Raw genomic sequence first — 70136 nt, 5'->3', positions numbered from 1 at the left:
TTACACCTTGACAAAAATTGAAATAATTTTTAACTGTGCATAGGATGTGTTATTTTCCATCCAACAATGTATTTACTATGTAGCAAAACAATTGTCCTCATTTCTGCACCATCGATTAGCTATTGCCTAGCTGGGTAGAAAACACGATACTTAAGAAATGAGTGTGTCCTGATTAGGGATGCTCCTTTTGACCGTTTAACCGTTAACCAAAATAATTAATTTTGACTGAATATTACTATCAGTTAAACGGTTTAAAATGTTTTTATATATATTTTAATTATTAGTAGTAGTATGAAGTTTTGTGGCATCTCAGCTGAAGATCGCTTTTCACGTTCTAAATACACTGGGTTTGAATCGGCGACTGTGATTACAGGCACACAGGCTTAGCCCACTGAGCCATGAACACAGGTACGAGCTTTGCTGCTGAAAATGGAAACATTGGCGCAAAGCTTCAGCGGCAGAGACGTATCCGTGTGCTATATTGTAGCCGATCGGCGTAAACACTACCCAGACATGTGCTCTTGTTTTATTTCGGTTACAATGGGCGTATTCACATATTTCTTTATCCAATACTAACTGTCGGATTATCATGTTGTTATCATGCGAATAGCGCAATTTGCAAGTGGGAAGGCGATCAGAGCTGCTTCGAGACGCAGACGCTTAAGTCAGTCACTCTTGTTCTTTCTATTCGTATCACGAAGCTATAAAAATATATTTAGTTTCTACCTATATATATATATATATATATATATATATATATATATATATATATATATATATATATATATATATATATATATATATATATATATATATATATATATATATATATATATATTTGAAAAGTAGACCGTCCAAGGTTTCTGAGGGTGTTTTTTAAATGTGTATATGATAAAACCTCGCAGAGTTATTTAAATGGTTTGGCGAAATTTCTGTCAGATCCCGCCGGCGGGACCGCCGACCCCAGAGGAATTTAATATTCTAATCTAATCAGTTAACGGTTAATGTTCGGTTAACGAACGGCGGTTGTCGGTTGGGAAAATTAATCGAAATGAGCATCCCTAGTCCTGATCTAACCTGGCTGTGTGTACAGGAAGTCTCCAGGTGACGACTGAGATCAGCTCCCATCTTTAAGTCAAATTTGTAGATAAGTCTGAATAATAATAATAATAATAATAATAATAAGTGTTGATCAAAATTAATAATAAAACTACACACAGTACTGTACCACGAGTTGACACACTGCTGAACCAAGCAATGTTTTCACGAGCAGTGCATGTATTCATTATGAGTGATTGTGTTTAATTTTTGTAAATATAATGGGTTTTTTGGCAGCCCATTCGCAAGTATGAGTTGTCCGTATGTCAGAGGTTCTTAACCCAGGGACTGCCTGCACTCAAAGCACCAGAAGCCCTATGTTATACACGGGCTATTTTAAAAGCTGCCATGCGTCACGTTTTTATACAGCAACATACACTTGAAAAGCAATCTGCAGCACGTCTGCTATTTAAGTTCTTCTTCCTAAAAAAAATCCCACTTGCCCCTGTCATGGTACGTCAAGCATGGTTGACCGTTGGGTCTTTTGGATCAAAGAATCCCTCAGCCCCACCCTGCCAAAGTGAAATGTGTGTTTAAAAGAAGTTACCAAAATGTATAACACAAATTAAGATTAACAAACATAAAATGCCCTCTACTGTGGGCCACAGAACTCCACTGGCATCTCCCCTCCTGTTTATATAGGCACTTTGCCACCACTGGAACCTTTTTGAGGAACCAAAAACATTTAAGAACCAGGAACTTCTGTCACGTTCCCACCACAGGAACCTGTTGTAGTTGCTCTGAGGTAGTTCTTAAAGCTATTTTTAGTCCTTACTCTGGAGTAGGCACTTTTTGCTTGACCAAGAACTACTGGGTGGGGCTGACTGGTTGACCACAAATGCCGGCGCTAACTTGGAAGTTATGTGGAAGTGCGGAGAGAAAGATGGAAGCAGTGGCGCAAAAAAATTAGCATAAGGAATTATTCTTCTCTCACAGTTTCATTAAATGCATTATCTTTTTTGCATTCATCTCCATATTTCTACCTAAACTCTACTAAAATCACTAGTACGGGCAGTGAAACTTGTCAGACCTTATTAGCAGAAAAATTATTTTTATTAAGATTATAAATTATAAATATGTTGTGGGCCGTATAAATAAAATATAAATAAAATGCAATTTCTCCTGAACTTTCAGACCAAATCCGTGTGATTTTTCAACTTATGAGCTTTTTGAGTCTCCCATGCTTATTTAGCATAAAGGTCACAGTTCCTGTTGTGCAGTGGGAAAGCGACACGTAAAAGTGGCCAGGAACTACAAAAGGACCCACTTGAGATGGCCCAGCAACCAGGTTCCTGAACTTGGAAAAGTGCCAAATGACTTAAATGGACACTGGGGTGAAAACCTTAACCAAAGCGGCCCAGTATGAGCTACCCTATAGACCTCCATAGCTCGATAACTGCATGTGAATTTACAGCAAACCACACACTCAGAGTGCACCCGGAAATGCACCACCGGAAATCACACTAGCACAAAACGACACCTACCGAAACGCCAGTAACCCAGTCACGGGTGAAGAGAAACCTTCACTCCCCATGTTTCAGATGATACGACAGTTAGATTAGCTGGGCCCCATCTGCATTTTTTATAAACTGACTTCTGAGACTGTGTGGAAGTCACTGGCAAAACGGTGAGGCCGGGCAGAGACATGGAGAGCAGAATGATGAGGCAGACGGACCAGACAGGAAGCAAGACACAAGCTCGTGACAAGAAGGTACTCATCAACACACTGCCTCATTACTTTGCGGGCTCCTTCATGAGGAAACAGGGAAGAAAAAAAGTACTAAGCCCTGTCAGAATCCACAAGATGAAACATGTTCACTGCCTGTTTAGACTAAAAGACAAGAAAATCAAAGAAACTCCTCGAATAAGCCAAGTTAACTGTATTACCTGTGCATGACTTAGAAAATGAGCACCAGAGTACCAAAAACCAAACCAGAGCAAACTATGCCATGAATATACCTTGAATTAGTCTTAAAAGCACTAAATGACTATGCTCAGGGGTTGTTTGCAAATGAGAAAAACAGTTAAGACGTTTAGAAAATTCCACAGGAAACCATGTGGACACAACGTTTCTGACTGTGTGCTGGGAGAAGTTTTTAATTGCATCATCATGTCATTCCCTCCATCTTACTCTTACCTTCAATGCTCAACTCAAAACAAATGTGGCAGAAGGACAGTGTCCCTGTGTCCGTCTCCAGCTTGCAGACGCTGCAGATAAGGTCATCGTTCAGGTCAATGTTCACAAACTGCTCCCCTTCATTCATGGTGTATGTCTGGAAACTGAGAAAAACAAGTTGAAGAATATTAATGCGTGAAGAAACAGATTACACAGTAAGGATAACCTGCACCAAATTTAAGTTGCCCAGTCTCTGGTTCATATAAATACACCAAAAAAATAAATGAAATATACCAGTAGCAAATTGTCCCATGAACAGCCCTCATGGGTAAATCATAATCAATATGTGGTTTCTTAAAAATAATGTCATTATTTAGCTGTACATCAGATATGGTAAATACCAAACAGAATACAATATAGGGCACATAATTCACTATATTTGTAGTTCATTGCGTTCACCTTGAATTGTGTAAATCACAAGGTCAAAAACCAATCCTTTACTACAGTAGTTTGACAATGAAAGACTGAATTACTAAGCCTGTATAAGACCACAAAAATTGTACATTACTCCTGCAGACAGTTATGAAATTCATGTGCTTATACAGCAGATATTGGAAAGAATAACACCAGTCAGGAAGGAAAATCCTTTGCCACTAGTAAATCTCTTAAATGCAGAGGGGAGACACCACAACTACTATAAAAGATTTTTACTGTGGATTATGGTAGACAAGTGACATCTCTTTAAAAGAAAAACAAAATCACTGTAACCCCCCCCCAAACAAAAAAAAAAAAAACCTCTTCCATCAATGTACATTTTCATTTATGTTGGCTGAGACACAAATAAGCACTGCTTCATACTGATATTCGGTGTGATATGTTTTTGGTTTTACTCATTTGTACTGTTGTACAGTTAGACATTTTACTGGCACAATTCAGGCTATGCACTTTGTCTACCTGATATATAGTCAAGCAACCAGATGCAGCAAACGATTAGTCTGTATGTGGAGGGGAACCCTTAATTCATAGGTTTTAGTTAAGCATCCTACAATCCCACATGCTCTAATACCATCATGTCCTCCTTTGTGTGTGTATAGCCTCCACAAAACGGACCTGCTGAAGCTCAACTCTCAAATGGGGCCGGCTTAATAAACAATAACCAGACCATATTATCCCAGCGATGACTACTGCTGACTACTCGTACCCCAGTAAATTAAAGTATGCCTGCCAAACATCACTGCTATTTTCTCACGTTTTACAACAAAGCGTAATCGGATATTCTGATACCTTTACACCGCCGAGGTCGGACATAAAAAGCAGTGGTGAAGGTGCTCCCAAACGTCTCGTAAAAATGAACACCACCAAGACCAAGAACAGCAAAGGAGACTATTCCTGCAGTACATCTGCATTTCTAATTTTATCTTAAGTTACTCATCCGGGAAACAACGTACTTCGCTGGTTTTCCAACTTCTTCCATCTGTGGATGTTTCTCAGTAGCTGTTAATAACGAGAAGCCAATACTAATCTTAATAAACAATTAACCCAATAAAATTAGCTACACATTGCTACAATATTTGTAAAAGATAATCAGCTTACCGAACATACAACAGTAAATTCCCCAAATAGTTCGTCTCAACAGCATCACCGAGTCAAACGAACCAGTTAGCTCGCAGGACACAACACGAAGTTTTTCATCACAAATAATCCAGCGCATATGTTTTAACTTTGCTTTTTTTGGTTCTTTTTCAGTCAAGATAGCTGCGACCCAAATTCGGAATACATATTTGCTATCCGGCTGACAGGATTTGTTATAAGAGTTATTAAATGACTTCTCAAAATAGCTTTACCTGGACCGAGTGGCCGAACCGCAGCGAGTCAGGCAGGAAGCCCCAATATGTGGTTATAAAACGGACAAAAAATGTAAAATAACTAATTTACCTTCTATAAGGCGAGGGCAACCTAATTTAGCGACCACAGAGCTTGAAGTCTGCCGTTATGGGTAGTCCCAGCTCGCGAGCTTTAGCCGCGAGCAGAAGGACCGTCGTTGCTGAGCTAAGCTAACGCAACGCGCCAACTACTGTTTACAGGAGGGGGTGGGCCGAACCAAAAAGACGCCGTCGAGTAGGGGGCGAAGGAAATTAACTTCTGTGAATTGTTTTGAACGGCTTGATCCCCTTACGCACGTTTCCCTCCCTGACAACAAAGAAAAACAGTGCTGTAAAATACACGACATGTAATGTTTACTTATCACTCCTAAAAGTACTGATAAGTGCGGGTTTCACGTGTAACGGGACCACACAACGGAAGTTATGGGAGTACAGAACAGCTATATTTTTTATAAAGTAGGTAAAAGCTATTCTGTAATATCTATAGGTTAATTAGTAAATATAAGATGTTCGCATACATTTTATTCATACGCTATATTTTAAGTGAACGCTGTAGCATGGTTCATACTCTAAAAGCTTACGAGTAATTTAGGAAAACTTCGTTATTCGTTTAATTGCTGACCAACCGTGTATAGTGTAAATATGAAATAAGAATCGCTGGATTTAATTGATAGCCATTATATGAAAACGAGATCATCCGGGAAACAAAAGCTTTAAAATAATTTTCATTTACAGTCGTATACGGGAGTTTCCTTGATGATGCAGTCGCCGCATCACGTGGGGATTTCCAATCAGCAGCTGTTTTGTTTTTGAAAAGAGGGAATTCTCAAACAATTGAGATTAATAATTTACGGATTGAACTCTTACAAATGACTCCTGCTAATGGTTCCTTAAATTAGAGGCAGACTGTTTCAGTTCCATTCTTTCTTTTTTCTCATTGTCGTTGTCCTTCCATGACTAATGTATACATATGTATTACAAAAATAATTCCATGAACTCATTCATTGTGACTAGTATTTGGTATTTTGGTGGATTCGCTTAATATACAAGCATTGGTTAGCTTCAGAATATAGGCCAAAAAGTACAAGGAATATGTCTTGGTGCAAGTGGTAACACGAAGTGTACAATTAAGCATACGATTATGCATAAACTCAAGACAGATGTTCAAAAAAAAAAAAAACAACGAATAGAATAAAAGTAAAATATGAAGAAAGCAATATGGTCTTTAAGGTAGACTACCCAGGTCTGTTCGGTGTGCAAACTGATTCCACCATCTTAGTGCTCTTGCTGTTTGTGTAGATTAGAAAGCTGTTTATTTCTTAGGTGGCAGGCTCTCGGTTGGCCCCTTTCTTCCAGTGGGAGCAGGTTTCTCTTCAGGGAACCACAGTCAGAAAAAAAACAGATTAGCTCCTTGTAGCTTGGTTCAGCTTGGCTCATACGCATATTTTATAGCACTCTGATGTAACCTGGACCTGTACTCCTATATATAGCTGGTATAAAAGAATGGAATTTCATTTTGCATTCATTTCATTGCATCAGATAACATATTTAATCTTTCTTCTGCATTTTATTTTGAATTTCTTAAAATAATTAGAAATAACAATCATTTTACAATGGTGGACTATATTTGTTTATTGCAGTATTACTTTTAAATTACTGCAATAAATATAAACATAAAGCAATCTTAATAAAGAAGTTCTAAGTAATTTTACTGTTTCAGCATGTCAAGATTACATGTACATTGTTATAGGAAAAAGATTCAGATTTTTATTTTACCCTCATTCAGGCCTGGTTCTATCTTTTCAGGGGCTCTGAAAAGATAGAACTTTGGTCCCCCACTGCATAGAAACTAGATGATCATTTCATTTCCTTCACAACGCAGGTAATTCAGGGCCCTAGGTAACTGTGTATTCTGCCTATAGCTAGACCTAGCCATGTTTCTGTCTACACATAAACATTTAAATTCCAAGTATGTAGTTTTATTTATATATATATATATATATATATATATATATATATATATATATATATATAATTGCCCACCACCCCATTTAAGCAATTTAAATTTATAATCTTGTGTAATTGAGCTGCCTAGTTTGCCTATGCATGGATCTGGCCCTACTCTACTTGGTCATTAAGGCGGACATAGATGTGCTGACTATTAATGATTATAATCCACCCATGTTTCCACAACTTAACCTGGAGAGGGTGGCAAGGGGAGTATGGCACAGAGCACAAGGTGGGTACACTCTGAATGGAATGTCTGCATCACAGAGCTAATGAATGTGATATGTTAGGGAAATGAGGAGAACCTTCACAAAAAGAGCTTAATTTTCATTAACTGCTAATAATTAAAAACGTCAATCAGAGTAACGTAAGTTAAATTCTTTATAACTTGATCACATGCACAATTTTCAACGTGTTACTTTAACCTTGGATCTGAGCGGATATTCATCATGACGAAGCTTTGTAATGCCATCTAGCGCCAGGACAGTGAAATATGCTACAAGGGGGGAGGGGTATTATTTCCCTTATTTTCTCTGCGCTGACGTCGTTAATTGTAAAAGGTTGTTAAATTTGTATACACAGTGGCAATATCACAGCACAAACACTGCTAATTAATGATATTCCTTCTCTTGTGGCTTGTGATGAAGGCAGGAATGAAAGCCACCATTTTCTTGGTCCATAGAATGTAATGGCTTCAAAGTTCCAGCAGATGGCGTAAAACACATAGCGAATTTTATAACTAAATGTGAGGGGGGGCGGTCATGTGAAAAAAAGCTGCTTGAAAACTTGAACTTCATATAACAAGTTCCTGCAAAAGGAAACATGTCTTTTCTTGAATGGTTCTGAAATACAATTACTTGTTTTGGGTCAGAGGTGATAGTGTATGACTCTCAATTGTGTCTAGAGTGGGGTGGTCTGTAGCTCGTGGTTAGGACCCTATGCCATTGAGTGGAAAACCTCTGGTTTAAATCCCAGGGTCAGCTGAGTGATGTCACCACTGGGCCTTTGAGCAAGGCCCTTAACCCCCCGTCGTTCCAGGGACTGGCTGACCCTGCTTTCTCAATTGCACATCACTTCAGAGAAAAGCATCTGTTAACTAAGTAAATGTATACAATGTATGGTGATACATATTGAAAAAGATACTGATCCATCTTCTGGCCACTCACCCTGGACTTGGTTGTAGGAACAGGGTACATGTGCTTTCTTTCAGTTCCTTTGAGGACATGTGATCTGTTATTCTGTTAGACACCTGATAATATAAATAAATTATAGTACATTTCAGAAATACCTTTTAAAGCTCTTTCCTATGCACTGCTGTTTTGTGATATTTGATTCCATTATATGATATACTTATAACAGTACAACAATTTGAGGTAATCCCACTTCTCTATGACAGACAAAGCCACCCCCCCCCCCACATGGAGTGGTATGTTGCACAAACAGACTACAGAAGTTATCGCATTAAAAAAGGGCTGCTCTATATACTTTCTGTTTGTAGACTCTGTTAACCAGTAACCTTCCATGAGGCCAGCATTAGACTTTTTTTTATTTATATACAAAGTCATAAATCCGGAAAGTCAGAGCAGCACCAACGCTTCAACTCAGTGACTGCAGGGCGATCTCTGCAGGTAACGGCATGTCGAGATCTTCACAAACAGTCTCCCATCTGACCCAACTGGTTCTTCAAGGCTTGAAAAGGTTCTTCCATGGCCGAGTGGGATTTAAACCGCACTGCAGATTGCCTGGAAACAGATTTTACTGGAGAACACATTTTAGCAATATGGACAAAGGTGGATTAAAATCGATTACATTTAGTGATTTTTTTTGTCATCTTTTTTGTCATTTTTTTGCCCGAATATATTTAATTGCTTTGGAATGCTGATCAAACATGTTTTTTTATATCCCAGTATATTTCCTCAGAATATTATGAGTAAAATAACAAAGTATAATGTTTTTTGCATGAAAAATAATCGTAAACAAATATGGATAATGATAACATATTATTAATTCCCAGTACCTGCACCCTTAAAACATTGTTCATTCTTTTTATATGATATATATAATTCCCTTATTTGTGCAGAGAATTAAGTAATTAAAATAGTAAAATAGTAATTAAAATTAATGGCACTAAGTCCTTCCAAAAGTGACTCAGATTGAATACTTATTGTCTTATTAATGGAAGAATAGATCTTTAGATAGTCATAACATACCCATTGCATTACTGTGAGGAGTAGTGATTGTGAAGAGTAGTGATTGTGATCTAACAGACATTATGGAGACTGATGCAGAGATAGTCTGAAACAGGTACCATTGAACAAGAGTCCCCTTAAAGGTTGAGGATCTGTGATCTTCTGGAGCCAGTTTTCTTCTGGAAATGAGTCACAAAACAAATTAGAGTGACCTGGGCTCTTTCTGGGGCTCTTTCTGGTCAGTGTCATTTATCTTAACTTCAGCAGCATTTTCTGATGTTAACTTGTTACACAAAGTCCAATTTCCTCTGTGTGGGATATGACTGGACCTAAATTTACATAGTTCTAATATGACATTTTTGACGTTGGTAATTGCTGGGTTGACACCACTTGTGGCAAGTTAGCTAGGCGTGCTGCATTGAAGCGTCTTCTAGGGGTTTGGCGTGCCCCGCTGCCGGCTTGTTTATTGGGTGAGTTTGCTGCTCCGTCGCGTGCATGGAGTCATATCAATGGGTGGCGTGTCACTGGGTAATGTGCGTCTGTGATGAAACACTGCCATTAATGATCCTGCCGAGGTGAGTCATTTGCATCACATGTTGGAACAAAGCGTGAGCTCCGAGGAAGCTGGCGGATGGCTGCTGTCACACAATGATGGGCTGGCAGGGTGGGAGCAAGTTAAGCAATTTAACAGGCAGGATCCAAGAGATGCTAGATGCTGCTGTACGATGACTTCACCTCATTCTACCCCTCTTTAAAAATGATCAGATGTACAAAGCTTAGCTGCTGAATTTTGCCTTTTCCGTTCAGTTCTAACCACTTATCCTGGTCGGGGTTACAGGGGGACCTAGAGCCTAGACCAGGCAGCCCAGGACAGCAGGCTGGGGCACACATACAAACATCATGAAATCTCATTTAGTAAAATTGTATTTCTTTGGACTGTATGAATAAACTGGAGTACTTGGAGGAAACCTGCATGCAAAATCCACAGCGGTGAGATTTGGACACATAACCCTGGAAGTTTGAGGTCACATTCATCATTAAAGCCTTCCTATCTTCTCAACTATATCCTCCTGAGACCCCACCCATTCATTTATGTCCATTGTAGTGGACATTTTGTTTTTGCATTTATTTTTTCACTGATGTAAGGAAACATATTTATTCCTGTTGTACACTAAAGAGGACATGCTGTCAAATTAAAAATAAAAATAAATTAGAAAAAAATCTAAATTGCAAGATGTGTTATTTCCTCCAAAGACAAATATCCTAAAATTGAAGGACACTTTTTTCCTTGGGTCTCAGGAGGATATCAGCATCTGACATTTTACTAAATGGAGGCTTGAACTCCTAATTTTAAATCCTTGTTTGAGTATATAATTCATCAATAATCAAACATTAATGTTAGGGTTAGAGTTTCTTGCTGTATACAAAAATGCACAAATATTTTAAAAATGAATTCTGAATAAAATATGTTATGTGGAACATTAAAGCCTTCCTATCTTCTCAACTATATCCTCCTGAGACCCCACCCATTCATTTATGTCCATTGTAGTGGACATTTTGTTTTTGCATTTATTTTTTCACTGATGTAAGGAAACATATTTATTCCTGTTGTACACTAAAGAGGACATGCTGTCAAATTAAAAATAAAAATAAATTAGAAAAAAATCTAAATTGCAAGATGTGTTATTTCCTCCAAAGACAAATATCCTAAAATTGAAGGACACTTTTTTCCTTGGGTCTCAGGAGGATATCAGCATCTGACATTTTACTAAATGGAGGCTTGAACTCCTAATTTTAAATCCTTGTTTGAGTATATAATTCATCAATAATCAAACATTAATGTTAGGGTTAGAGTTTCTTGCTGTATACAAAAATGCACAAATATTTTAAAAATGAATTCTGAATAAAATATGTTATGTGGAACATGAATACCAACAGCATGATTGTCCCTGAGTTGTTATTTTCCAAGCTTAGCAGGGATCAGGCTGTTATGCGAGCCAAAGGATTCTCTGCACACCCATTCCCTGTAGTCCCACCCAGAGCTGTAGCACATCTAGGTGGACCTGCTGAACAGCTCCAGAAGTTATTTAACAAAATACCTCAATCTCCACCAGATGTTCCATCACCCCAAACACACCCCATATGCAAGCTTGTGTGTTGCCCCTACTGGCCATGCCAAAAAAACCACACCCCCAGTGGTCTGCCTCTAGGCTGAAGCCACACCAGTGCTCTGCCATAAAGGGTTTTTCTGTAGGATGCTACGTTGTGGCTTCACCCTCCTAGGGTCCACTCTACATGTCTCAGTTGTGATCATATGGTCACCTGCCCTACACTGGTCTATGAATGCTCCACCAGACTGTTTACAACCCCCCCCACCCCCCAACAAGAAGGGAACCAGGCTCACACCCAGCCTGTAGCCCCAGGTCATGCATACTCAGGATCTCCAGCTTTATGGCAGGACTACAGCCCTCGAGGGCACCCAGCACCCCTCATACCCAGGGGCTGCCAGAACTCAGCCTAACCCCCAACCTCCATCACACCCAACCAACAAGCTGGTCAGGAATGTTCCAGAAGTCACATCTGTGGTGGGTGCAATGATGACATTCCAAAATGACTCAGAGGTTCATTTGTTACTAAGGACAGGAACAGGGGACGCTCTTGGTGCATTCCAGGGGAGGAGGAGGACCCCCTAGAAGGCATGGATTGGTACACTTGTGTGAGGATATCCAGCGACTGCTCACGTTGGTTGCAACATTGGAATGAATTTTGTATATAAAAGAGAACCACTTCTGTGACTTCCTGCCGTTTGCCTAGAAGTTCCTCGTACACAGCACAATGACGCACCAGACTGTACCAGGACTGTGGATTTTCCTCATTTCCTGTTGTTGACTATTTATCATGCACTTGTGTAGTAAGATTAATGAGTAATAAGTGTAAGGTATTGATTCCCTTATAGTAAAAAGGGATTACACAATTCATCAAAAGAAAAGGCCATATTAGCCATACCAATAACTTCTCAAAGAAACACTACCAGACTTAGAACTTAATGCAGAAACTTTACTCTTTCGTTATATATACAAAGCAGCTGCGCAATGCAGGCAAATACACAAACAAATAGTCGACTAGCCATTGAATGAGGGTTTCTTATTACAGTTTTATCAGGATTCTGGAATGAGATCATGTGACCCTTTGACAGTTGGTCGCTTGGTGACAGGTGGTGAGTGTCTGCCTTGGGCTGTAACCAGGGCTCCCGAGGGCGCCGACCTTACCAGGCAATTAGCTGGCCGCCCATGCATAAGACCATAAAAAAAAAAACACAGGCAATTACAGGGCGCTCCACACACACCGCAGCATTTCTCAGGTCTCTCCCCTGCAGGCAATGGGAACAGCACAGTGGTTATCAGAGGGATGGAAAGGCGGAGCGTCGGGGAGAATTATATGGGGGGAGGCATAGCATTGCCATCCTGAGATCCCCCCCGGGGGCAGTTCCCATGGTCGAGCAGAGGGGGGCTTGCAAGGCTCAGCACGTCCACTTTGACAAGAGACATCAGCAGCTCCAGAAAACACAAGATTATACAGGTTTTCTTGGGCCAAGAGCTGTACCAATGCACTCCCAGGGCAAAGAATAGGTGACTACTTCAGAAAATAATGATGAGAATACGATACACTGATCCCCTTCTCATTTCGAAGAAATAAAACTTGGCCAAAAACCTATGGACGCAGTGACTGTCTAGGTCCTGTCGGGAGAACCACCCATTGTCTTGGCACAGATTTGTTGATCAGCTAACTAAACATACTTTTCTGACAATGAAATGTTAAGATTCGACAGCGGGTGCACAGAAAGACAGTGGCACATGTGTGGGATTATCTGTGGGAAAAGAAACAACCTACATGCTTAAAGCACATTAAAAAAAAGCATGGGGGCAACGCAATTGTAGCACAACTACATTTCTTTGCAGAGTATAAAAACGTACTTCACAATAAGCTATATTATAAAGGATAATAAAGTGAGAACCATTACTTGGTCCCATATTATATACACAGTATAAATATGTTTAATGTTCTTTTTCAACATACAAATAATATTGAATGGAGAAAACATGCCTATGAGAGAAGAAAGCCAAAGGAAATTCTGGTGTCCTGCCTGAGAAACAGTAACTTCCTTTACTGAATAATTACAAAATATACAATGGTTGTAGGTCTTGAAAGTCTCTACGGAACCTTCCCTGAACGGCCAAACAGGCACAGGAAGGAGAGCTTTGTGTCCCAGTCTATAGATCCTTAAGTATCATCTCTTGCATCTCAACAGGAAGTAGAGGCACAGGGCAGGGAGCTCGGCTCCACATGGTCGGGCATCTCGTGCTTGGTGAGTTTTAGGATCACGATCTTCCTCTGCCGCAGCGTGCCGCAGTTGCCAGGCTCTTGACCTGGGAATTGAGGGGTAGCTTGGGAAAGTGTGCTCGGGGAAGGTGGGGGCATCTCAGCCCCATATGAGAGGAGCATGTGGACAATGTCTGTGTACCCTCCACGGAGGGCCAGCTGCATGGGGGTAAGCCCCCGCTCGTCAGCAAGGCTGGCGCTCTTCGAACAGCTCTTCAGAAGCTCCCGGACTACATCAACATGCCCTTCCTCCACAGCCAGGTGGCATGCGGTGCGCTGAGCGTGCTTCACGCTGGCCACATCGGCACCCTCTTCCACCAACATCTTGACAGTGGGCAGGTGGCCATGCTGGGCAGCCAGGTGCAGTGCAGTGCAGCCCTGAGCAGTCCGGGCCTGGATGTCAGCCTGGTGCTTTATTAGCAGGCGGGAGGTGCTGGTGTGGCCTGTCTCAGCGGCCACATGCAGTGCGGTACGCAAGCCGGCGGCCAGCAGGTGCACATCGGCCCCTAACTCAATGAGGATGCGTGCCACCCGGTACTGCCCCCGCTGGGAGGCCAAGTGCAGTGCCGTCCGGCCATCGGACGTCTGGCTGTTGATGTTGGCCCCGGCCTGCTTGACCAGTAGCTTGACGATGGGCAGGTGGCCTTGCCAGGCTGCAAAGTGCAGGGGTGTCCAGTTGTCCTTCCCAGGCAGGTGTACGTCTGCGCCACGACTCAACAGCACACGGACCACGTTCTCCTGGCCGTGCTGACAGGCGATATGCGAGGGGGTGCGGCCCTCGAAATCCACCTCATTTATGGAGGCGTTCTTGTCCAGCAGCAGGCGGGTGATGGCCTCGTCACCGTTCTGGGCAGCGAAATGCAGCGGTGTGTACTGGTCCTCATCCTTGGCATTGACGTTGGTCTTGCGGCCCAGCAGCAGAAGCTCCGCCATGTTCCTGAGTCGCTTCTCGGCAGCCAGGTGTAGTGCAGTGGAGCCCTTGCCATTGGGCAGGTTGGGGTTGGCGTTGTTGAGGAGCAGGAATTTGACGGCCTCCTCATTGGCCAGCTGGACGGCATAGTGCAGCAGGCTGAATCCCCCCTCGAGCAACAGATCCACATCCTGAGGCTGCAGGATCTTCATCAGCTTGCCGATGTCCTCCATCCTGATCGCCTCACAGAGCTTCTTTCTCTGCACATCCAGTGTCCCTGAATCTAGACCATAGAACAAAAAAAAAAGAAAAACACCCTGACTTACTCCATTCAGTGATATGTTGTTGTATTTCATTAATCATTAGCTTAGCACTCACTTGTGCACATGATGCCAATAGTTTTAGATATTAATAGAAACTTTACTGGAAGCCCGCTGTGAAGTTTTGACCTTTCAATCAAACTCCTTCATTGTGCACCGATACATCGAATTATCTTAAGTTTCAAGTGCATTGAAAGTTAATGTCAAAAAACAAATAAGTTATGGGCAGCAAGACATAACCGCATGGTCATTTAGTATGACCTCTCCAGGCCTTCGCCCTGCCCCGCCTGTTGGTCGGCCTGCCTCCGCTCTTACCATTGGCCATGTTCTCTCGCTCGAAGGACAGGGTGATGGAGCCTTGGGAAGAGAACGCAGAGTCCACAGAGGAGATACCAGAGAGCCTCTTGCTGGTGTTGTCCTTGCACTGGGTGCAGTCTTCTTTCATGCGGTCGAAGCTTCTGGAAATCCCAGAATCCACCTGGCTCAATAGCTCAGTCAGGCTGTAATCCTTCTCCGGCAACATGGCCGACTTGGGCCGGACTGGCCTGGACTCTCTCTCCTGCTTGAGATATACATCCCTGTGTTATTACTAGCAAGCACTGGGTTTCATCCGAACAACAGATCAATGACTACTGGACAGTGTCAGGAATATTCTGTTCAGCTGTAAAATACCCAAAGCAAGGTGTAAACTGTATAAAAAGCAGCATTGAGGAAGCATGTTCATACTGCACACAATGCATGCTTTGTGCTTAATAAACAATCCCTTATGTCCCCAACATGGACTCGCAGCTACCTCAACATCAAGCTGTAAACAAGAAATGCCGTCAAGCTGCATTTCTGCCTTATCCTTTTCTAGGAAACCGACACTTGTCGGTATGGCATATCTTAAAAAAACAGAAGCCGTCACACGGAGACACGTGCAAACATCTAAAGATGTCGAGGTGCTGTTTACTTCTGCCAAGATGAGATTTCTGTGTTTTTTCAATTGAAATGTTTCTTTTTTTTTGTTTATTAATGCACTATTACTTTTTTTCCAGTGGAGCATTAAACAAAGACAAAGAGGGAAGTTATTTTTTGCTTTACAGTGCGACATATTTAAATATTGATCTAGTGCTCTCGCACTTCCTGCAGGTCACTTGCAAAGATCAAAGCTGTAAACAAAAAATACCCTGACGCCTACAGGGTAAATATTAAATATGAAAGATCTGACTGTGCAGGGATGTTTTCACTGTAAATTTAGCCACTGGGCCAGTTAAAAAAAGTAGTAGTCTGAGAGATTAATCTTTTTGTGGTGATGTCAAAGTGATGGTCTTACCTGGTCAAGGCATCCCTGCACGGGACATGGGCTGGCCTCCGGCTCAGTAGTTAGAACCCGGGCCTCCTCACCGGGTTTGGCGCAGAGCTCCTCGGCCTCTGATGTAATCTCTGGGGAGAGACCCAGGGCGACGTGAAATACCTCCACCATCAGGGCAGTGGATGGGAGCGGTATGATCGTTTATCATTCTACAACTATGCGTCTTGTTTTCTATCCAACTCACAGCGGAATTGCCGCACGGTAACAATCTTTCTTAATGGTCATAAATCTTATCAAGGTAAATTCTATATATAGGGAGGTCTACATCTCCTGGATTTTTGGTAAACCACAGCGCAGCACTACAAAGGAATTCTGTGGAATGATCGCTTAACGTAACAAACTGCAGTTCCTGTTTGTCTGACTTTCCTTATGAATGGGTCGATGTTGCAAAATAGTTATGAAATCCTTAGGGGCAGGGACGCTTCGTAGTGATAATTTTCCAGCTCTTAACTGTAGATGGAGGCCTGCAATTTGGATATGAAATGGTCGCAACCTCGAGCTATAAGTATAAACAAGTCAGAAACTGAGAGACACCCCAAGGAGCCGAAGTGGGGTTCCGGCTTACCCTGGAAGCTGGGCCGGGACTGCGGGAACTCGTGCCAGCACCTCTGCATCAGCGCTATGAAGCCATTACAGGCCTGGGGCCGGTTGCGTGGCAGAACCCCCAAATCTGGCCGTATCCCCTTCACCACCTTCACCATAATGTGTAGGATGTTGTTCTCCCCTGTGAAAAGGAGCATGCGTTTAACATATGGCTACTGGTACACTGCACTCTGACTAGCATACGGCTACTTGCACAACACACTCTGACTAGCATACGGCTACTTGCACAACACACTCTGGTTAGCATACGGCTACTTGCACAACACACTCTGGTTAGCATATGGCCATCAGTTCACCACACTCTGGACGGCATTTGGCTACCGGTACGCAGCACCCTGGTTAGCATATGGCTACTGGTACAGCATGCAGCTACAGCTGACCTCTGGGTGCAAGCCTGTAACAGCTAAGAAGCCTGTGATTAGTCATTTTAGTATTAGCCAATAGTAAAAAATAAACCAAAATACAAAGTCATAATAAAAATAATAATACATAGCAAACAAACAGATTAGATAGATAGATAGATAGATAGATAGATAGATAGATAGATAGATAGATAGATAGATAGATAGATAGATAGATAGATAGATAATTCATCCATCATCTTAATTCTACGTTTCAAATCACAGTGAGGAACATTAAAGGCCATGCAGCTAAGCAGAATATTACAATGACACTCCATCTCAAAACTTTGGTGTTTTGACCTGAGACATACTGGTAACTCAATTACCTATACATCACAATACATCATGGTAGAAATTGTACCTTCAATCAGAGAATGGCAGACAGTGGACCATCGTATAGGATCTTTCAAAGCCAAGATACCAAGATTTTGGCCACAGTGAGGACACTCACCAAGTAAAGCTACACGTTACATTCATGGGAAAAGTACCACCTGTTAAAAACTGAGGTCGTTTCCCATAGTTTTACAAGGCAACTCAGACCTTATGTACATGGAAATTATAACTAAACGACTACCAGATAAGTAAATAAAAAATGTACTACCAGAAAGAAGTCAATGATCTGAGCACTAGGGGACTGATAAAATCTGCCTTGGCGGTCTATTTTCTCAGAAATGAAATGGGAAACGGAACGTGTTTGTGTGCGAACAGGCTTGCAGGTGTCATACGTAAACAAACACTGCGATGTCTCATAACTATTGATTTAAGAGACGTCATGTGGATGACTTGAAGTGGAGTAAAGTTGAGTAACTTTCTTTTTCAAAATGAAGAGGATAGTGAATAAGCAGTTACTTTTATATTATTATATATTGTTAGTCATTGATGAGGAAGATGGCTTCACTAATCACTGCCCAATAACCCGAAGGAATTAGTAACAAAGATGTATTGCATTACCTTGATATGGCTTCTTTTGTGTGAGAATACCCCAGATCACTATAGAAAAGCTAAAACAGGAAAGGAAGTAGTTAAATGACTTGTTTTATGCTTAATTAAATAAACAAGTACTCAAAACCAAGAAATATAAACAAAATAAAAAAAAAAAAACACACAAAAATGAGAAAAATGTCAGAGATTGAAATGAATGTAAGACTGTGATGATGTTTAATAAGTAGGGACTGTCACCTGTAGACATCGTGTTTAGTGTCAGAGACCCGCTCCTTCTCGATGATCCTCTCCGGTGGCAGGTAGGCAATCGTGCCACAGAATCCATCACGACTGATGTCGTCGGCCCCGGAGAAGCCGTTCCACCGCGCCAGGCCAAAATCTGATATCTAAGAGATGAGATGGCATGGGGATGTGTTCAGACAACTCCCCTCCAGCCCACGGTGAGGTGAGGTGAGCGGAGTGAGCGAGCGCAGCAGCGGGGTTAATGCGACATGCTTTGGCAGGCTCGCCGAAGGCAACCCTCGCAGATCGCACGGCACTGCCTGAGCCCTCATTTGTCTTCGCTCAATGCAGGGTGGGTACCTGGGCAACCAGGCCTTCTGCATGAGGCACGGAGATCCTGACTCAAGAACGTCTATTTTGAGCTGCCTTTGATGGGCGAGACCCACGTTACTACATCGTGCCACTTCGTGTCGAGACTGGCCCATGATGCGTGTTTACATACAGGATTTATAAAACTGCACTGCGGGGCTACAGTTCCCACCCATTCCGCACCATTAGTCATTGAGTATTAAGCTCCTGAGGAAGGGCTGCTGGGAACCTGCATTGGAGGCCAACTTAGTGCTTCTCTCCCAAAGCATCCATTGTCAAGTGGGCAGAGATTAAGTATGAAAACCTGTCCCCCAATAACTAAGGCCTTATTAACATAGGAGCTCCCCAGACTTAGCGATACCTTGAGCCCAGACGTTTGTCATGCGCTTACAAGGGCCTGGCTATCTGATACCTTGACGTGATAGTGGGCGTCCAGCAGGATGTTGGCGGGCTTGAGGTCCAGGTGCAGCAAGGGAGGGTTCATGCAATGGAGAAAGTTCATGCCGACGGCCGTCTCGTGGATGATCCGGAATCGGAGCTCCCAGGGCAGAGGCTCGGTAGCTAGCAGCATCTCCAGGGACCCCGTCTCCATGTACTCCATCACCAGCCCCTGGGGGTTACTACAGATCCCATACACGGGCAGGATGTAGCGGAACTTTGCTGCCTCCATCTTCTTGGCCTCTTCCAGCAGCTCAGCTTGCTCCCTAATTGAGAGAAGAACCTAGCTTCAGCCTCTTAGACCATTTGATGATTGTATTGCAAGCATTTTGGCTGCCATTGTTATGTGTCATCCGATCCATATATGAATGGAAAAATTCTGCCATGTTTTCAGAGCAGACTGTGATTTTAGGGACCTGCATGTACACCTCTGGTTGGTCCCCCTCATTCCACAGTTTAAAAACCAGTTCAAACTCAGGTTGCAGCATTCCTGACGTCTTTAACGCGCCACCCGTGTGCGGCTGCATGGCGATGGCCGCTGACAGGTTTATTGGACAGAATTATCTTCACAATTTGTAACCAAGAGCATCATTCGAAGTCCCCCATCTAATGGAATTCAGCACAGTGTCTGCGATGGTTGAAGAACAAGTCACGAACGATGCATCTTGTCACAAACCCCTTTAGCAGTTATCGTTTTTTATTTTAGCTCTAGCTCCGATTTAAAAAGGACCCCTATAAGCGATACGAACATTAAAAACTGGCAAGTTAATGCATGACGTATTTATCGACTTAGTGAACTTATTCCTCAATATCAATGGATTGTGGTGTATTAGAGGTTTTTCACTACACTAAACATGTACTGAAATGCACCAAGATTATCATAACTGCAGCCACTATAACTTTCATGTTACTTAAAAGCAAAATATTTACAGCCTATTTGCTTGTGGGGAAAATGCATCCGCTAAGTGACATGCTAGCGAGGAAAGCTTGGGGTCAGACAGAAGTCAGCAGCCTTGCGACAACTGGGCTTAAGGGTCTTGCTCATGGGACCAGCGGTGATATGATTCTTCTGACTGCAACTGGATCTGAATTTATGACCTTGCAGACACAGGCGCAGATTGCTAATACAGATAGCTACAGATACATGTGCCTAAAAGCATATTGGGGGGTGAGCAAAGTAGAATAAATAGCTGTGGCTGCTTAGCATTTGTTTGCCAGACCCCTGAAGAAAAAAAAAATCCTTATAAACAACAAACCTCCGACCTACATTATTTTAAATCGCCTTATTCGTTGGGCGGTGGAGACAGGAGGAGAAGCCACGCCACGCCACTTGTTATTGGGAACTTTGTTCCCTTTGAAAGTTTAGTTATTAAAATATTAACAGATCGCAGGTCAGAAGTACACCGAGTGCTGGCAGGTAGACTGATTTGGGGAACTATTTTTCGAAAAGGGGGGAGAATGTTGTCGACGTGCATTTGAGAGCAAGTACCCGTAGGCTAATCTCTTCAGTTAAAGCACACTCGCAGTGCTCCACAAGCAGACAATGTCTCCTTTTAAGAGCAGGCTAGCAGGACTGGTTCTGCAGCTTTGCTCATTGTTTCCATAAGCACTGGTTGGCTAAGAAGGTAGCTGAACAAAGCACGCTTATGAAGGAGAGTGGTGCTCAGCGCAGGCAAGTTTATGTTGTTCATAGATACTTAAAAGATAGGCTTTTGGTTCAGGGTTGCCCACCGAACAGGCTGAAGTCATTCATGTAGGTAGCCATTGTTTGTGCCTGGCAATCGACTCGGCGAGTCTGAGATGTGGAGCAGAAAACCGCCCTGTCTCAGCCTTGACTCATTCTCTTCAAGAGGAGCCCATGCAAACTGATAGATAGGTTGGAAAAACCCCATAAAAAACCCCATAAGCACAGATATCACTGTGCAAAACTGCAGTTAAAGTATTACTCACAAGCTGTTTCAAAAAACTTGGTTTTTACCCTTGTATACGCCACATTATTTTCCACATTTTGCTATGATTTAGAAGACGCTTTTATCCAAAGCAAGATACAACTGAGAAAGCAAGGTCATCCAGTCCCTGGAGTAATTCTGGTTTAAGGGCCTTGCTAAGAGTCCAATGATGACATCATTCTGCCAACCATGCGATTTGACCCAACGACCTTCCGAACAGGGGGACACCGTCCTAACCTGCAGTGCCACACCGGCCCCCTGGGGTGTATCATTTGTTATGCAAAAGCCAGGGCTACTTAAAGCTAATATGCAGATACTTGTATTTCCTCTCCCCTGCTTCAGACCTTTCAGAACTGTTTCAGAATATTTACTAAAATTAGAAGAATTGCAAAAAAAAGGATCCATCTGTCTGTTTTCAGATGTAGATGTGCTGCAGATAGATGTCCTTCTCCAACAAAATGTGCCTGTTCAGGTGCATGCCAAGGCAGGCTTCCGGTCCATCTATGGGCGGAACATGGCATTCCACAGAGGTACAGGAATCTGTCATCTCCATGACAGAGTGACAAACACAAAGGCGGAGTGAAGCAGCCAAGTTAGGTGTGTTATAGAACAAATAAATAAATAAATCCTTGGATGCACCACACACGCGTGCACACGCACACACAGGTTTGCAATTATATCTTTATGGGGACTCTCCATTCATTTCTGTGGGGAAAACTCTAATCCCAACATGATGACCTTAACCCCTTCCTAGCCCTAACCTTAACTATAAAAAAAAACAAACAAAATACGAGATTTTTAGTTCTTTGATTGCAGCCACAGATTATTTTTTATAAAATTGAATTTTCCCTTATAGGGACTGGAAAAGTGTCCACACAAGGTAAAAAATTACAGGTTTTTAATCACATTGTGGGGAAATCTGTCCCCCAAAGAATTACAAAAACACAGACAGACACACACACACACATGCATGCGCGCAGGCACAGGAAAACATAAAGAAGCCACCATTAACTTAATATTAAACAGAAAGATGTTCAGCATGATGGAAAGTAAATCTTAGTGTTCAGTGTGTAAACACAAACACCAAATCCTCTATCAGCAGTAACGTTTTGCCTAGATATGGGACTTTTCTTTGGGTTCATGCTTACATGCAGAATTTCAGGTTACAGAGAGTGATAAGACCACATTCATTATATTAATTAATTGATTGAGTACCCCTTAAATTCACGGTTTCCACTAAGCAGTAAAGTTGCAAAGGATCGTGGAGAAATATACTTCTGAACCTGCTCTTCCAAACACAGACACTGAGAATTGTTCATGCTTCCTATCTGGGGCACAAGTCTGGGCAAAATGTATCCCCTCTTAACTGTTACCAAATCATATAAAAATACATAATAAGAACCTAAAGATATAAAATCCTTAATTATCATTGTATTCCAAATCAGATCAACATCTGCAATAGCCTCCTCCCAAGCACATTTTATCTTTTAAAAGAGATTATTTTATCTTTTCATGTTTAATGTGGAAACAACTCAATAATAGTTAAATTATTAAAACTTGGGAACAATGTTATTTTTCCTTTGCTTTTAAATAAAAGGGGTTATAACATATTCCTATAAACTAATTCATATTTGTATCAAACAAAAGGAAAAACATAAAAGAAAAGAAAAATGAAGAGGAGAAAAAGGCAGGGCACATTACTACAGTACTATGGTGCTAGTATGGTATATAACTTCACTTTGTGAAGGTAAATCTCTGCATTGGCTGTATGGCGGCTTTTCCATCATGAAGTAATAATCACTAATGAGTTCAGCTACTGAAAGTCAGTTTAGAAAGGACAGTTCTCAGATCACAGCACATGGCTTACGTCACACTTACGGACTCACGGTCAGAACGGCGACCGGACAAACGCTCTCCTTATCTACATGGGAAACAACCTGGACTGCTAGTAGGTAAACGGCTTAACTCCTTCTCTGCAGAGACAGAAGCCACTTACTTTTCATCCATATGAGGACTTGGAGGGCACTTGATCGCCAGATAGGTTTTCCACTGTACATGTCGTACTTTGTATACTTGTCCAAATCCTCCAGAGCCAATCTTTTCCCAGTTGCCAAACTCAGAGGAACCAAAGGTTTTCAGCAGCCCCAAACTTCCCACAGAACACTCTGGTGGCTCCATATCCTCAAACAAACCTATTGTGTGTCCAGTAGATAAGATCCCTCACTTTCTGTAACTCTAGCCTCGACATTCACACAAACACGCACCTGACCACTTTTTCTTTCTTCCTTGTTTTTTCCTGCTGTCTAGTACTGTGTGAACTCCTCCCACGCCCAGGTGATAGGAGGGGCTGACTCGGGTGACATCATTTCCTGGGCCTGCCAAATTGCGCCAGCTGAGGTCATAAAGGCTGTATCAGAAGGCTTGGCATTTTGAGTTACAGTCCTAGAAAATCATGAATGGAGTTTCTAATATTAGTTGTGTTGTGTTTACTTTAGATTTATGTTAAAAGGTATAATAAGTTACTTTAAAAAATGGAGTCAAAGCACAGTGGAATGTCAGAAGAAGTAAGTCAGGACATTGATTTTAGCATTTTTTTACAATTAATTAAACCTTAAACATAATACATGTTTCTGAAGTGATTCAAGAACAAATATAAATATTTCTCAACCATTTGGTGAAGAATTTGGATTTGCATATAAAATTACAGACTTTATTATTTATGTAGTTAGTCTACTTCCCTGTGAGTCATAAAGTCTGACTAGACATTTCTGGTACATTCAGTTCTATTATTATATACAAAAGTCAATTCCCTCCTCAGATTATGAAAGACCATGAATTATATTATATGGAGTTTTGTTATAAAATACAAAAGAGAATTTGTCTATTTTAGTGGGATCTTCCATGGCCTTTGACATCATACCGTAACTTCTAGACCACTCTACACTCCAGAAAGGAGTCCCTCTCGCCCTACTTGTGACTACTTCCTGTACCCACTGAACCCATCAGGAAAAAGTACTTAAGACGAATCATTCCAATAAAACAACAGCATGTGGCTCGGCGGGTTATGATGCTTATGATGGCTCAAATGCTGTAGTTGGCAGTGTGATGTCACCCTTTGGATAAAAAATGTCCACTAAATAACTAGAAACATTCTGTTACAGGTTGAACTGTAACTATGAATAAAAGTGCTGACTAAGCCATAGAAGCCATACATCTCCAAGGAATAATCCATTGTAAGGTGGCCCTGTTGCACCTTCAGCTGAAGGCCCAGGTTAAACAGAAAGATGTTCAGCATGATGGAAAAAAAGGGTGGATTTAAAATGCCCTGAGTTTGTGTCGGTGTGAACTGAAACATGCAAAGGCGGCACGTAATGCTATACACCAAGCTTATTTACAAGTAAATAGCTGGGTATCAAACACATCAGCATAGAATCTCAATAAGCACAATCTGCCTTTCACACCTGAGGTAGGCAGTCTATAGGGTGGCATGCTGTTGTCACACAGTAAAAGCCGTTCAGGCGGCCAGAGTCGTTACCATTTAGGGAGGTATCTGGGAACGCCTGTATCTGCAGCATGCATGGGGGCAATGAGGGGGCGCTCCTCTACTTTTGAAATGCGAGTGTGTATCTTCAGAAAAAGTTTCGTCACTAGGAGGTGTGAGGGCTGTGAGAGAGCAGCCCCGCACCTCACCCCTGCCCCACACATTGGAAAGAGTTAAGCAAAACGTAGGTCTCTTTCAAGGGCTTTAATTGCAGTAAACAAAAAAACATGATATTTCAAGGTGTTCTTAATGTGAGGCGTCCTACATGGCTCAATGTTCACAAGGGGTGCTTAAAATTTGTGTATAAACTTATAAAGTCTCAGTTAAATTCCAAAATGAGTTTAAGGGGGAACTTACAAATCAAAGAGACATGCATATTTAATGAGTTTTCTGTCAACAGTTCCAGAAATTTCTAAAGGCAGGTTTTTTGTGTTTGGCTCCCCCCTACTGGCTGACTGAACTTCAACCTGCAGCTCTTTAAATGCTGTTGTCATCCTGAGAATCTGCGATCGCCTTATTGGCCAAAGTCATGAATTATTAACTGGTGATCTGAAGTTTACCGAACGATGCATTCTGGATCCAAAGAGTGTGTAATTCACGTCAGACACCAAGCTCTTCACAGAATAATACATATGAGGAGACAATCATGGAACTTGATGTGAGACTCCCAGAAGCTATCTCTACTGAAGGACAAGTCAGATAAAGATCCCCTGATATGGCTTTGCAAAAGAACACAAACTGTATGAAAATTCTTTGTCCCCAGTGAACCGGAGTTCCCTCTAAGTGTAGAGATATTTTTTCCAAATGCAGAGTGTCACAGGCTACAATCCAGTGGCTGAACAGGATCCGCATACCATCACAAATGAGTTTTGTACAAATTCTTATCTGTTGCCAAGGTTGAATCCTATAACAAAGTCAGTCCTGTTTTATATGACAGCTCAACTGACAAAAACAGTAGGGAATCCTGATTACGGCTATGTCCGAATACAGGGGCTGCATTTGAAGACTGAACGTGTCAGGGGCTGTCATGTGCGAAACTTCGAATGATGCAGCCTTACAAAGGCTACGTAGGCAGCATCCTTTGAAGGATGCAGCCCCTGAACTCAGACACAGCCAGTGGCAGAAGATGGCCCACACTGATGATGGAACCAGAAGACAGCTAACTGCATATAGAGATAGCTATGTTTCAATTCAGGGGCTGATTCCTTCAAAGGACACAGTCTATGTAGCCATTGTAGGCTGCGTCCTTCGAAAGCCTGCACACTGAATCTTGGGATACGTCAACCTAATGGATCCTTCGAAACCCAGGAAAAGGAGGCATTTCTAGACCTAGGAGCCTGTGATGCTTACGGTTTGCAAATGCAGCCCTGGGAGGCCGCTGCCCCTCGACCGGAAGATGGCTCACAGTGGAGACAGCATCCTACCCAGAGGATTTCTGAATCCTAGCCTGGACTGTAGGCTTAATACGTCTACATGTATTTATTTAGCAGGCAATGTACAATTCAGAAAGCAGGGTCAGACAGTCCTTGGAGCAATTCGGGTTAAGGGCCCAATTGTGAAATCACTCAGAATGAAACTTAGTAAATGATCATTTCAGGTTTATTGGCCAAATCTGAAAAACATATTCACAAAGTTCATTATATTGACTCATGTAATACTTTCTGCAATCATATCTGGATTTGTTTTTCATTTCTTCCACTGTTTTACATACTAAAGTTTGAAACAGAACCAAAGTTAAACATAAGTTCTATAAGGAAAATTCATTTCAAAAGCTAGTATTTCAACTTTCACCCAGATTTAGTCATCATAAAACATTTTTGTCTGATTAAGTCAAAAATCTTGGCCTCATTATCGTTTGGCTCTTTATAAAGCTTTTACACTGTTTACCAACAGAATTAATCTCCAGTAAGTACATTCTGTGTGATGCTTCTCCAATTACAATAAAATCCTTGTTTTGTGGATATGCAGCCCTTAAATGAAAAGCTGCATCTTTTGCAGGGAATATGCAAGGGCAAATTCTCATATTTTCATGCCTGGGAACTTCGATACACAGATCTAGCATCATGATAATGATTTATAATTCACAAGGAGTGCATATACTTAGACTGAAATTAAGGACATTATACAGGTAAAAGCCGCTGGCCTTTCCGAGCCGTCCTACCTTCTCTGACCTGACTGTGCTTTTGCACTGAACCCTTGAGCATTCATCAGTTATTTTTTATTAAAATATTTTTTTATATTCTTTCTTTGTATTATGTTTCCTTTTGAGCACAGTCCATGAATAAGTTGTATAAAAGCACCTGGCAACATACATGTAGTGTATGTTTGGGTATGTGCAGCAAATAAAAAATTGGAACTTGATTTATAGTGTAGAGAAATGCTTGAGATCAGTACTGAGTGTTGGGCTCGTCATAAATGTCCCGTTGCTGCAGCTGTGTGGTGAGGAGGTGGGCAGGGCAGAGGTAGGGCAAATGGGAGATTGCTTTGGAGCGAACCCACATCTGCCGTCGCCTACGACGTTCAGGGGGGTGAGAGTTTCCCTACGGGCCGAGTTTGGCAACGCCGATGCACTTTATTCAGATTTCACAATGGACTGTCGCCTTATAGACGCTTCTAGTTATGTTGACAGACTTAAGCCAGGATGAGGGTTATCAGGCTAGGAGTCACAAGGCCTCTAGTAGCTGTACATCTGCTGGGGGGGCTGCTGAGCCGGTGCCGGAGCTTGGACTGGCTCGGGGGGCTCGGCTGCCGGCTGGGCCTGCGGGGGGGCGGAGGGTTCCACCTGTGTCTCCTGGGCCTCCGGTTGAGCTTCTTCGGCCACAGAAGCATGGGGGCTCCCGTCCGGGGCCTCCACGGGTCGCCAGGACAGCGCTGCCGGCTCCAGGGGGTGGGCAATGGGGTTGACGAAGGTGGTCAGGTTGATGAAGTGTGCAACTGACGAGGGCGCTGCGCCTGCCTCTGAGGGGAGCTCCGCCGGCCGATTGTGCAGCACGGTGGGGCCACCGACTGCGTCGAAGGTGACCGTGAGGATGGAGCTGTCCAGTGTCAGCGGCCGGTCGCTGGAGCCCATGTGACCCACGGCCACGGGCTGCAGGCTGGTGAACTGGGCCGCCGTGGGGGTGCTAATGGGGGTCACGGTGATGTTGCTCAGCCCCACGGAGCTGGACGGAGAGGGCGAGGCCGTTGCGGTGGGATCCGCCAGAACCACCACCTGTCGGACACAACGAGGCCACCGCCCATTGGGTTACTGTACGCCTACGAGGATCCGCAATGCACAAATTTACATTAATTTATTCATCATTATTTATTTGCCCAATTGCGCGAAGGCAAGTGATTTGGGGACCTTAGGCGACTGCCCATTCTGCCCATAGTTAGAGCCAGACCTTCTGAGCCACACATTGCCTCCCAGCCTTACGTTGAAGTCTGATTAAACTACAAGCGTCTGACTGGATCACGGCTACTCCAGACGACACACACGGACACACCTGCTGAATGCTCTCCACTGCAGAGCTCGTCTCGTCGCCCACGGCCCCTGTAAAATCCGTGTCCTTGTCAGCAAAGTCACCGTAGTCATCAGAGTCCGAAAGCTCCTCCTCTTCCACCTGCTTCGGTTTCTTCTTAGGTGGCTTGCACCGCCGGGGGGGCTTCTCGGACGTCAGCGGCTCCTTGTCCAGAGACAGAGGGGGCTGTGATGGAGGAGGATGATGGGGGAAAAATAAAACCCACGGGTTAGTCCCACACTGACACCTCACCATGATACCAAGGACGCCAACGCCACTACAGACCTGAACGATGCTGATGGTGGAAGCGTCGACGGTTGTGGTTTCTTGGAGATCATCGAAGTCATCCACTCTCACGGTCACCACCTCGAGTGAAAGGGAACATGAAGATGAGACCTTCGTTGACCAGCAAATTGGACAATGACTTTCTTGAAATGCAGTAGGCAACAGCAGCTTACCTCGGGATGCTTTCGACGCATGTGGCGGTTCATGGACGCCTTGGTGGACACCTTGGTCCCACACAGATGACAGCTTTGGGCCTCCACCTTCTCATGCGTCAGCTGCACGTGCTTCTGCAGCATATACTCCGTCACGTACTTCTTATCACACACTGAGCAGGACCACGTCTTGCCCACTGTGTGCAGAAGTGGAAGACCTCGTGACCGTGGGACTCGAAAACACCATTCTTAATACCTGACACCACCAACAGTTACGATTTTCGGTGGACCCGGTGGGAGACGCACCCGTGTGAACCAGTTTGTGCGTTTCCATGGTGTTCCTCTCGCTGAATGTCTTCCCGCACAGTTCGCACATAAAGTCCTTAATTCCTGAGGGAATATTGAATGTCAGGGACTCAAGCGGGGGTCTCAGGTCACAAGAAAGTGGCGAATGCAAAAACAACCAGCCTCATGACAATTTACGGGTTCTGAGGGTAGGGGCTGATAACAGGTATATGATATGCTGTGGACCCTATGATGTTATAGGAGAAGAAGCATTCATCTATAACACCTAGGGGAAGGAGCAGCTATCTGATCTATTCCTTTAAAAACGACATGTTTTCTTGAACTATGGAACTATGGAAGACCACAGTCAACAAGTCTAAGGCTCACATTCCTCACTCCACCCTCAGGCTACGGAGCATGCAGGTAGTGATATGATGCCGTCCTGCGGGTACTCGTCATTCATCCATGTCCCACAAACGCATCTCACAGTGGATGAGAGCCTCCCCCCCTCCGAAAACTCGTGGAGACGCACCGGTGTGTCTCTTGTAGTGTTTCAGCATGTTGACCTTCTGGGCGAACTTGCGATGGCACTCCTTGCACTCATATTCCTTAATTCCCTTGTGTAGCTTCATGTGGTGCCTCAATGCGTGTTTGGTCTTCATTCCTGGGGGCACAGAAGAATCAGTCCATCAACCTTCTTGACGACACCTTAAAGAGCGTCCTCTCCAATGAGTTGGCGTCGGGATGACCAGGTCAGCGATGAGGTCAGGAGAGCGTGAGAAACTCACCTTTCCCGCATTCGGCACACAGGAAGTCCCGCACATTGTCATGGACCCTCAGGTGCTCCTTCAGCATGTCCTTCCTGGCAAAGGACTTTCCACACTGATCACAGCTGTGGCTCTTCACACCTGGTATGACAAGGGATGAAGTTACACCCGATGACTCTGATTTCAGTCAGCATGCACATGTGACACACACTGTGAAAATCTTAAAGCTGTGGCGTTCATTTGTTTCTTTCTTGCCCTCAGCCGCGTTAATAAAACCATCGTTACGAGTTCCGCACGGAACTGCGGATCACCTGTATGGATGATCTTGTGCCTTTCGAGGTTCCCGAAGCTGTTGAAGATCCGACCACACATTTCACAGGGGTGGATGTACCTTCAGAAAAAACAAACACACACACAAAGGGGTACATGTTTACATGACAGAAATAACCTGGAGACACTGAGACCTGTTTTTCATAAAAAAAAATATATCCTTTTTAGTACATTTTTACCATACCCCAACTCCCTCCCACCTGGGGCATTCCCTCCTGATCACCCTAGGCTCTGTCACAACATGCCCCATCACCCCGAGCTAAGCTCCATCCCTCATGACATACCTCTGAACTTCTGGGTCAGGAAGCTGCTCGCGGTGGATGACAAGGTGAGCATTATAGGTCGCCTTGAGGGCAAATCGCCGGTTGCAGATGACACAGCTGTAGCCGCGTTCTTTGTGCACCTCCATGATATGCTTCAGGTACTCTCTGCCTTTGGCAAAGGTCACCTGGCACAAAACACACACATCTGAATCCTCACTAGAGGTAACAGACTCCAGCCTGAGAGCAGCAATCCTCTACCCTGCCCAGATGCTGTTAAAGGCACACTTTCAATATGGCATAGTAGCATCAGTCTGAAGGTACTTCATGGCAGGTCACCTGACACTTCTTGCAGCTGTACTTGTGGTTCTCCGGATCATTATCGGCGTCGTCTTCGCCGGAATTGACATCGCTGTCATCCACAGAGATTCCAATTTTCCTGATGAAATCCTCCCTCTCCTGCTCGTCCATAAGTGCAATGTCCTGAAAAGGTTTGACAGAAAGGGGACGTCAAAATGTAAAGGGGAATCTCCTTTAGGTAACATGAGGCAAAGTCAGACATCCCTACTACTAAGCTCCAGTGATTTCTACAGGTGGCATACTAATTAGTTAGCTGCATCTCTGTGGGAGGTAATTTAGTTAGTTAATCAAAGTGAGATATGGTAACAAGTTCCCACATCTCAGAGGTTCACAGAAATCAATATGTAGACAACTGACAATCTGCGTGTCACACCTTGAAGTGAACGTGAATATGATCTCTCAGGACATCCACTCGGAAAAACTTGCGCCCACAAATCTCACAGGTGTACTTCTTGTCTCCGTGGGTTAACAGGTGCTTGTTCATGTTACTCCTGCAAGAGAACACCTGGACACAACGCACAATATCAAGGTTCAGAGCCTCATCCCGTGAGACCAACCTTTCATCGCTACTTCAAAAGGCCCACAGTGATGTAATTGGTTTACTTGGTTTGTTGACTCACTTTCTCGCAGATCGGACAGGCCGAAGGCTCTTTCCTGTACTTTGTTCCTTCTTCTCCATTAGTCTCCATCTCCTCTTTCTTCATGTGCTTCGGCCCTGTAGCCACGGGCCGGGATCATTAGGGCTACCTCGACACCCCCAATAAGAAAGTCAGCCCTGGCATCGCCGAACTCACCCACGATGTGTCTCTTCTGGTGGTCCTGTTTGACGTCCTTCCTGTAGAACATCTTGTTGCAGATCTCGCAGGCATACAGCTTCTCACCATGTTTCTTCTTGTGCTTGGACAGGTTGCTGTTGGTGGAGAAGAATCGGGAACATATCTCACACTGGAAGGTTTTGTCATCTGGGGGGCAGGGAGAGAGAGAAAAAGAACACTGTCGATAATAGCATCCCGAATAGTTTGTGATGACAGGAAATAGTAATCTGACACAAATATTAAAAAAAAACATTTTTTAAAATCGGTAAGAAAGAACTCCCACCGGTTCTGCAGTTGTGGAACATCAAGGCGTTCTCCACACGGAAAGACTTCTCACATGTGCCGCATTTGTATCTGTACTCCATGTCAGACTGAGAAGAACAGAGATGGAACATAAGAGACTATCAACACCCAACTCTGACATGCCAGATAGTCCTGTGAGGTGTCCTCTTCTCCAAGCCAGACCTTATGAGACATCTCAAAGCAAAGTCAGAGGTACTGGAGCCTTTACCTCATTCTTGCTGTGTTTGTATGAGATGTGCTGCTTCAGACTCTCTTTCCGACTGAACATCTTATCACATTCGTCGCACTTGAAAAGTTTGTCGCCTGAAACAGCAGGTATTAAAAGAGCCATCAGGGGAAACACGTCAATAAGTGCGATGTTTTGAGAAATTAACATTTGCAATCTACATCTATGAATCAGCAGAAAACCTGATCTTTCACAAGTGATGTCTGAAAGCAGATGGGGAACAGGATTGCAGTACCGTGGGACCGAACGTGGCGGTTCAGGTTACTGCTGTTCTGGAAGACCTTGTTGCAGAGGCTGCACTGATAGACCCGTTTGTGATCTCCACCCTGCCGCATGAAGCGCTTCCGGATCCCCGCCCTACAAGGGGATAAGAATGAGCCAAAAGAGAAAAGTCCGCCTGTCTGGAATCTGCGTGCAGTTGGCAGGAACTGCCAAGGGGTCGACGGTCACCCTTACTTCCCAGGGTGCGGCACACTGCGGGTGGGCCTATGCACCTTCACTGGCACGCCGTCCAGGCCAATCATGAGGTCGGGGCCAGTGAGCAGTGACAGGCCAATGTCTGGAGGCATGGTGCTGAGGACATGCTCCATGGGAACCATGGGGTCACCATCTACGCAGAAAGACACACAAGCTGGAGTTCACGGACAGCTGGAGATCATCTGGACTTTTGCAGAGCGGACAGACATTATATTCAATAATTCACCAATCCATATTTTTGAAGTTAATTAGCAGACTAAATCAGGCAAGTTTGGGGGCAGACAGCATCCGACATTCCTGAAGCGGCTGAGGTTAATGGCTTTAACCAAAGGGTCCAAAGGTGCTACGAATCCTCTACTGGTCACGGCATTTGAATCCAGGACTTTATGGACACAGACCAGTACGGACATAGACACTGGCACAGACCTCAAACACACTAAGCGACACGCTACCCCAACAGCCACTAATTCACTTCAGTCCCGCTGACCTTGGAAGCAGAGGACACACTGAATGGGATGCATGAGATCATGGTAAGTCTGGGGCATAAGTCAGAGGTAACCCTGGATGGGATGCCAATACACTGCAAGCCATGCACTCACACACCATGCATGCAGATTCACCTGATCACACCCAACCCTTGGGGGTCCCTTGCTAAATCCCCACTGCTGTTATCCATCCATCCATCCATTTTCCAACCCGCTTATCCTACTGGGTCGCGGGGGGTCCGGAGCCTATCCCGGAAGCAATGGGCACGAGGCAGGGAACAACCCTGGACAGGGGGCCAGCCCATCGCAGGGCACACTCACACACCATTCACTCACACATGCACACCTACGGGCAATTTAGTAACACCAATTAGCCTCAGCATGTCTTTGGACTGTGGGGGGAAACCGGAGTACCCGGAGGAAACACTGCTGTTATAACAATGCCAAAACAATGACACACAACTGCTCAACACGTTTGATGAACAACCGCACGAATCGATATCCTGGTTCACCAACCTTTGCTTACAAAGCTCTCAGCTGCGGCTGCTGGGGTGGGTGGCACTTTGTGACCTTTGACCTTTCTGACGCGAGCCGTTTTTTTCTTGTGTTCCAGCGGGGCCGCGGCGGTGTCAGTATTGAGGGCGCTCTCCGGAAACACCATCTTCACCTCGCCGACAGGGTCAGTGACAGGTGGCACTATGCTCTTCACCTCCTGCAAGTGGCTCAGCAGGTGGTCTGAGAGAGAGAGAGAGAGAGAGCTACAAACTCAGGGACTGGAAAAGTGAATGATCGCTGAACAGCACAGAGCAATATGAGATGATGGTGCATAACGGTCATTACAGCAGGCACAGCTGCACAATTGCTCTAGGAAACATTACATTTATTTATTTAGCAGGGACTTTTATCCAAAGTGATGTACATTTATTTTTGAGAAAGCTGGGTCAGACGGTCCCTGGAGCAACTGAGGGTTAGGGGCCTTGCTCAGGGGCCCAACAGCAACTGAGGGTTAGGGGCCTTGCTCAGGGGCCCAACAGTGACGTTGCTGAGCCGTCCTCAGGGTTTGAACTGGTGACCTCCTGATCACAGGCACAGTGTCTGATCCCACTGAGCCAGACGCCCCCCCCCCCCCTCCGTGGAACTGACTAACGATGTATGATATCTTTGGTAGCCTTAGGCGAGTGCAGCAAGGAGAGACGAGTCACCTGTCAGAAGCTGAGGTTCTACGAACACAGCTGGGCAGACTTTACACACCCACTGGTTGCAGTCCAGTCCCTGGACACCTGAAGACACAACAGTGTAAATACCACCTAACCTCACTGCACGTGGGCGAGTTCATCAGGGACGAACACAGACAGGTGACTGATTTGTATCATTCCAGTGGTCCTCAAGCCTGATCCTACCAGGACGTGGTATGTTCATGGTTTTCAACTCTTGTTAATTAACTAACAACCATGAGTTAATGATAAGGCAGCCAAAATGCACCAGGAAGTACAAAGATCACACATAGTGTCCCGCCCAAAGGAACACAATATAACAAAAGCAAGTGTTCCCGTGATGAGACCCCTGCGTTCAACTCAAACTCAATGGCTGCAGCACTGGTAGCTATAGAAAAGCTCCTCTTCTCACCTCCATCATTCCCTCCAGAGGGCACCACTGCCCGGTTTGTCCCCAACATCCCATCTGCAACAACCAGCTTGGAGTGTGCCATATCTATGTCTGGTAGATAAGAGACTCACGATGCATCGGCAAAAAGTGGCCGTGGTGGCTAACATGCTAACGGATTCACTTCTATGGACATTCATACCTGATGGAGGTGGAGCAACCAGTGGCTTAAGCAGTGGCCTCTCCATCTTTTTGGCATAGAAGGCCCCATACCAGACTCGCAGCTCAGATCCAGGCAGCAGGTCCTGCGGAAAGGAGAACCATTACTGCTAAGAGAAAATTAGCATTCCGGATACCGCTCTGTGAAGGAGGCGCCATCCGATACCTGGGAGGTGTTGAAGTAAACCTCATCCTCCTGCTGATAGGCTGTCAGGTTCTGATGTGTGTGATCTGTGGCCGGTCGCACCAGCATCATCCAGTTGCAATCGTCCTCATTGGTGGTGTCAAAGCAGACCACGGACCCATCCTTCATGAACATCTGCAGGGAGCACAGCCAGTGAGAGCCAGAGAAAAGAGTCAAACGGCAATTTCCTGCACCAGTATTTACAACAAGTAGGGCCTTCAATTATTGTTTTGCGGTGTGGACCTCTGAGAACCCCAAGCATTACATTTACATTTGTTTAGCAAAAATTTGTCCAGAGCAACTTAGGTGTCATGAGTATCCTCTTGTACAAAGCTCACTAATACATTAACAGTCTTGGAAACTGTTTAGTCTTTGTCACTACCACTAATATCATGATGAAGGAACTTCCAAAAGGACTGGTACAATGGTGCAAAGTGACTAAACAATAAGAGGTCTTCTGCTGTTTTAGAAGGCAGATGGGCTGAAGATGCAGATGGAAGTGATCAGAATGAGGTGAATGTTCTGATGAGGCTCTATATGAAGCCCAAAGCTGTGCCCCAGAGTTTGGTTCCATGCTTAGGGGTTGGCAGGAACATACCTTCAAAGGAAACTGGCCTTCTTTGCTCAGCTGGGCTACACGCCTGGCCTCAAAGGGACCAAACCGCGTCCTCTTCACCAAATGGCGCAGCACGAATACCCCCTCTTCTGCTTCACCCACCTTTCGGATTTCCAGACTATCCGGCAGAGAGGATCTGGGCCACGGATTGAACAGGACAACATACACCGGGAAAGGTTAACATTGTGACTCTTAAATGAAGACACTCCAGAGTGTAATACCATGGCACTTGAGATACAGTAAGAAAAAGAAAGCTGGTAACTGGTAAATGGTTTCAGGTGGCATTTTGAGCTCAATGAACCCACAGAAAACACAAAGACATTACATACTCAAGTCATTATCGATTTAACTACAAGAAGAAAAAAAAAATCATTGCAGAAAACTAAAGCCCATGTGCACGTACAAATACTGAATACAAGACAGTCAGAAATGACCAGGATTGTTGATTCAATAATGACACATTTGTATCACCTGGAAGTGGGACACTGAAATAGAATGTAATGGTGGCACTGCGCCAAGCCAACAACAATGGACTAACCTATAACGGTGTGGCATTATTACAGTATGCTCACGGGTACCCTATAGCTCTAAGACATAGAAAGAAGCATAAGTGTTAATGCGGGAGGAAGGGAAGGAGAGAGGAGGCTGCTGGGACAGAAGGAGGACCAGATTTACACAGCAGGAAAGAAATTAAACGCAGGCTGCAACAGAAAAGGGCAAAACAGCCATCTTAACCCACGTATCCCTATACATTCCTTAATATACTCTGTAATACACTCCTGCTTAATATGACTTAATGTTGTGCTGTCTTCTGATTTGTATAATTGCCTATGATTTGAATAATGGGCTCTTGCTTTGTTTGGAAGATGGCGTGTAGCTCTTGCTCCTATGCTGTATACACTTGTTCCTGAGCATTCACTGGAAGCTCAGCCTAGCTGCACTTATTCCTAGTCGACTCTGTGACAGCCGTATATTTGTAATATGCTGTTTTCCTCACTTGTACGTTGCCTGGGACAAAAGTGCCCACTAAATAAAATAAATGTAAATTATGACGAAGACCATGTCAAAATAACACCTTATCAGAAAGGGCATCTAAATATTCCCACTGAAATGCAGTAAACTGAATGCCTGAACTCGCACACCATGCTTACTCTTGTAAACAAACAGACCACATGCACCAAAAGAATACGTGTGCTCACGGCTGTGCACACAACCTTTTGGCAAAACAGCTTATCCTGAAAGCCATACACTCACCGAGCTCGACTCAAGACGAACGAGTCCTCCACCGTCACCACAGGACCCAGCTCCGGACACTCAGAGTCGTGGTACTGACCGCAGTCCTCGCACCCTAACACACACACACACACACACACACACACACACACAGTTAATATATTCTTATCATTGCAGGGGCTCTCCATTCATTTCTATGAGCATAACCCTAATCTTAACTATGACAACCTTAACCCCTACCCAGCCCTAACCTTAGTCATAAGTAACCAAACTAATTACTAAAGACTTTTGGCTTTTTTAATGTTCTGTTTGCATTTATGGACTTTTATAAAACCGAGGAATATTTGGGAACCTCAAAAATGTCCCCATAATGTGGTAAATACAACCCCCCCTCCTCTCTCTCACACACACACACACACACACACACACACACACACACACACACACACACAAACAAAAACACACTATACAATAAATGTTATATATTTTCCTATCAACCATTTTAATGACTAAAGGAAACAAATCAGCCTACAATTTAGGCTACAGTGGTAGAAAAATGCCGACTTAACAGCTGAAATTCTTTTGTGACACGTAAAGAAACAATGCATGAAGACATTCATTATACTCACAGATAAACTCAACTGGTGTCCCCTCAGCCATACTTTCAATCTGAAATTGGAATACAAAAAAAATGTTATTCCAAATACAGAAAAGCCGACTTATTAAAGTGCGGTTAGGCTATTTCAGTGCACACTGATTAGTTTATGAAGCCGCATAAAATAGAACTGCTACTAACACGTACATTACATGTATATATACATAAAAAACTTTTTATTATTTATTCAACATAATTGACACCTTTGTGCCAGATGCAAAAGACTTGCAAGAAGGCCCTTATTTCATACTTTGTTACTATATAGTATATTTATTCGTTATGGACGTAAAGAAATTATTTTGTCTTTTCATGAGTTGCACTACTATACAATTCAGCATACGGATGACTCGATCTAAATGGTAGAGTGTCAAGAGGGACGCGTCGACTAACTTGGGCATGTCAGTGGCCTGCTACGTGCACCGACAAACACAAGAATCAGCATCACGCAGCTGGCTGCGCATCGCCAAGTGAGTGAACAAAAGGCACGTCGTGTTTACAAAACGTGACTAAACTGCACAGTGTGTACACAAAAAACAGGATCCGGTCGAGACGAGATCCGGGATTTCATCAGATTCCTAACTCTAGCCGGGTTTTAACTCCGATCTCAGCCCACTCGGTGTCTTTTAGTAATGCAAATGTAACAAAGAACAATCGGCATGGCGGATGGAATGGAAACGAATATCGCATCTGGAGCCAGAACGTTTTAATGTCACAAATTACAAAACTGGCCGGGTTTGCGGCTTCGTAGGGCAGCAGACACTGTGATACTGTACCTTCGACAAAACCAGTGAAATGCTGCACACGAAAAAGACACGCGGTAATAAAACCAACGTTACCTTTTTTCAAAACGGCCACACATTTATTGAATCCTGACTCCGGGTTCCAATCCGCTCCAGAAACCGCGCAGGACCGGAAATAAGATGTGTCAAGGCATTTTGGGAGCTGTAGTTCTTCGGTATCGCACATTTCATGAAAGTACGATCGACGAACAAAGGCCCGGGGACAGGAAAGGGTACCAAAACAACTGAAAATAAAACACATTTCCAACAAACAATATTTAATTAAATGACATAAGTAGTAACCATGTTTGGTACCACCACGTTACATGCACATTTCTTCACACATCCTTAAAAATTCCTGTTATTTCCAGTGTTGACCAAGTAAAAATTCATAGAAAAAAACATTTACCTTTCACACATTTAGCAGACGATTTTATCCAGAGAAATGTAGAAGTGGGGCAAATAGCACATTGCAAACATACAACTGACAACAGCAAGACTGAGCTTCGAATGAACATGCAGGGACAAGTGTAAGTTGGAGCAGAAGTAACACCAGTGGCCTGTACTACGAAGCAGGGTTACTGGTTTATCGGGGTAACTTGTCAGATTTAAGGTACCACAGTTTAAATGGACTAAATATTCACTCACTTACATTTTGCCCAAACTACCTTAAATCCGTCAAGTTACCCCGATAAGCCAGTAACCCCGCTTCGTAGTACAGGCCACAGGAGGTTGTTCACTCCTGTGTAAGATTTAGAAACATTGAAGAGGAAAGGGGTGTCTTGATGAGTGACAATTGCCTTTATATTTTCTTAAGAATACTTTCCTAATACTTTAACATAAACCAACAATGGCAATCTCCTTTAAGATTAATTAATATACCCCCAGGTAAAATAATTGCTGTTAGTGACCGAAGGTTTTTATTACCTGAGGGGAAAAAAAGACAACACAGCATAATGGTTATTCAGTAAATATTTATTGCTTGAAATTAGAGTCCTGATATGTTTTAATCCTTTAATCGCACCGACCAACAATCTAAAGGTCCTTACTATGATTGGAACTTGATGCAAATATGAAATGTCATTAAGCAATTCAATATTTACAGGCCATCTGTATAGGTTTTCCTGGTACAACTGTTAGGGTCAGAGTCTGTAAGATGCTCATTTCTTTAATACCTCAGTCCTCATTATTTTTGGTTTAAGTTTACAAATGAGCTGAGAGAGATGGCTATGAGCCTCGCAAAACAGTGAGTCAATATTCAGTCCACCATTACAAAAATAAAAATAAAAACCAAATACAGAGTTTATAACCAAGCTACTGAGATACATCTGGGCAGTGGAAATGCATAAAAGGGCATGTTTTTCTCCTCCTGTTCCTACTGGGTTTAAAGGCACTGCAACACTTACAGCCCTTGACAAATACGTGAAGCCCCTGTTTCCACATGGACATGTTCAGGTTCTGGATTAACATGGCAACTCCCAGCTTCGCCATTTGATCCATATTCACCTCTAGTGAAAACAAGTGGCAGGCATATTTCACTTAGAACTGCAGTGTGCAGCCTCCAGCCAATGCAAACGCTCGCCTGCTAAGAGTAAAAAGGGAGGCCGGCCTATCCCGTTAGTCGCTGCAGATCGGCATCATCAGTATCAATCGGTCTGTCCCAGTGCATGGTAAACAGAATGTGGACTCTCAAGCTTTCAAGTTGAGCCCATCCTAGTGCTTTCACAATATAGTGCTGAGCAGTTACGTTTTAAAAAATAAAAACACAGCCAGCCTCGTTCAGGAAAATAGTCTAGGACAGTCAGGGTCATTGCTTATACTCACTCACCCAAATGAAAACCACAGCCCGGGTCTCAGGCACCAGGAAAACCATCCTTGTTTCATACAGTTTAAAGCTTTTCATTCATTTTAAAAGTTTGCGCACGCAGTTTTAAAACAAGCTGGAGTAGTCATTAGTGTCCGTCGACCTTCACGTGATCACATTTAAAGTGAACACCTTCAGAAAAGCGGGTAAGGAAATGAAGCCAAGACCACCACAGCGATAATGAAACAATGGATTTAGAACTTTTTGTGCTGAGAGTTTTGCCTCTCATACCTCAAGTTGCTGGATTTATGCATGTAATCTAGCTGTCACACTGGAAAGCAATTTTCACAGTAGGGAGAGTTAGGCTGAACCAAGCAATCAAACTAGACAGTAACTGAGGAGGGAATGGCTTTTCAAAATTACCACTCAGCTTTTTGCGACTGGGAAACAGCATTTCAGTGGGACAATATGCTGTATAGCCTGTAGACAGGAGACAAACGTCTACTGGAGCACACATTGCACTCAACTGCATTTAAAGCAGGCTTTTATAAAGCTGAGAAGAGCATGATCCCATCAAATGTGCAAATTGTGCCAATACTGCCGCCCTCTTCTCAACCCACAGCTTCAAATCTGAATTAATGGGGTTAATGACCAAGAAGAGGTACGACATGGCCAGTACATACAACAGGATTTAGTAAATCAAAACAGTACATCTACTGCAATCGTTCATTCATAAGGTGGTGTAATTGTCTGTAATCCATCATCAGGAATCTGCTCAGATTAGCACGGAACATCATTTCCTTGAGACGTTTCAATGGAACAAGAATGTGTTTCCAGTCACAGTGCACAATGAGGAAACACTCTGGCCGTGCTCCAGGGCCCCTCCTCTAGGGGGCGATGCAGTCACTCGTGCGGCTCCCCCGCCGACCCATTAGCTGCCGTCTTGTTCTTTGGCAGCTGCTTCCTGTTGACTAGGCGGCTGAAGGTGGCCGTCCGGCGCTCCTTGTCTGTCGCGGCGGGTGGGTCCAGGTACACCAGGTCGTTGTGAGACTGGCTCATCCCCGGATCCTTGCGCTGGTGCCGGCGCCGAAAGAAGAGCTTGGCACTCTTGTGCAAGAAGCTGCCTGAGGTGTACAGGATGTTGGAGAGAGGGGATGTCAGACATACAAATTCAAACTCTGCATTAGCTACAGATTACAGGGGACTATGGCAGTGAATTAAAGCTTTTTGGTACATTCAGTCAAAGTTACCCTTAAAAGAATGAATAAATAAATAAATATATATATATAAAAACACTTTTCAATCATCCCAGAGGAAGGGATCTGTGTCGGTCACTGACTATCGGATCAAACATGTAGTCAAGACAAATTGGCATGGTTTGTAATATAAAGCAGTGACAAAGTTTTAAGATGGATGAAAAACATATGGACTGATGAAGAAACGCTGCTTGAAAACCATATGCCATTTTGGGGTTTGAACATCAAAGCGGGCAATTTAAAGGCTTTCAGCCACTGCAGCCACCAAGAGCTTTTCCTCCCCTCAATTTAATACCACGGCTCTGTTGAAATTTAGCATTGTGTATACAAGCATATCCAGAAATCTAAAACATGCATTCTGAAAGATGTTGGCCATTAAGGACACATTACAGAATACCAACAAGAGATGCAAGCGATTACCTGAAGCTAAGCAGAGCCTAATGGCTGAGGGCATACAATACTAAACACTACTGGATATCAGAGGCTGTTCAACAGGTAACTTACTCTGCAGGTAATAATTTCTGGTTAGCACTGGTTTCCTCTTAAGATGGCAAAATAGGAAAAAATAAATGGGGAGAAATGGAATGAAGAATAATCATAAAAAATAAGACAAATGAAAAAGACCTCAACCCAATACATTAAAATATGAACAGCCAGAAAGTAGGGTTATGTGTGGTACATTTACTGCTCTTCACTTCTACAAACTAGAATATGACCTGTACTTGTACTTTGGTGTCACTCAATGGCTTTGCACAGGAAACATTCTCACATAGGACAAGCTCAAGAGCCACTAGTACTTAAGGCCTAATAAGTACTTGGTCTTAAAATATTAGACTATTAAGCCCTTCAGCATTTGAAAACTGCGAGGTCAAGTTGGGGATGGGGGTTGCAGCCATTCCTTGGAGTGGTTTCCGTAGGATTTCTATGAGCATGAACACGTTTGCACTAATTTGGACCACAGAAAACATTACAGCTCATTTTTCCCATGGACCATGTGTAAAAATCCTACACCAATAACAGAAGTAGCCTCCTACAGCTGTTAGAAGAAATGGCTTTGGGGTTGTTTCCAACGTCTCTGAAGCACCAGCTTACCTTTTCTCTTTTTGGAATCTGTCTCGGATATGCAGAGGGACAGAGCGGACTTCTTATCTGTATCAGGGTCTGGGACAGGCTGGTCGTCCCAGTCTGCTGAGGGCTCTATGCCACTGGGACCCTCCCTAGGGTCAGACGGCTTTCGTGCAGTGGAATCCCGCACGGTGGAGTCCTGCACAGAGGCCACCGATGTGGACGCGCTGAGCGGGGTCTCTGTCATGGATGCATCCATCGCGGCTGCATAGCCTGCCATCAGTGTCATCTCGTCATCCTGAGATAGAGGGGTCTATGGGGGGGGGGGGAGATGTAAAACAAAAAGAGTGTGCGCGTGTGGGGGGAAGGATGGGGAATAGAGCTGTGCTCTGTCTCACGTGACTTACAGATCCGACACAAACAAAAAACCCAGATGGGATACCTTTGCCACTCCCGAAATGATGATGGTGCTTTTTTTGACTGGAGACTTCAGCTTTTGCTTGGCCGACTTGTGGAGCTGCCGGATGGCTGCCTCAGCCACAGGGTCCGTCCCGTTCAGCATCATGAGCTCTGATGGACGGACATGGCATCCAGCTTTTCGGTTATAGTGAATTTTTATTATTATGAATTTTTATGGTGAATTATTATTAATTATTATTATTATTATTATTATTATATTATATTATATTATCTCCCATTTACATATTTAGTATTGTGCTTTTTTGGAGCAGTTGCTGTTAAGTGTCTTGCTCAAGAGTCCAAAGGTGAGATCAACAGTGTAAAACCCTCAGCCGCTTCAGCTATCGTCTGCTCAGCCTTATGAAACACCCTCCTAAATGCAGACACCCAACACAGTGTCCACAATCGATACCGATGCAGACGGGTTTCACCCCCCTCTCCCACACACACCTGTATCGGAGGAGGACAGGGCCTTGCTGACAGTGGCTGCCCCAGCAGATTTCTCTGGGGTCAGTCTCTCAGGCAGCTTTTGTGGGGCCTTCAAGGGGGATTCTGGAGCAAAAGACAGTCATATCCATCAACACATGGGGACACTGAAGCAGGAGCATTGATCCCATATTCAACCCATCACAAACGTGCACTGATCCATTTCTGTATTAAAGCTATAATTTAATTTTGGTTTAAAAAAAAAACTTCAGGAAAAAAGAAATAAGTAAAGAAATTATAGTGTTCCGAGTACTGCAAACATTGTCATGAAAGGTTGAGTAATTCATACGAGTCAGACAAACTCCACTATGACCTGTCAGAAGCCTTCTGGAGTACCTTTAACCTTTAACCTTTAATTGGCTGGCCAAGCTCGCACCTGATCTGGCCCCGAATGAAAGGGCCCTTCCCGGCTTGCTCTTCACCGCGGTGACAGTGGTGACGACGGTGCCACAGGGCATCACCGTACGGTCCATCTCCACCTTCTTAGCAGGGGCAGGGGTGGGCGTCTGCCAGGAGCGCACCTCACTGGGCTCGAGGTAGGTGAACTGTGGGGGATGCAGCACAAAGCCTCACTAATCCACACCCCACACACGAGAACGTTAACCTAAAGGGACTACAGCCAAAGACTTGGCTGACTGGCGTAAGGCTCCACAGGCTAACTGGCTGAAAGAGCTGTATATTACAGGGAGGACATCCCATTAAACCCAGTAAGGGGAAACTCCAGTGTTTACCTCAGTAGAAAGTGACCCGACTACTTTATCTTTAGCCTTAAGTGCAAATGTCTGCAGTCCGGCAGGATGCTTCTTCACGAGATTAAAGGGCACCAAAACCTCGCCCACCAATGAACCTACGACATTCATAAACAGAAAAATAAATTACGTAAATTTGCATTTGCAATTTACAAGTTTTGTAAAATATACCCACAAAACTCATGCTGTCTTTGATGAGAAGAAAAACCTGCCAACACTTATCATAGCATCAGCCATGAACTCACTCTCCAGTGGCTTGCCATCATCCAGGACTTGAAGGTTCAGCTCTTTAGATCGCCCACTCAGCTCACTGAAATCAGAGTGTAATGGAGATGAGTCTGCTACGTGACTTGGAGCCAGTAAGGCAGTAAGGCAGTAGTGCGGTGGCCATTTCCTGGGGTAATTAATTTTTTTTGGTCTGAGTGTCAACATGACGCACTCACAAGATGAAAGGCTGCTCCCAGGAGGGGCTGGAGGTGTTGCGCGACACGGCACTGGTGAACCTCTGGGGAGGGTCGTCGAGTCGAAGAAGACAGTATAAGTCTGCGCTGCCTAAAAGTAAATCAGACAGGGGAATGGAGAGGTGGGTGACGGGGGGGGGGGGGGGGGGGCAATGCTGGCACCAGCGTCTACAAGCAGGCACACGCCTCTCAGAGTGTGTGAATTAATATCAGCAGATCTTAGCAGGGTCATTTTGCAGAGAATTTATTGGCTTCCATCCTACAGCACATTTCACCAAGAGGTTGGGTGGGAGAGTCCAATGCGCCGTGTGATTTATCAGAGGTCTTGTGGTTTATTTTGAACAAAGCGGGACAAGATGGAGGACTAAGAGGAACTGGAGTGTCAGATAGAGCTGAACAACGAAGCTTCCACAAAGAACTGCACGGGTAGGGAAGGCGCAGGAATTATGGACCAACACCTGACATACTGACTGCATGACAGAAAGCTTTTTAGACACGTCACATCTCCTTCAAGTTTGTGCTAGTTTTAAGCTTTTATACACAGCGGTCACAGAAGTGAACTCAGCACGCCAAAAGCCCACCTCCCCACGACACCAACCTGCAGCGCCGCTGTCCTCCCCATCCAGATCCATCCGGATGTTCTTCACCAGGAGCTTCCAGTCGTGTGCCCGCGGGGGCTTGGGGGGCAGGGCCACCTGAAGGGATTTGTTGTGTGCTTCCTGGGGATACCAACACAGGGCAGATTTCACAGCCAATCTTCATAACACCCGCGTCATATACACACAGCATATGCAAGGCATTTCAATGTCATTTGTAAGGTACTGCATGCTGCATTCCAGCATTTACAGTCTGCACCATAAAACACCAACAAAAGAGAATCAGGACCCCCAGATCATATTCTATACACTTCAGGCAGTAACAAACTGAAATATAAATCAGTTTTCAGGCATACATAGTTTTGGACTGTGCAGTTGCCTATACATGTCCCATGAACGCATGGTATGGGAACATGTCTTGCATGAGTTCTCTGTGGCTGAGGGGTATACCTTAAGCTCCACCCCCTGGGTGGGCTGGCTGGTCAACAGCACGAATGGCTGGGCTTCACAGAGAACGTGCCTCACTCTGTCTCGGACCTCTGCAGAGCTGGGGGCCGCAGTGTAACCCTGTGAGACACAGACACAAACACACATGCATAATGTTACACTGCAGAATGTACAGTAACATACAGTGCCTTCCTCAGCTCTCCAACAGGGTTTACGGTCACGCTGCTCAGAGCATCCTAGACTAAATCGTCAATCATACAATCCAACCATCTCCATTATTTTAGTAGCTATGTCTTTAACTCTGGTGCTGCTAACTTTGAATACTAAAATCTAAACATTAACCAGCAATACAATTAATAATAATAATAATAATCATAATAATATACTTTATTGATCTCCATGGGAAAATTGTCTTTACGCCTCTCTCAACTTGCTCTTTTTTTCTTTCTTTTTTTTCTGTAGAGTAAGTTGCTCACGAAGGGCAGCCACCCATAGCGGCTCCCAGGGAGCTGGGAGTTAAGGGCCTTGTTCAAGGACCCATAGACGTGCTGGGGCTGGGTTTGAACCAGCGACCGTCTAAATTACAGGCACACAGGCTCAGCCCACTGACCAAAGCCTTTTAACAAGCATCATCCGATACTGATATGTTAAACAATATATCTGTAGAATTTGTCATTTCTCTGTTTAACAAAATTTGTATATGTTAGTATAACATGACCAGCCCTGTTTAGCAGCTCAGAGGCAACTGTGCGGCAACCCACCTGCGAATAGCTGGGCGTTAGCCGCAAGTCCCACGAGTCCACACTGGACAACACCCAGGAAACCTGGACTTCCCCTGCAGTTTCACGCATCTGCAAATCCAGCTGCGAGGAAGTGGCACAAGTCACATAGAAAAAAAAAAACTCACAGCCACCATGTAATCAGTACCAACACACAATTTACTCATGTTCTCTACTTATATCACATATGAATCCAGTAATGACAGAAGTTACCCTCGCAGTTCATTATAAATATGCACAAGACCCTCAGTCAAAGACATTTAGTGCCAGTGTCTAACACACATGCAAGAATGATTCCCTGTCAAACAATCCATGGATTGTACTCCTCAAGGAGCATAAATATATACTAAACTTCCCCTGAAAAATTACCTTCAAAGCACACAATTACATCCCAAGTGAATGGCCTGTATATTTTCTGAAAATAATTTCAATACCAATATTTGAATCACAAATACAAAGTGTGAGAGTACAATGAGGGGTTACAATGAACTGAAAGTAAAATTCTCTAAAGTATGCAGATAACGTCTGACTGAGTGGTGCAGCCAAAATTACAATGGTGCAAACAGGAATCCACACATGCATGCAGATGCACGTGCATGTGTGCACACACACACAGTCCATGTATTCATATCTTTATGGGGACTCTACATTAATTTCTGATCATAACCTTGATTCCAACTATGACAGTCTTATCCTCTACCCAGCCCTAACCCTAAGCAAAAGTACCCAAACAATAATACATCTAAATAAAAGACTTTTAACCATTTTAGTTTTTTGATTGCATTCCCAGATTTTTATGAAGCTGATGTTATCTTTGTGGGTACCAAAAAAACGTATAATGTATAAAATATAAAAGCAAAATACAAACATGCATGCGTGTGTGCGCGCACACACACACACACACGCACACACACACACGCACACACACGCACACACACGCACACACACGCACACACACACACACACACACACACACACACACATGTAGGGTAAACATATCCTTATGGGGACCGCTCATTCATTTCAATGGGAAAAATGCTAACGCTAACTATGACAACCTTAACCCCTACCCTGCCCTAACCATAACCATAAGCAACCTAACAAAATACAAGAGTTTTTGCATTTTTAGTTTTTTCATAGCAGTCACTGATTTTTAGAGTTTTCCCTTATTGGGACCAGGAAACCGGTCCCCATAAGGGAAAAAAACAGATATTTATCATCAATTTGCACATTATGTCCCCATAAGGATAGGTAAACCCGCTCGCACGCACACACACACACACTTTTACCAGTGCCTTTTCCAGTGCCTGGCCCACAAAAATGCCCCACAATACATTTTCCATATGGAAGAGGGCACAAAAGGGGGTGGGAGGGGGAGGGCTCAACGCAAACAAAGTACAAAATTATGATGTGTCCTCGAGTGACTGCTTTCACAGGAAAAGCAGATCATCTTCACAGTTAAGCATGAAGCACCTTATGCAGTTAAAAATATCCTTAATTCGATTAAGCCAGCCCGTGGTAACGGTTCAGCTCTGCCATTTTCACGCACCTGGCTGCTTTAAATATACAAAGAGGAAACCGCTTGGCAACGCTGTCCACTTTGTCGGTCAGTGGACAGAGCTGAGGGACAGTGTGTTTTGGCTCCTTCCCGTCTGTGGATATGATCCTCGACCATAGTACAACAACCCCCCCCCCCTACATGCCATCCCTAGGGAGAACCAACCATACAGAGAACCAACTGGACTTAGGCAGTGTAGCAATCCAGCCAGTCAGAGAAACACAGGCTAAAGGAAGACCATCGTATTTGCTCATTTTCTTGACATTTAAATTCCTTAATTGACTGTGGAGTCATTGACTTTACTTACAGATCAACAAAAGATTAGAGAGGGAACATTTCTAATTCTGTCAGGAGTACACAGTTCCCACACAAGAGTAGCTCCCCCCGGACCGGGATGACTTCCTGGAGTACTTCACTTAAGCATGATGCAGTTAAGGGATGTAAATAAAACACAGTCCATCACAGCAGCGCTCACAAACTCTACGTTTTATCCGTTTCTCAGAACAGCAGTGGACTCATGATGAAAAAGACTCTGAACTACTCTACTAAATCACTAAATCAAGTACTATTAAGTTTGAGCCCCGCCTCCATGTTGCCTTATAACTTATTATATATAACATATAACTTATAACTACATCATGACTTTAACTTCACAATTACATGGCAATAAAAAAAGAAAGAAAAAAGGTGGTTCTTTCAGGTCTGTGGAACAACTGTCCCACCACAAATGTTAGTGCCCCAAATGGCTTCTGGGCTTTAAACTGAGTCAGCACTCAATGCAACAATTTTGACGTCTGAGAAGGGCTGCCTTGGATCAGTCAAAGTACAGATACAATGTTTTATGGTTTGGAGAAACCAGGACAATATCAGAACTTGCTCCTTACCGGGGAGTAAAGTTTGAGGGCCAATGAGAAAAGAAGATAGGGGGAAGAGGAAGTGACATCAAGACCAATCAAGGCACCCTAAGTCAGGTGTGTGGAGAGAGCGAGGACGACAAAGGGAAAGTTACCTGCAGCTGGAGGGGAGAGACTGTAACGGCGTACCGCAAGGGGGCTGCGGCTGCAATCTGTGACAACACAGAGAGTGAGAACTCCAGCTTACTGCCCGTCACCTGGCAGCGTACACTCTGCATAAGGGAGAGACAAGCACTATGTCAGGTAGGGGCTTTAAGCAGTACCCCGAAAAGCAAAGTCACGGGACGGTCCTCAGCTCAATTTATGGCCTTCGAGCTTGAGACCTCGCAGCCTGTGGCACCCGAACAACCAGGCTGACAGCAGAGTGCAGGGGATTATTCATCTGAAGACGGGTGGTCATTTGCAACACGCCCCTGTCATCAGTACTTTAGCCTATGTTTGCTGATGCATGCCGGATCCCAGAGCTGATGTGTAATCTCCTTACAGGATAATTCAGCTCACAAGCCGGGCAGGAATAACCTCTAACTGAGCACTTACATTCAGAAACAGTGTGAACCCAATCTGCCCATAAAGGGAAAAAACAGATTAAGGTAGCAGCTCCCGCAGATGGCCAAAAATTGCACCCATAACAGATCGATCTCCTCCCACTCAAAACCCATCAAAAAAAAAAAAAACAAGTCCTACAGGAGCACTCTGCTGGAAAATCTCAACAGTCAGCCAGTGGAGGAGCTATAAAAAAAATTTGTCCTGCCCCCAATCAGCTGGCTTCTGCTCAAAATCAGAAGCATGCCAGTTAGGCAAAGAAACACGGGTGCCACAGGAACAGAGTAAGATCTTACATAAAAATCTGAACGCAGGTGGCCGAAGGCCAAAGTTCGTATGCCTTGTGATGCACATGAGATAAGTCACATGCATTTTCATATGCCTGAACGAGCTCTTGGCCTTCACACAATTTCATAAACACATGCCTTTTCTGAGACATGCTAAATTCTTCTATATTAAAGGCTGTTTTTCAGTGACAAGGGGGCACAATAATCAATTGGCAACATTGGCATCAATTCTAAATGATCTTCAGTCTGACAGCGTTCAAGCAACTCATCTGGCATCATAATAATAAAAAAAAAAAAACACTATTTTTTTCCCTGGCCCATTCGAAATGCTGCAGAGGCTTACCTTACACTCCTCAGACGTCCTGAAGCTGGATACATGGGTGACCTCAAGCTCTGAAGACTGCTGACCATCCTCTTCAAAACTGAGAAGCATGGGGCTCTATTACAAAGAGATCAAAATGTAATAATTAATGAGGTGAACAAACGACTAAATGGAAGCCACCTGTGACAGGGGCATGACCCAGAGTTATATAAAGATGCTGCCTATCTAGGGTTAGGGTTCATCACAGACACCTTATTTTCATTATAGGAAGTAAGAAAATAATGCATATATTTCAAATATTCCTACCACAAACTTACGCCTGTCAACATTAAATATGATGCAGACCTGCAGGGCACCTTACGTTAGCATGCTCTGGAGTTGATTTAACGAACTGCAGTCTTTTTCAGACAGCTTCTCATTTATATGCTGCACAACTAAGAAATCAAAAAATCGTACATTTAAAGTAGACTACAGATTTACTTACAAAAATGCTGGGCATGTGGTTAACCAGACCCAATAATACGGTAAGAGTGCACTCTGAGGACACGACGTTTAAATAAATAACTCGATTTCAACAGCGAATTACCCCGGATTTCTTGGCCTCGTCGTTAAGGGCTTTCACCCAGGCTCTCCTCCACTGACACCTCCAGCTTTTCAATGACAGCGCCCAGTTCAGCAGTGCACCAGCTTCGCCAGAGTCCGCCGCCGCTACCCCGGACCTCCTTAGCCCCGGATCCCCGTAAAAGTACTGCACCAGGTACACAAGAACGGTGACAACCGACGTGATGAACAGCGTGATCAGGAATAGCCACTGCACATCCTCCAGGGGAAAGTACCCCCAGACGTCGTCCAGAAAACTCATGGCGAAGCGAACGCTGAGGCAACTAGTAAATAACTTTGGCGAAAAGTTGCATCGACCTCCGCTCGTCAGATCAGTAATGCTTCATTTGCTCTATTGATCCTGCTTCATCATTAAGTAAAATAAACCCAAACCCGTCGGAAAACCCACCCGCTAGCTGCAATAGGTGACCATCACCTAACCAGCTAGGGCAGCGCATTTGCCTGCGTTACTTTAGGACCGTATATCGACACTTTCTCGTCTGCAAGGCCGGATCCCAACGTTATTGAATATCCTCGGTGGTGCTACAAAGAACTGGGGAAAGTTCGCATATGATTAAAAAAATACAAATGTCGCTGTCTCCTCAGAGCGCTAAAATCCCCGAAAATCCCCTTTCGGCAGGGCTCAATAAACAGCCGGCCAACACAGTTCGCAAAAAGCCGGCCTCCTGCTATCAGCGAGGTCCGCCACAAAGCCCACGCTGCATCCCGGAGGGAGCAGCTGAGCCCACGGAAAGCTGGCTAACCCGGCAGTGTCCGGCAAACAAAACTGGCTAACGACAGTCTCGGTGGGCAAAATTAATCCACTCGCCACAGGCTTGTATCGTACTCCGAGTGGAGAGCTTCCTCGGATGACGCGTGCACGCGCAGACGCCAGTGCACTTAAAATATTATAAATATTTTAAAAGTTCAAAGAATGGAGGGTTTAGCATCTTAGAGGGGCAATCGTGACTGGAAAAAATTATCCGCCACACGCCAGTAGCAACCACCAACTCCGCAATCCAGCTGACACTCGACCACGGAACAGAAAAAGCGATCTATGTGGCGGCGCGTGACGGGCAGAGACTGTCATTCCCAGAATGCAATGCTGCACCTTAAAGGAATAGCGTGCTGGGCGGCCATGCAACATTTATTTTATTATTATTATGATCATCCTTGATTTTGGAGTAGTCAAAATATGTTTAATTACGTTAATTGCAGCTTTTTCATTTCACAGTCACAGGTGACATAACGAGCGACTCACGAGTGTTGTCTAAAAGCTCAAATTGACCCTTTCTGCTTGCCGTACTGACGCCAGTGTTTACCGACTTAGCTCCGCCCATCCGGTTGTTAGCGACATTTTATTGCTGATATAGGAAAGATAAAGTGGATATTGTATGGTAGTATATTATGCGTATGGTATTCGTGGGGGGAAAGCTATAGGCCTCCAAAGAATATATGACAATTGGGACATAAATACAGCGTTAAATATATCTTGTTTGAAAACTGACACAGTCTATAGGTTTTTATTTTTGCGTTTGGCGACCTAGTTCTGACCATCGCGCGTAAACATTTAGGTCGCTAGCTGAAAAGGGCCGGATACCGAAGTGGAAAGGACATTTTCCATTGTAACTTCCTTTTGCAGCTGCGAGGAAGCAAAACACCATGAACTGCCGCTCGGAAGTCCTGGAGGTGTCAGTAGAGGGAAGGCAGGTTGACGAGGCCATACTGGCCTTGTTGCACACTATTTTGCTGCACCGAAGCACAGGCAAATTTCACTACAAGAAGGAGGGCACCTACTCTATTGGCACAGTTGGTACGCAGGACATAGACTGTGACTTTATTGATTTCACTTTCGTACGAGTGTCGTCTGAAGAACTCGACAGGGCCATCAGGAAAGCTGTTGGAGAATTTAAGGTAATTTACTGGTACTTTAAAACTTATCTGGTATTTGTGCAAGTGATTTAGTCGGTTAATCAATGTATAGACGTTTGACATTAGAAATAAATAAAAGTTTTATTGTTGAACGTAAATGTGTCATTTACCCTTGAATATTTGTAATTTCCAGGAAGCACTGAGCAACTCGGGCAGTGACGGCATGGGTCAGATATCTCTGGAATTCTATCAGAAGAAGAAGTCCCGTTGGCCTTTTTCAGACGAATGCATCCCCTGGGAGGTTTGGAGCATCAAGGTCAATGTTGTCAACCTGGCCAATGAACAGGAAAGACAGATATGCAGAGAAAAAGTGGGAGAGAAGCTGGGTGAGAAGGTTATCAACATTGTGGAGGTGATCAACCGACATGAGTACTTGCCCAAGATGCCAACGCAGTCTGAGGTGGACAATGTGTTTGACACCAGTCTGAAGGACGTCCAGCCATACCTGTACAAAATCACATATCAGATCACAGATTCACTTGGCACGTCTGTGAGCACTACAGTGCGCAGGCTAATTAAGGACACATTGGCACTGTGAGGATGTTGATCCTCGTTGATTTACTTGTGTGTGTAGGTTCATCATCAGACAGGCAGTGAAGGAAAGTCACAGTGTGATTAAGATTTGGGAATCCCAAATTCCTTCATAGGTAAAGCCCTATATATAGGTGACAGACCCTCACTGAAAAAAACTATTGTAAATGCAAGCATTTTAAGTTCCTTTTGTTTTGTATTTTGTGGAAGTGAATACTGGATTTTATCCATCATATTTTGACCTTGTTTTAACAGACATGCTCTACATGCTGAATAAAATGTCTGTTTGAAAGGGTGTAACTGAACATAATCCTGGAAATGGGAAAAACACTGTTTTAATGTTCTGAGTATTTTGTTACTGTTGTAAAATACCTTCAGATTGCTATTATTAAGCTAATTATATGTATGTACTGTAAAAGCAACTTTATTCAAACTTCAAAATGAAACCTCAGAAATAAAACTGATTGCTTTTTGAAGTCTTATTTAAATATTGTTTGTATGGCTAAGTTCCTTCCATCCGATCATTTTTAAATAATTTATTCCATTATCTAATAATAGGTTATAGTGAGCCTGGAGCCTATTCCGGGAAGCTCAGGGCACGAGGCAGGTGATACCCAGGATGCATAGCAGGGCCCACACACATAAGGGGTGTTTCCAGACTGTGAAGGGAAACTTAATTACACTATGATCTAGAATCAGGAACTTAACACAAAGCGATAATCCACCAATATAATTATTTAAAGGTAAGCAGTTTTATTTAGTTGTTAAATTTAAAGAGAAATGTTAGGTTATTGTGCCAATTTACACCTGTAACAGTTATTACAATAATGTGATTTGCTTTTAACAAATCCAGCTACTAATAGCAGATATGTACTTTTGATGTGAAGTATATTCTTGTATTTATTTGCAAAATGTTGAATGAGTTTTGTGAAAATGGTCCTCTCTTAATCCTACTGGTGATTTCCAGTCCCTCTGAATTCCCCAATGCCTCATCAGAGTAGACAACATCCCCAAATGTACTTCCTGATTCCTAGCCAAGAAATTAGTCACTTCTTGTTCAGGCTGGAAAACATCTCTATGACCCATGGCAATGACCATCTGTTCAGAAGCGGCGCCCTATTCTCACCGGCTTTTCATGTATTTACCAAATAAAGTGGCTGTTCATCAGGATGGTTTTGGCTCAAGGCTGCTGTGGAAGTTCTGTAGCCCTTGTACCTTTAAGGGAGTTCATGTGCAAGTGAGTATTTGGCAGACTGTTGGCTTGTATGAATCATGTGACTGACCATGTGATTATCACTTTAGACAGAATACTGAACAATGGAAATTGGCATCACACATGGAACAGTGCTGAAACAACATTGAATCAGAACAAAATATCAAACTAGTGTCTCAGTGAGTTGCAACGGTAGCCACTGGGACTAGGGGTTTGTGTACCATGTTAATGTTTCCCCATCTTTGTATCAGATTCTTCCCAGAATTTGAAAACACGCACCGGGTAAATTGGTCTATAAATTGCCAAGAGTATGTCCTCTGTGATGGACCGGAATCCCATCCAGTTTACCCTGCCCTATCTGTTTTCTGAGATTGACCAGATTGATAAAATTTAGATTTTATTTAGGATACGCTTTTTCCAACAAAACATACATCTTCGGAAGCAGGGTCAGCCAGTTCCTGGAGGTTAAGGGCCTTGCTGAAAGGCCTAAAAGGGAATTCACTTTTCCATCCATGTTATTTGAACCGGCAACCTCCCACTCAAAGGTGCAACACCATGACCCGCTGAGCCCCCCCCCCCCCAAATTTCTACTGCCCACTATAAATTCATGTTGATAAAATTCATTATTTGGACTATTTTTCTCTGGGAATTTTCATAAACCATTTGAAAGGCCATCTATTTTAAGAACATCCTAGAGTGACAGAAAACTCTGTTTAGGTTTAGCTAAGTAGCTGCTGCTGTCATCCAAAACAACTCACATTTTTTACCCATGTAGTCAGCTGGATATTTTACTGGTGGAATTCGCAGCATGTACCTTGCTCAAGGGTTCAACTGCAGGCCCCTCCTGGATGCCAAACCAAGTCCAGGGTGTCGGCTGTGTTCTTAAGGACATCCAAATGGGTGTAATTAAAAAAGTATGAGTAAACAGCAAAACGGAAAAACGTACATAACAGACACTCTTTATTTCAGTAGCTAAGAAACAAAGCACACAAACAGTAGAAAATAAGCACTAAGACAAAACTGGTGCCAATTCTGAAGCCACGGTATTACAATTCGTAGTATTACAAATATTAAAATTATTGCAGTGATACTACAGTACAACCAAATAGTTATTTTAGAGGAACAGAAAACACACCTGGAAAACTGAAGGTTGTACAAATGCTGCCATATGCATTGCTTAAAAAAAAGTATCCACCTATCCATTCAGTGTCCTTCGGAGTAGACTCAAAATACACCAGAATAGCCTATTACAAATACAACTGTAATTGATCATTTACACTGATTAAATTAACATCAAAATATTTCAAATATCTCTGAAAACTGACATATTCGCTTAGGTTGAGACATTGTAAATTATGCCTACCATCAGGGGTAACCTGTAGCTCACTGTTCAACTTCAAAATCCACAGAAAAAAAATTACAGGTCGGTACATTCAAGGAAATAAGTACAAATTGAACTGTACATCCTGTATATGTGTCCAAGGCATGACATTTGCAAAATTCATTGTGCAGGATACAAACATTGATGCCTGACATGACAATTTGCACCAGAAGTATGCTGAGGTACAAATTTGATTAACAATATTTCACATCAGCTCCAAAAAAAGATAAAAATAAATAAAAATAACTAACTGGTTTTTGTATGTACGTTTAACTTGCAATCATTCTGGATTCAAGCTCTTCAATGGGTTGCTTGGGCAAATACTCTCCATCCAAAAGCCCGGGCACTGTCGCTCTAAGGCATACCAATTTTACACCATCCTGTTACGTTTGAGAGAAAATGAGCTCTCCACACCTGTATAAATTAGTCCAAGTAAAAACAAATATATTACAAATCTATATGTTATACATGCTTCTTCTAATCAGTCTCAATCTTTAGAATAACTTGATTCAGGACCTCATAATAAACACTTGCATACAAATGCAATTTTTAAAAAAATCTGTAGAACAGGACTTTATAAATGTAAATATGAATAGAATTAAAGCAACAGACCCACAAATATATATATACGTACTAAGAGATCTACACCACTCATTAGGAAAGTACACAAAGCAAATCAGACTGAATGGTTTACAAAAGAACACGGCATATGGCATAAATTGGCATGTGTGTGATCCTAATTTTATCAGTTTTTGAGGTCAGTTGCTGCTCAGGTACAGTATAGCCAAATGTAGAATATGAAAATCCAATGTAAGCTCACCAACTCAATACTGAATTAATTACAGCTACTTGTCTAAATGGCTTTAAGATTTTTGTTTAGGAACACAATCAATGATTACATTCCATTTAAATGCAATAGGCATTTAAAAACAATTCAAACTGTAGCACGTGAATGAGCCAGCCAATATAGAAACATACTTATGCGTTTCTCAGTTTGTGCAAATTGCAAAAAAAAATATATATAATCATAAAATTCCTTTAGTTATTGTTATGGAGTAGAAAAAGCTTAGGAGGAACAGTCTTCTATAATATCCCACTCCACAAAATGTCCGCAAATTAAAATCTAAGGCACTATTTATTACTTTATGGTAAATAAGTGAAGTAGAACTGACTCAAAGCAAAACAGGTTTGGGTGAATTATTCATTGAAATGGAATGTGTCAAAGTAACCCCATAGGTTGTAGAGGGAGTTAATTTACGCTGATGTCATACTCCCTTGCACATACACAATCAGCTGTATAATTTTTCCATTTTGAAATTAAGTAACATCCTCCTTTTGTTTTGAAGCCAACAACTCATTTTAGCCAAATTACATATTTTGAGTACATTTATGTAAATATATCATGCTAATAATAATCAGGAGTAAAAACACATTCTGACATGTTAATTGAAGAAATTACTTCTTGGGATGTATAACCTCCAGAAAAAAAAACATTCCAATAAGAATTTTTTTGGCGATTCTAATTTCAAATGTTCTATGATAATAGAAATAACCTCAAAATAACTAAAGCTAAATAATTACTGCCACAAAGAGTAATTTCTTCTGTACAAGTATCTGGGATTTCTGACAGCAAACAAAATATACAATAAATACTGAACATGATACGGCTGAACATGTAATGGCTTTTTCAGATTGCTAGAAAGTGCCAATTCTTCCACAGAGCTAAGACTGCTATTCAGAAATAGCAAAAACTATTTTGTAAAAATCTTGACACGACCCGAGACAATTGTTAATTTGCAAGAGCACTTAATCAGTATTAAGTTGCAATGATTAAAGCACTTTCTTGTATGAAATTAAATAATGATAATAATAATAGGTTATAACAAGAAGAGTTACATGTAACTCAGGCGCTTGATTTCTGACTTTTCAAGGCAAATTATCACACAGGGAGGGGGATTTGGAGGCAAGCAAAATTAAGAAATTAAACCGCAACCGCCAGACTACATTCAACTGCCACGGAAGACGCTAACCTTTAAACACCTGTATTGAAGCACGGTGATGATAATCTTTTGTGGTAAGCCAACCACAAATTTGCTAGCAAAAATGACAATAAAAACAAAAGGCAGCTTCAAATAATCCAATAAATGATTATTATATGATTTGGTTTAAAAATCTTTGCTTCCCCTTCAGATTTAAGTCAAAGAAATCAATTTAGCAACCAATGTTTTGTCCCTAAAGCATACTGTCAACTAAAGATCAAATAGTTCCAGATAGCATTTTGAATTTAAAGCACTACTGTGAGGCTAGTAAAAAATGATGATGCATTTCCCATTATTTTGAGAAAATGATGCAAGATCAAGATATTTAGGACACTCTTATTGCTGTAAACAAAGTAACCAGATTTAAACTCATGGACCTTTGCTTGAACATACTAACAAAAAGTCAAACAAAGCCTTTCCAACCTTAAACAGAACTTAAGTGTCAGGATTTTGAACTAAATCATCTTAAAAGCTTTCAAATTCATCATATGACTGCCAAAGCTGCTGCATGTATCCAGAAACCTACCTACGGTCAGATCTCATAAGCCTGGTAAACAGTCAAGGATTAGTGTGGCTCTGCTCATGGCTCCACAGGCTGAAAGCTGTCTTGAAGGTTCTGTGACAAAGCTTGCACATGTATTGCCTTTTAAAGGTCAGGGCTGAGAGGGTAGGCGCGTGGTAGAATAGGGTGTCTGATTCCTGAGGAGTTAGGGGCTTATCAGCGGTGTCTCTGGTAGGGGGAGCGCTGCCATCTTTCTTATTTTGCTCAGGAATCTGTGAGACGGAGTGTGCTGAAGTAGCTGGCTCTGCTCCAGGTGAGGCTGGATCTGGTGACTCTGCTTGAGGAGCTGGAGTTCCAGCTACCGGTAGGGATGGAGGTGGAGACGGGCAGGGAGAGGACATACGTCGATCTGCGCACTCTCTGGTTGGCGGCTCCTCTGGAGCGGTCATGTGGGACTGGAAATGACTCCAGAGGCGGAAGTTGGTCCTGAAGGCTTTATTACAGATGTGGCAGATGAAGGGCTTGATGTGGCATAGCAGCTCCTGATGGCGCTCTAGCTGCTTGTGGGCACTGAAGAGTTTGCCGCACTTCTCACACGGCCACACACCAGATTCCTCCGCAGGCATCTCGACAGATACCCGTCTCGCCTGCTCGTCCACTGCCTCCTCTTCAGGCTCTTCCTTCACCCTCAGCTCTCCTGGTTCTTGGGAAGCACTTAGATCTTCTGGCATGAAGGATGACTCTTCTGAATCAAACATGGCCTGCCCCGATGAGTCGCTGAAGGTGACATCTTCTTTAGAGGCCGCGGCACCGACGAGATCCGAGACTTTGCCGCCACCATCCTGAACGCCGAGGGTCAGCTGTTCCTTTACATTCATTATATTCTGATTGTGAACCTCGACTTGGTGCCGCCATATACTGAAGGAGGATTTGAACGTGCGCATACATTCCAGACATGTTAGCTTCTTGTACTCACAATGGGTCTCATGTTCCATCTTCACTACTGGGCTTGAGAACCGAAGGCCACAGTATGGGCAGACGGTTGCATGACGGCACCCCCTCTCATGATCTCCCTGCTCGAATAACGATGACAACTTCTCATTGCAAAGCCTGCAAGGGTACATGTCTTTGTTTTTATTCTCTTTCAAATGTGCTACCTGGTCCTCCTTTTGGGTTAGAGAGTCTTCCCTCTCTGTCTGAGAATCCATTTTCTCACAAGGATGCATCTTGAGATGCTGCTTGAACTGAGACTGAAACAAGAAAAATTTTCCGCAATAAGGGCACATGTAGCTCTTGGACCACGTTCTCAGACCCCTCTTGTTAAATGGCTGAGACTGTAGCGTTCCCTGCTTGTTTCTCCTGAGTTTCATGATTAGGGCTTTTTTAATTTCCCTCTCTCGAACAATGTCAATCAGTTTCCTTTGAAACTTCTCATCCAATACTGTGTATGAGCTGGAGGATGGAGCTGGGTTCTGCATGATGCCATGCTGCGTCTGGCAATGGGTCCATACTTTGAAGTTTGTGTGGAATCGCTTATGACAAATGCCACAGGAATAGGGCTTCTCCGGGTTATGATACATGTTCACATGACGATAGAGTCCGGCATTTGACCGAAACACCTTTAAACAATTCCAGCACTTAAACATTTTGTTCTGCCTTGATTGTCCCAATTCACTCTCGTCATTCAAGTCAGAATTATGAGGTGAAGTAGTCTGTGCGTTATCACTAGTTGCAAAGTCAGATTCACTACCACCCCTGGACTTTTTTAATTGATTCCTTCTATTGTCAAGTCTAGCTTTTCTTTTCCCAGAATGTTTAAAAAATCCTTTGGGCCCTTCATCAAAGTTAACCTGGAAATCTTTGAAGTTAACTGGTAAACTATCACCGACTGTAATCCGGATGATATCAGATGGATCTGCTAGCGGGCTACTAGGTTCTGTTTTCACATGGACCTCAGTTTTATGAACATCTTCCTCGTCATACTTATAATAGTTCCTGGATGTAGAACTGAGTGGCGCAGTCGCAGTTGAATTTTGATGCCTTTGCTCTGTGGGGTCCGTGTCGGTTGTTTTTTGTGAGGCCATTTTGACTACAGACTGTACTCGACTTTGCTCCTTACTGAGCTCCAATGCTGGGGAGAACACTGGAACAGGGCTGTCCATTGACAGGGATCTGCGTAGAAGGCTTTTTATGAGTGGTCCACTTCGGTCAACGGTCTGGCTCGATTCACTTGTTTGGCCAGTAAATGGCTGTTTGGGGTTATAAAGTGGAGTTACCAGTTCCTCTTTAGCAATTACAGTGCCTGCCTGTAAGCTGCTGTGCTGGATTTGAGACTCACTGAGGGAAACCGAAGAGGTTAACTGTGGTCGAGTGGACACTAAGTCCACAGCCCTCCCTCTGACGAGGGTGTCTGGTGCACTGGATCTATTGTCTGGGCTCCCTGTGGTTTCGATAGAGCTTCTATGGCTGGATGCTGTTTTCCTCAATGCATCTCGTGGGCGGTCATATTCTGAAGACTTACACAGGCCTCTTGCAGACAAACTATGTTCATGTGTCAAGAGGGGTGCCTGAACTGACGCTGGTTTTCCGTTACGATTTAGACCTTTGAAATGGGAGGAACTAGAGGTGGGCTGATTGCTGCTACTCTGGCAAACAATGACGCTCCTCTTCTGGTAACGATTATCATCCTCCTCAGAAAAGGACGTCCTCTTTCTGGAGATGCTGTAGGAAACCTGAGGCCTAGTTGACATGATGTTAGTCAGGAAAGGGATTCCTAAACTGTATCCAAGCTCCTGAATGGCTACCAGACTGCCTTTGTCCACAAACAGAGATGAAGAATATATATAATTCAGGACATTCTCAAAAGCCTCGGGCTCGCAAAAGTCTAACTGGACCGTGGTTTGGGCCTCCGAGTTATTCCTGGAGAAGAGGGACTGGAAGTACTCACTGCTCGCAGCGAGAACACTTTTGTGCGCCTCATATTTCTGGTCTCCTACAATCAAGATGACATCACACAGCTGACCCTTGAGACGCTGCTCATTGAGGACCCCGAGCAGGGAGATGGCATGGGCAGGATTAATGTAATGGACCAAGCTCTCCATCGTTGCTGCCAGGATAGAAACAACATTTCAGCTTCAGTATACTATATACAACACTTACTTAAAACAATAATTTTACTTAAATGTGATAGTACTTCATAAAAATAAATTATAAATGGCTACTTTTAAATTACTTTAGGCATGAGCAAATAAATATGTGTGCAGGAGAGTGTCAACACATTCAATGGGGTTGATTTACATAATTAGTATTTCAGGGGGAAAAAAAATATTAAGACTATGCATAATGATAACTGCACGCCAGATAAATGTTACGCTTACTACAGTTTCGACATTCAGCGCAAAATCATTCGATAACACAAACACTTTGATAAGCAGTACGGAACATATTGTTCAACACAAAACGAGGGGAACAAAATTAATTAATCTAATTTTGGAAAATCAGAATCATTTTCCCCTAAATACCAGAAATGAATCATTTCGTGATTTTCCCTCTCTATTTATATTACTATCACTGTAAATCGTCGTTAGTGCTTGCGATACGAATATAAACTAAAGGCTAATCTGAACGCCTCATATATCCGCATGCAATAGGTCGCTTCACAACACAACCACATATAACCAACCGCATAGACTAGGTTACCCAATACAGTAGGCAAATAATACAGATCGTCTTTTTACGTTTTTATTTAGATGCAATCGGTTTTAGTTAGAGTGAACAGACGTAAGCACATCAAGCCCATCATTTAGGGTGGTATACACTACTTTGGAGGAGCAGTGCAACTGCTCAAGTAGTGCAGAGCCGAGCCTAAAACCCAAATAAGAGTAGACAATCCCTGACTAGAATGCGTAGTGCGCGTGCGCAGAAGACCGCGCCTGGCGTTTCTCAGCGCGCAGACTCAGCATCCGAAACATGTAGCGACGGGTCGCTAGTGAGAGGAGAAGGAGAAAGGAATCACCTCAGAGTTACGTCAGGAAAGGCCGCTTTTCCCAGGACGGCGGCTAACGGGACAACGCGAGCGGCATCTGCAGCTGCGGCCGGAGTCGCGTAGTATTTCAGCTCACCTTTTCGGCTTCTTTTCGGCGCCCGGGACAGCCTAGAACGGGCGCCGATGTTAGAATTGCGCCGAGCGTGTGGCCGTCGTGATTCCATCCATTTTGTATTTGACGTCATCCCAAATCGGGGATGAGCTCATCGTCTAGAACGCTCGTAACGTGCGCCGCGCGCTGATAGGCTGCTTCCTCTGCGTAGGCGTGCGTGCCGGAAATGACCACGAGAGTGACAGAGATTTAAAACGAGGGCAGTTTGTGTGTGTACAGTAAAACCCTTAAAGGGACAGGATGTTGTTTAGTCTCAGCATATAAATAAGTTGGCGTACATCTTGAACGGAAAGATGCGGTCATTGGGCGTTCCTGTTCCATTTTGCGGCAAATATCATTACGAAGGAACTTGCCTTACCAGAAATGCTTATTATAGTAGCGCATACGTGTAGAATGTATATGTGAGATACGATACATCTAATTTAAAAATACAGCTATTACATGTAATTAAATTACATCAAGTAGCAAAGAAATGTCACAAGCACTCATTTGAGCACATTATGCATTCTCTTGCTGTTCATTATACAATGTAAATAAAAAGTTTACAAGTTAGAACACTAACAATATAACAAATTCGGGAACTTCTGGAATACGTAGGATTCGGACGTGTATAACACTCATTCAGGCATCATTAGCAGCCGTCCTTATATTATAATCCAGTCACTAGCTCTCTACCACGTCATTGCTCCCAAGGCATACAGCAGTAGGAAAGTCGGGAGATAGCAAGAGACATGCGCATACATGTTGATTATGATTCTTTTAATTAAGATAATGGTTAATTACATCACAACAAGAGTCACTGAATCAAACTAATTGCCAGATGCAAATAAAGTGTAACTAATGAACTATAATAATGTTGTCTTCAAATTCCAAATGACAAGCTGCTTATTAGAGAATTATGTTTACATTTAGTCATATATGCTTTTGGATCAAATGTTGCAAATACTACATTGCCATATTAGGAAAACCTGTAGTTTTCACACGGAATGTACCTTTAATTTCTTAAATAATTAATTTGCTTTAGAACAGTGCAGAACTGTAGAGAAATGCTTTGCTGAAACATACAAACACTTGTGAAAATCTGCATTTCATTAAGATCACTAGATCCTTGGGATATTTTCCAAAGTTCTTCTAATTATTGTTTTGTTTTACAGTGTACTATGACACTTATTAGCAGCTAAGCTACTAGTCCAAGATGTTGATGACATATAATCAAATTAACTCAAAAAATAAGAACACCCAGAATGCTCCTCAGAAACCTTCCTATGCTTTTGTAGTTCACAGTGTAATAGAGTAAGGAAAGACTGACAATATGAACATAATACATGTACTGATGAGTAAAATAAACATGCATATATTGTGGAACAAACAAAACAAAACAAAAAAAGGTTAAAGTGTGAACCAATATTGTTTTTGATTACCTGACGTAGGGAACAAGAGCCATGAACAAACACTTCTGTGGTAACCTAGGTGAAAACCTAACCACCTGGGACTATTAATCCAGGTTTCCAAGATAACATTTTGCTCCCTGTAGCATTGTACATGTAGGCAATTGCTGTTATTCACATTACCTACTTACAACACCAGGCACTTGTAAAGAAATCTTGATATGGTAAGTGCAGACATGAACAAATAGCCTATTCAAAAACATTATACAAACATTGTACTATATACAAGTACTATATAATCAAAGATTCTTTTATACTTTGTTTAAATAATTTCTTTATACTTTTTATCCCTCCTTAGGAATGTACTATAGTGAGTAAAAGTTGGTTAATATATTCATATAATTAATTCTATATTTTGCTTGCTCTAGTGTAGGCCGCATAAGCTGTTGCTAAGGGCAAATAATTCGTTAGGATCTCTCTAGAAAACGGGGGCACTTTTCTGTGTAGCTAAACGACAGGTGTGGCAGTGTGACACAATGCTCCCAACACAGTAAGCTCCAGGGAGTTTGATAGGGAAAATGTTCTGAAGGCACATGCAGTGGAACAGGCGACCGGCAACACAAAGACAACGTGAATCGATCCCTTCATCTTAAGGATAAGGCATATATGGTGTCATACAACATTTTTAATCATCCAGAATGAGCTGGATCCTTAAAACCTGGTTTGCTGCTTCCTTTCTTGGACTTAGTTTAGAACATAACAGCTTTTTTCAAGGTAGGTGGGACAGCTTGCAAAGGACTACTTTTCCCTGCATTTATGATCAGGCACATCAAAAACAGATTTCATATTAATTATCAGTATTATGTATGGTGATATGCTATCAGCTTGACCCTGACTTTCCTATCTCCCTCTTTAAATTATTTTGGATTAAATGAGATATTAAATAATATGAATTAACTGTTAAATTAATAACACATTTTAAAAGGATGAAATACAACTACACCATTGAACTGAATCTAAGGCATCCCATACACTTTGTACCTTCTATGTTGCTTACTCTTTATGTACATTGTCTATAAATAAGATGCCTTTTATGTTGTATATAATCTGTAACGTTTTGTTCTATTGTATAGTTGGAGAGACACCAACTGCCTGAAACAAATTCCTTGTGTGTGCCACATACACACTTGGCCAATAAACCTGATTCTGATTTTATGGTTTATTTATTTATTTATTTTAGGATATGAGTTATCTCCATCTGGTTACCACTTATGTTCTGAAAATCAGACTGAAACCACCAGCAAGGTGATACCCTATCAGATATCCTATTCGGTCCCCATGTCATGTGGAGGTTGGTTGCCCTGGAAGATGTGTCAGAGAACACACTATAAAATGGGTTATCGCACTATGGACTTCACATCGACAAAAAGTACTTTCAAGTGCTGTGATGGGTATGAACAGGTTAGCAACTACTGCGTCCTGCGTGAGTATCCCAGCGTCCGCCGTTGAAACTGATGCAGTGCTATTACAAACCTATACATTGTTTATTATTTTTGTGGAATTGCTTCTGATTTTTCACCATCTCACTGTTTTTTTTCTGCATCTTAAAGGGAAGAACCTTCAGTCATGCTAACTCAATATTATTAACCTATATGGACACTAGATGGCGTCGTCAAACAAGTACAAGAAGAACATTTCTCAACAATACATTTCATCCATTGTTCAACCATACATGCAGATACAGAGATGTTTGTTAGCCTAACTGCATGGGCTACCTACAGTACCTGGAGAAAACCCACAAACCCTATACATACAGAGTAGATGCAGAATTCAAACCCCTAGTCCTGAAGGTCTAAGACAACAGTGGTACCCACTGATCCACCATGCCACCCCAAACCATACCTTGTTCTCCATTTTTTTCCCCCTCAAAGTGATGTTGAAAATGTGTTTCTGCTACAATGTCAGCTTTCAGTCGGACTGCGGAGTTCACTGCCAAACCTGGGCACTGCCCTGCGACGCAGACGGGAATTTCGGGTCCTCGGTGTGAATGGGACACGGATTGCCCAGGATGGCAGAAATGCTGTGAGGCTAACGGCTACTTTTACTGTGCCAGCCCTGTGGCTAGTGGTGAGTATTTCCACCTTAGAGGGCAAGCTGTTCACTGCAATGCATCCAGCATGACGTAGCTGTTAAATATAGCCACTTTTCCATAGAAAAACACACTCATGTAAATGAAAACTGAAATCTATTTAAATTACTATGTAATTTAGGTGTAAATAATGCCACTCATTGGTTAATATCATAGACCCTAGGAGCATTGCTGTCTGAATTTAGCTGAATTGTATGCAATTTGTTCTGACTTGGGTGAGATTATAGGAACACAACTGTTCTCATAGATTTATTCACGTAATGTAAATTAATCAGTTTAATGTGGGTGTGAACTGTATTTCTAGAACGAAGATGGTGCCTTAATGTCACCGTTGTTGTGAGGATGAATTTCTATGACATGCATTCTTTGGACAAAGGAATCCTGAACCACACCAGACTGTTGCACTCTGTGGTACGTACAGTGCTTCACTGTTTGCTCGTATGGCTGATCCTTAAGAAAAGCGAATGCTCCAAGGAAACTGACAGTCTGTGTCTGGGCAGATAACAGGGGCTCTGGGCCTCCCCGGTGTCTCCGTGCACCACGTTCGCTCCCGCTTGGCAGACTACTCCAGCGCAGCCTCCACGCTGTTGGTGTGCTCCTCCCTGGCCCTCTCCCTGTCCGAGAGTGCCACACGACTGCAGCCTCTCCCCAGCCAGATTGAGGAAGTCTCCGCAGTGGAGGTACAAGGTATATAATCTGCGGCAGGTGCTCAGCAGACATACAGCTAATCAGCAACACATCTGGCCTAATAATAAATGTACCAATTACTTCCTGCAATTATTATGTTGCATTTTGCTTTCAGATTTCACGTTTAATGCACTTATATTTACCGCAAAGCAATACCAGCCTCTGGATAACGACAGTAAAGTTTAATTGAAAAGGGCATCTGTAAGTTTTTGCTACCCTACTCACGGTTTTGAATGGACATTATTATACAGATTTATGCTATCAAATTAACTGTGCCACACATTAAATTAGGGCAGAACAGCAACACAAACCTAAACGTCAGAACAGCAGGAAAGATCTGCTTTCGTCCCATTCTCTCTGCTTCCCCGCCAATCATTACAGGCTCCTTCCAGTTTATCAGACATTCATGTGCAACATCTGAGCTTTTTTTTTTTTTTCAAAATAAGGAAAATAAAGTCCTTGCATACGTTACGCTGGTATTCCCCACAGATGCGGATGAATGCGCCGAGGCGGCGCTCTGTTGCTGCTCGCCGAACGCGCGCTGCATTAACACCGAGGGCACTTACCGCTGCACCTGTCAGCCGGGGTTTATCGATATGAACGTCAGTAATGCAGGTGTACACTGTCGGGGTATGTCAGATATAAAATGAAGAAAATAAAAATTCAGATTCTTATTTATTAGCATACCTATGTGTTTAAATATGCAAAATGTTTTTTTCAGCTTCCCAGCGCCCCACAAACGGAACACGCAGTAAACTGGCGAGATTAAACAATACTGTAGTCATCGTGGCCTCGACACAACGCACGTGGGATAACCTAACCAGCAACCATATGCTGCTACCCAATGCGTCTGACCCTTGGACGACAGCCACGGGCCCTCCAGAGCTCTGGGCAATACATTCGCCAAGTTCTCCGAGCACTGCAATGGCCATGAAAACCAGCACCGTGATGCTTCAGGGCATCCCCACCAATTTTCAGTCCTCCAACTCCACCCCCAATTCCAGCTCAGACACCTTCTCCTTCAGCAACCCCCCCCCTGGAGCCATGCCCCAGCATGCAGCACCAGCTACAGGCTGTATGCGATTCTGGGTGCTTTCAGTTATTTTACGTTATGAGAAATATACCGAAATAGAGAACACATATCTGTGTGATAATGAAATACTTAACATGTCACTCTGCGGTGTAATGATCTTGAAATTTGCATTTTCTGTACTAGTTTAGTAGTACAGTTTGTCCTTGGGATTCATGGGAACCCCAAAGGAAGTACATTGTTTGTGTAAACATGTCATATAGACATAAGAAGGTTAGGTCTGTGCATGGTGTTTGCTTTAGCTTTTACTGCCGCTGTGTGTTTGCAGGTCCAGCGGCCATCACCAACGTGATGCTGGTCAATGTCACTGGCTCTTCCTTCTATGTGACCTGGGCTGTGAACTCCACGGCCGGTCACACTTTCCGAGTGGAGGTGCTGGAGATGTCGGTTCTGGTGAGGGCGACGCAGACTGGTTACCCCGCTTGGGGAGTGACTGGCCTGGAGCCTGGGGTACTGTACAGTGTCTCGATCACTCCTTTGGCCTGCGGTGCCGAGGGTGTCCCGGTGAGACAGCATGTCAGGACAGGCAAGTGTCATAACTCAGAATTCAGAGGATGTCATTGCCAGCATGTACAAACACACTGGAATCGGTTGTTAGAGGCCTGAAATACACAAAGATATTACAAGATGCAATATTGCAGAAACACTTCACTGTGCAATATACACAAAACTAAAGAACACAACAGAAATAACACATTTACAGCAGATACAGTGTGAATATGTAAAAAAAATCAATTTGCATAAAATATCAAGTACAGACGAAGGCAAAGTGCAAGGGAAACAGTTGCTCATTGGAAATCGCATACAGACTGAGCATGATGTGTGAAAGTGTTTATTATAGATTATATGATAACTCACAAGTTCGGCATATCAAATATTTCAGTAAAATCCCCTAAATTTAAATGTTGGACCATGCAGGAAGTAAAGTGTCTACTCTGGGATGCATTTCACATCTGCAGCTGCGCAAACCGTGTCAGCCATGGCCCGCTTGAGCAATCTGGTGTTCAAGGAGACCTTCCTGAATCTGAGCAGCCAGGACTACATCAATTTTTGCCACTCCTTTAAGAGAGAGGTACAGTATTGTTGGGCAATAACATGAGATCAAAGATTCTTCCGAAATGGTGGTTTATGGAGCAACAGCTCTTGGTAAAAGATCAGCTATTGGCTTTGACTGGGATTGTAAGTAACAAAAAAAAAACTTTAAAAATTGAGGTGCCATGATATTTACAATAAGGCTCCCTTTTGCCACTTGTAAATGGTAATAACTTATTAATAAAAAGAAAACAGTGTTGTAATTTGTTTAAAATTGTCGATTAATAATTTACAACCTAATTAATAACCAGATTATAAACCATTCATAAACTCTATATGGGTAGCCTTATTGTAAAGTGGCACCATTTTTTTAAAAAAGGTACTTTTTGAAAACTGGTGAAGATACAGGCTGATCTCTGTTAAAAATGACTATAGAAAAATGAAAAACCAAATTCATCAACAATTTGGAAACATTATATAAATGTGTTACATTAAGTGAATCGGTGCATCTTTACAGAATTACTAGTAACTAGTTTAAGGGTCCTGTCTCTAATGCTGAAACTGAGCTATTATCCATCAGATTCTGTCATCTCTGTCCCCGGACATCCAAGCCCTGGTGAATTCAAGTGTCATCAGGATCCACATCTGGGGCCTAGCCCAGGGCAGCGTGATTGTGAACTTTGGGATCGTGTTCTCTCCGGATAACTCTCTGAACATCACCAACGTGTCCTATTCTATTCTGACATCCCTGCAGAGCAATGGCCCATACAATGTGGAGTTTGATATCACAGGTACAAGTGGTAGCTGGTGGTTGTCTGTTGTTAAAGCCTAAATTATTCATTTAAAAACCTGGCTTGAAAATGCTGACAATACTATGTGGATAATGATTCCTAATAAGAGGGCGGTCTGTGGCTCTCTGGGTAATGACAGCGTGCCTTTGATCAGAAGGTCAAGGGTTCAAATCCCAACATCAGCTGAAAGATTTCACTGTTGTGTCTTTGAGCAAGGCCCATAACCATCTATTGCTCCAATGACTTTGACCCTGCTTGCTCAGTTGCGTGTTGCTTTGGATGAAAGCATTAGCTTATTGAATGTAAATAACAGATCAGCTTCTAATACTTTCAAAAATAATATTACATAATGAATGGTGAAAGAGTATGACCCCTTTTGTCCTTAGATTTTGATGAATGTTCCCAGAAGGCAGATGACTGCTCACCATTTGCGACCTGTGGGAATACATTTGGCTCCTACACCTGTGTATGCAATAAGGAGTACAGGGACACTAATCCTGATTGGCCAGGCCGTACCTGTGCAGGTAGGCTGATCTGTCGGCTTTTTGTGGAAATGCAAATCCTACTGCAGCCTTCAGCAGCTTACTTTGGTCCATATTAAGCCACATACAGGTTTATCCTGCAGGACTTTACACTCTGGAACATTCTCCTGTGTTATCACAA

General features: G+C 43.2%; 7 protein-coding genes across 18 annotated transcripts in view; 2 read left to right on the top strand and 5 right to left on the bottom strand.

The window, feature by feature from the left end:
- c6h21orf91 (chromosome 6 C21orf91 homolog) overlaps positions 1-5285 on the bottom strand; it is a 15944-nt gene extending 10659 nt beyond the window's left edge. Inside the window, exons 1-3 of one of the 5 annotated variants that reach the window (XM_023832935.2) lie at positions 5059-5285; positions 4663-4708; positions 3236-3378 (exon numbers count right to left, since the gene is read on the bottom strand). In XM_023832935.2, coding sequence (XP_023688703.1) covers positions 3236-3378; positions 4663-4688 — 169 coding nt within the window. In that variant the 5' untranslated portion in view covers positions 4689-4708; positions 5059-5285. Of the gene's footprint in view, positions 1-3235; positions 3379-4662; positions 4709-4807; positions 5027-5058 lie in introns of those variants that run through there. The other 4 variants (XM_023832936.2, XM_023832934.2, XM_023832938.2 and 1 more) reach the window with 4 other exon arrangements.
- Positions 5286-12336: 7051 nt separating this feature from the next.
- ripk4 (receptor-interacting serine-threonine kinase 4) lies at positions 12337-23506 on the bottom strand. Of its 2 annotated transcripts, none has more exons than XM_023833184.2 (8): positions 23178-23506; positions 19207-19498; positions 18441-18589; positions 18213-18262; positions 16823-16981; positions 16219-16328; positions 15219-15465; positions 12337-14866 (listed from the first exon to the last, which is right to left on the bottom strand). In XM_023833184.2, the coding sequence occupies exons 1-8, from the start codon at positions 23357-23359 to the stop codon at positions 13596-13598; spliced, it is 2460 nt and encodes an 819-aa protein (XP_023688952.2). In that variant the 5' UTR covers positions 23360-23506; the 3' UTR covers positions 12337-13595. The 2 variants fall into 2 exon arrangements, with proteins under 2 accessions (XP_023688952.2, XP_023688953.2); XM_023833185.2 differs by having other exon boundaries at positions 15219-15462.
- Positions 23507-26303: 2797 nt separating this feature from the next.
- Positions 26304-38753, bottom strand: prdm15 (PR domain containing 15). 5 transcript variants are annotated; one of them, XM_023833178.2, is made up of 27 exons: positions 38665-38753; positions 38313-38500; positions 37451-37490; positions 36843-36936; positions 35571-35724; positions 34955-35107; positions 34772-34874; positions 34594-34683; positions 34170-34247; positions 33484-33702; positions 32462-32615; positions 32241-32362; positions 31988-32082; positions 31760-31847; positions 31456-31623; positions 31282-31376; positions 31035-31166; positions 30641-30784; positions 30326-30489; positions 30023-30102; positions 29733-29852; positions 29477-29608; positions 28966-29049; positions 28681-28856; positions 28508-28588; positions 28208-28408; positions 26304-27933 (listed from the first exon to the last, which is right to left on the bottom strand). In XM_023833178.2, the coding sequence occupies exons 3-27, from the start codon at positions 37479-37481 to the stop codon at positions 27397-27399; spliced, it is 3495 nt and encodes a 1164-aa protein (XP_023688946.1). In that variant the 5' UTR covers positions 37482-37490; positions 38313-38500; positions 38665-38753; the 3' UTR covers positions 26304-27396. The 5 variants fall into 5 exon arrangements, with proteins under 5 accessions (XP_023688946.1, XP_023688950.1, XP_023688951.1 ...); XM_023833182.2 differs by having other exon boundaries at positions 34594-34647; XM_023833183.2 differs by lacking the exon at positions 34594-34683.
- A 459-nt stretch (positions 38754-39212) lies between these two features.
- On the bottom strand, positions 39213-51682 carry c2cd2 (C2 calcium dependent domain containing 2). Its single transcript, XM_023833095.2, has 14 exons — positions 50568-51682; positions 50003-50098; positions 48925-49041; positions 46340-46441; positions 45582-45698; positions 45134-45254; positions 44518-44626; positions 44320-44384; positions 44057-44172; positions 43702-43870; positions 43290-43391; positions 42823-42950; positions 42408-42693; positions 39213-41183 (listed from the first exon to the last, which is right to left on the bottom strand). The coding sequence occupies exons 1-14, from the start codon at positions 50841-50843 to the stop codon at positions 40963-40965; spliced, it is 2025 nt and encodes a 674-aa protein (XP_023688863.2). The 5' UTR covers positions 50844-51682; the 3' UTR covers positions 39213-40962.
- A 216-nt stretch (positions 51683-51898) lies between these two features.
- On the top strand, positions 51899-53532 carry atg101 (autophagy related 101). The gene is made up of 2 exons (XM_023833098.2): positions 51899-52495; positions 52647-53532. The coding sequence occupies exons 1-2, from the start codon at positions 52244-52246 to the stop codon at positions 53049-53051; spliced, it is 657 nt and encodes a 218-aa protein (XP_023688866.1). The 5' UTR covers positions 51899-52243; the 3' UTR covers positions 53052-53532.
- Positions 53533-55200: 1668 nt separating this feature from the next.
- zbtb21 (zinc finger and BTB domain containing 21) lies at positions 55201-62475 on the bottom strand. 3 transcript variants are annotated; one of them, XM_023833127.2, is made up of 3 exons: positions 62301-62475; positions 58204-61285; positions 55201-56052 (listed from the first exon to the last, which is right to left on the bottom strand). In XM_023833127.2, the coding sequence occupies exons 1-2, from the start codon at positions 62407-62409 to the stop codon at positions 58236-58238; spliced, it is 3159 nt and encodes a 1052-aa protein (XP_023688895.2). In that variant the 5' UTR covers positions 62410-62475; the 3' UTR covers positions 55201-56052; positions 58204-58235. The 3 variants fall into 3 exon arrangements, with proteins under 3 accessions (XP_023688895.2, XP_023688894.2, XP_023688896.2); XM_023833126.2 differs by having other exon boundaries at positions 55201-61285; positions 62301-62473; XM_023833128.2 differs by having other exon boundaries at positions 55201-61285; positions 62195-62422.
- A 2775-nt stretch (positions 62476-65250) lies between these two features.
- Positions 65251-70136, top strand: part of umodl1 (uromodulin-like 1) — an 8481-nt gene continuing 3595 nt past the window's right edge. Inside the window, exons 1-9 of the mRNA XM_072713209.1 lie at positions 65251-65851; positions 66178-66284; positions 66374-66560; positions 67050-67190; positions 67282-67635; positions 67919-68216; positions 68578-68722; positions 69263-69473; positions 69860-69997. Coding sequence (XP_072569310.1) covers positions 65683-65851; positions 66178-66284; positions 66374-66560; positions 67050-67190; positions 67282-67635; positions 67919-68216; positions 68578-68722; positions 69263-69473; positions 69860-69997 — 1750 coding nt within the window. The 5' untranslated portion in view covers positions 65251-65682. The remainder of the gene's footprint in view (positions 65852-66177; positions 66285-66373; positions 66561-67049; positions 67191-67281; positions 67636-67918; positions 68217-68577; positions 68723-69262; positions 69474-69859; positions 69998-70136) is intronic.

The sequence above is a fragment of the Paramormyrops kingsleyae genome, chromosome 6, assembly GCF_048594095.1.
Source record: "Paramormyrops kingsleyae isolate MSU_618 chromosome 6, PKINGS_0.4, whole genome shotgun sequence".
Lineage (NCBI taxonomy): Eukaryota > Metazoa > Chordata > Actinopteri > Osteoglossiformes > Mormyridae > Paramormyrops > Paramormyrops kingsleyae.
The sequence above is the reverse complement of the archived record's forward strand: the minus strand, read 5'-3'. Positions and strand labels throughout refer to the sequence as shown.

Bases quoted from the DNA above. Each gene is read 5' to 3' on its own strand.
- ripk4 (XM_023833184.2), bottom strand. From the start codon at position 23,359: ATGGAGCCACCAGAGTGTTCTGTGGGAAGTTTGGGGCTGCTGAAAACC. The intron at 16,982-18,212 runs GTAATGCAATAC...TCCTTTTCACAG, and splicing joins ACAAAAGAAGCCATATCAAG to GGGAGAACAACATCCTACAC. The intron at 15,466-16,218 runs GTAAGACCATCA...GTATATCTCAAG, and splicing joins TGCAGGGATGCCTTGACCAG to CAGGAGAGAGAGTCCAGGCC.
- c2cd2 (XM_023833095.2), bottom strand. From the start codon at position 50,843: ATGAGTTTTCTGGACGACGTCTGGGGGTACTTTCCCCTGGAGGATGTG. The intron at 49,042-50,002 runs GTAAGCCTCTGC...TCCCTTATGCAG, and splicing joins GGACGTCTGAGGAGTGTAAG to AGTGTACGCTGCCAGGTGAC. The intron at 44,385-44,517 runs GTGAGTGCGTCA...CTCTGATTTCAG, and splicing joins TGGGAGCAGCCTTTCATCTT to TGAGCTGAGTGGGCGATCTA.
- prdm15 (XM_023833178.2), bottom strand. From the start codon at position 37,481: ATGGCTGAGGGGACACCAGTTGAGTTTATCT. The intron at 34,684-34,771 runs GTATGAATGTCC...CTTATCTACCAG, and splicing joins GGTTGCTCCACCTCCATCAG to ACATAGATATGGCACACTCC. The intron at 30,103-30,325 runs GTATGTCATGAG...TTTTTTCTGAAG, and splicing joins CCTGACCCAGAAGTTCAGAG to GTACATCCACCCCTGTGAAA.
- atg101 (XM_023833098.2), top strand. From the start codon at position 52,244: ATGAACTGCCGCTCGGAAGTCCTGGAGGTGTCAGTAGAGGGAAGGCAG. The intron at 52,496-52,646 runs GTAATTTACTGG...TGTAATTTCCAG, and splicing joins AAGCTGTTGGAGAATTTAAG to GAAGCACTGAGCAACTCGGG.
- zbtb21 (XM_023833127.2), bottom strand. From the start codon at position 62,409: ATGACGTCAAATACAAAATGGATGGAATCACGACGGCCACACGCTCGG. The intron at 61,286-62,300 runs GTGAGCTGAAAT...CTATCCTGGCAG, and splicing joins GCCGAAAAGAAGCCGAAAAG to CAACGATGGAGAGCTTGGTC.